Source organism: Triturus cristatus, chromosome 8 (assembly GCF_964204655.1).
Source record: "Triturus cristatus chromosome 8, aTriCri1.1, whole genome shotgun sequence".
Classification (NCBI taxonomy): Eukaryota; Metazoa; Chordata; class Amphibia; order Caudata; family Salamandridae; genus Triturus; species Triturus cristatus.
In genome coordinates, this window is record NC_140591.1 from 113,694,901 (window position 1) to 113,766,989 (window position 72,089).

Consider the following 72,089-nt stretch of genomic DNA (forward strand, 5'->3'; position numbering starts at 1 on the left):
AGGGTCCCTCAAGTCAGCTGTCCATCATAGTGGGGGAAAGGGCGGGAAGACGTTGCCCACCGCTGGTGTGTGGGGCGGGGCCAAACGGGCGGGGCTTCCATGCAGTTCACATGCCTCTTGTTTATAAAGGGTCAGAGCAGTGTCTCTGAGGCAGACAAGGAGAAGGAACCGCCTTGGCACAGGAACTACTCGAGGATTGCGCTCGAGAAAATGAAGGATGCAAAGACCACCATCAAGGATTGCAGCTATCATTTCAGGGTGGAAATCGGGAGAAGGCACATCTGCTTAACCACGCTCACGAATTCTAGACGAGGATTGCGCTCGAAAAAATGAAGGATGCAAAGACCACCATCAAGTATTACAGCTAACATTTCAGGGTGGAAATGAGGAGAAGGCGCATCTGCTAAGCCACCACCACGCTCACGAATTTTTTGGCTCATAATGCGTTACTGAATTTGAGCTTCCACTCGGGCACCTGCTTTATTTATACCTGTAAGTGCTTCCTGTTGAGGTTTAATTTTTGTGACAGGAGCGTCGTGCCAGAATGAATCCTGCCCTGCATATTCACCCAAGAAGATGCCACCGTTTTGTGCAATACCTCTACTCAACTGGAGTACTTTCTACTGGCTAATCAGTAAGTGCTACCTCGTTGGGTAAATGTATAGTTGTTTTCCAACACTAAAGCTGTGTATAGGGCCAGAAGAGTCGTCTACAGTGACCATGTATGTCTGTAACGTTGCCACGGCGCCGACGGCCCCAGGGTCCCTCAAGTCAGCTGTCCATCATAGTGGGGGAAAGGGCGGGAAGACGTTGCCCACCGCTGGTGTGTGGGGCGGGGCTTCCATGCAGTTCACATGCCTCTTGTTTATAAAGGGTCAGAGCAGTGTCTCTGAGGCAGACAAGGAGAAGGAGCCGCCTTGGCACAGGAACTACTCGAGGATTGCGCTCGAGAAAATGTAAGGCTGCCCGGGGTGGGGGTTGCGCAGCGGCCCGCCCCCTTGAGGGCGGCCGCTTTAGTGCCACAGGAAGGCACAGGGGTGGGAGGTCTTGTCCCTGGGCTTGACCTAGGGAGACCCCAAGCAGGTAGCTGCTTCCGGCGGGGAGGAGCCTTGAGGGGGGTACATATTCGGTCCCCGCCCCCTCCTCGCCCTCTTGTCCGCTCGTTTTGCCTTGGTGCCGTTCGCTCCTCCTGGTCTTGCGTCGGGTTTTTCATGATCCCGGTTCCCGGTGAGTGTTGGTAGGGACGAGAGTGAGAGTCGGTTGGGGAATGAGCTCAGGAAGAGCATATGCTGTGCATGCATGGGGCTCCGGGTTCAGTTCTCGGCATCTCCAGGCTTTTGCCATGCTTATCTTGGATTTTGGGTTATGGACCCGCTTTATTGTCGAATGTTTGCCTTGAGAAATACTATGAAATGGGGTTACCTCATGTAAAGTTTGCGGCCCGCGCGCGCGGCTAGCAGTCTTAATTAGGCGCCCGTTCGACCTTACTCCCCCAACGGCTCGCCTTGGTCGGGCGCACCGGATGTCGAGGTTGAGGGGCTGAATCTGGCGTGTCGCGGGTTGCGAAGTAATACACTTTGTAATTTAATTAGGAGGTTGCCCCGGAGGTTACGGGTTTGGAGCGTAACCTCCGCTCGGGTTTGGAGTGTTTGGGGGGATTAATGTGGGTGAGCCCTCATCACACCCGCCCCCCTCTGTTTTGCTGCGAGTGTGACTACCACCTGGCCACCGCTTGGGGCAGAGGCCTGTATGGAGAGGTTGGAGGGTGACGCTGCTGGTATGGCACCCCGCGGGACATGCAGCTCGGCCAGGTGGATGTGAGTTTTAATTTTGGTTTAAGGCCCTGAGGCCGCGCGGTAGTTCCGTTGGGCAGCATTAGTTTATTGAGGCGGTCAGTATTGTGGGCAGCGGCGAGGGCCGTTTTCGCGGGCTGGACCTGGCTGAGGGCGAAGTAGGCGGACCGGGTAGCAGGGGAGCCTGGTTCGATCATAGTCGCTAGGAGTGGCTGCTCGGTGTGTGATCTTGGCTCATTTTTAGGGACGCTCTAAGATCGGAGTCACTGTGGCCTATTGGTTAAGGTCTGTGACCCTTACTCTCAAGGTCACACGTTTCATTCCCGTTGATTGTCTCCGGTAGATCTCTTTATGAACCAATTATGCCGAGCACGTTAATGTATTAGGCCAATGCCGTAGCCACTGTAAATGCAATACTATGTATGGCGCTCCAACACCTTCGAGTCGAGTCGCGCTATACAAGCCAATGTCTCTGGTTCGACCCCTGTAAATGCCAAAGATTTGGGGTTCAAATACGTAGCTGTGTACTGCTAATTCTGTTATGGAGAGTCCGGGGCTCGCGCCTCCGATTGCAGTGACGATACCGACGCAGTCGATGGGTGGCTGTGGGGAGGTTGGGCGAAAGGGGGTGCGGGGTGCGCTGGTTGTTTTAAGGTGCTCCGGTGCCCCCGGTTTCGCGACCGCTCGTCGAGATTTTGGAGTGCAGCGGTGGGCATAGAGGCGCTGTGGCGACATGATGCACCGTGGGCCTCCCCGTGCCTGGGTTTGTGACATAGATGGTAGTGAGTGCTTACAGCGATCCGAGAGCACGTGCATGCCGCATATCAATTACCGCACCGTGCCTAGATGACCGGCGGATAAGGTGCGTGTGTATTCTCTCCCCCCCCCCCCCCACTCTCAATACCTTACGGGGGGGCGGCCTCCGCACCAACTTATTTCGGGGCATGCCTCTCCGGCCCCTGCCCCCTCCTTTTTGTGCGAAGAAGGGCGCGAATCGCGATAGGGGCCTATCTCCAAGGGATGGGAGGTGGCATTTCTCGTCCTCCCCGCACTGAATGGCTAATGTACTAAGGAGCTAGGTAAGCGCTCCAACCTCTGGCGGTTTGCGCTATATATGATCCCGGGCTCACTCCTTCCGAACCATGCTGGGCCTGAGGGGGAAGGGTGAGTTGGATGCTCACCAAAACCGAGGGTTTGGGTCGCGCATGCTCGAGTAGCGAAGCGCGTACTGTAAGAAATCGTATATCACTGGCCAAACGCGGATCACATGATGTAGATTGGAATTCATGTCCACTGGTAGCGCGCTGGCTGCGACCCCCCTCCAGGTTCCTTTGTAAGGCATGTCATCGTTCCCATGGTTTTTGGCCCTCATTCGGTTCCCCTAGGTGAATGACCCTCACAAAGATAGAGCGGGTTAACCGCGCCCCGCTTGGTTTCTTGTATGGGTATGGAACTGGCAAGGGGGCGCTACTCCCTCCTCTGCCCCGGGTGCCGGAATCGGAGCGTCGCGTCTTGCTGGTGGGTCAGACGGCGTGGTTCTTGCCCGGGATGGGTGAGCCAGGTGAATTGTGCGGCGGGAGTTGGGGCCGGTGCCAGCGGCTACAGTGGTGCTTGGTTGCAGGGAAGGCAAATTATTATCTCTAGGCCGCACGCTAGAGTTTCGGGAGGCTAGCTCTACAAAGCATGGCAGAGTTCTGGGCACAAGTAAATCATCGGCAACCATGTTGTGTGAGAACGGATGGTGACTATATGCAGACAAAGAGTGGGTGTCGGAACAAACAGCTTTTGATGCTTGCATTTAGTGGCCATGATGTGTGGGTGCGATCGGCGCTTGTGTGCCGCAGGAGGTAGAGTACCTCGAATCTTTTGTAATGGAGGCATACTTCATTCGTTGAGTCTGATTTCTCTTGCAACTTCGTTCAGATAACGAATTACTCCAAATGGTTTAACGCACGTAACGGAAGTCTCGCCGCTGGGGTATGATATTCAGTCCCCATTGGGTCAGGCGCGATATAGATTGTAGGCATACTGATGACGCTCCCATACAGGGGGGGGGGCCGCTGCAATGGCATTTAGTTTTGGTTTTCAGGCATTGATACGGTCATGGGGCCACGCTGGAATGAATCCGCTCTAGTATGAGGGGGGAGTATGCAATTAAGATCTTCCGGCATTAGGAGGCCGCTCCCATAGGCGGGTGCGGCAGGCATGGGGCACGGTCGGGGTTAATGTTGGCTCCACCGTCGGTTTAGCGTCTGAGTGCTGATGATAAAGCAGGAATGTTTGGTGTCTTGTAGTACACGCCGAGATGGGGTAGCACGATCCGGTGAAGTCAGCCGGCGTTTTCGGAGTGGGGAGCTGGCCAGACCGTAGCGGGAGGCATGGTGATGTCTTCAGACACCAACATCAGAAGCATCAGACCTGGTGCAAGGCTCCTGTGCTCCTCTGGTGTAGGTTGGGTCTGAGCCAGCACGTCCACATCGTGTCACTGGCTTTCTTTGTATCTCTTATTATAGGTCAGGGTGACACTGCTGACCTTCGCTCGGGAAGAGAACGAGTCCAGCTTGAGATTGGAGAATGGATAGGGCATTAGGGAACAACCGCGATTATATAATGCGCTCCGTTGCCATCCCTTCTTAGTGATACGGTTGTTACGGCCAGCCGGTACGGGGATCGATCGGTGGTTTTGCACAGCTCACGGGTGGCAGGGCCTAAGCTAGGGTTTAAGGGCTAGTACGTGAAAAGGGTCCCACATTATGCGTGCTTCAATTTATATTTGCACCGCCTTATTAAGCTAAAGATAATGGAGTATTTGCCAACTTATTTAGGAGTGTAGTGCTGCTGGGCGGTGCTGTAGTTTTCTCTTGGGTGGCTCACTGTTTGGGGGGAAATTCGCCTGTTGCCACAGCATATGAGGCAATCCTTCTATAGACCCTGGACTCTGAAGGCTCTTGTCTTTAATAGGTTTGCACTTGAGACAAACTAGGTAGGCAGCCGGGGAAGGGGTGTGGCATAACGGCCCGGCTGCTAGATGTATGGCTAGGGGTATCATGTTTGGTATGGGCAGCAATATTAGGCAGGGGCCTGCATCTTAAGCAACAGTCAGCGCTCTAAGCTAACGTTGCAACTTTATTCACTAGCCCAGTTGCTGCTGATTTCTTAGGCAACTAACTACCAGTGACTAAGCCTACACCCTTGACGTGCCGGGGATGTCTTGCTGGATCATATATCGGCATGCAATGACAGAAACAGCAAATCACCAGTCGAGAGGGGCGTCACCTAGGCACAGAATAGCTTCCTCAAGCACAGGGAGACCCGGGTGCAGGTACTCAGGGTGTCACCAGGGACAGGTTTACATGATGTTTTATGGTTGCAGCGACACAAGAGGGGACACCGGGTGCATCACTCGGGTGTGGTCACGGGGTGCAAGCACGCACAAGTTGCCTCGGCCTGCAAAGCACGCTCCGGGGTTTGGCCGGCTTTGCCCTGGGGGAGGCCTTGGGTGTTCAGCACAGCTACCGACTCGGTTGGCTACACTAGTCATTAATTTGTGTTCCCGATTTCCCTTATATTGATCATGGGGAGCGGGTGCAACATGCTTCTGTCTGGCTATGTTTCGCGGTCTTGGAACGATTTGAGGTGTGGTGTCCTCCGGGATGCCGCATGCGTGTCTCCTCGCAGTCGGCGGTCAAAGCGACAATAGATATGGTGTTGATGTTTTCTGTCATCTTGCGGCCTATCTCAGACTATGCGTGGGGGTGTGCGTTTCATATATGTGCAGGGTCATCCGCGGGGGTAGAGCTTTAGGCGCTGGTTGTCTTTCCATCGGGTCGGTTTGATGCGGGTTGGTGGTTTTTTGGGCACAGCCACGTGGTGGTGCTTTGTGTTTGACCGGGGTTAGCCTTCCTTTAATCCCCCCGCTTGTCACGCACGGTTGTAAGACGGGGGGGGGGCAACTAGCCCTGTGCTGATTGAGTTGTTACTACGGTTATTAGTATCAGACCATCAGGCGATCGTTGCACCCTACAATAGGTACTCTAGGCCGCGGTCCTCCTCTACACACATCTCCAGATAGGACGGCCCCTTCCCCCCCCTCCAATTCCTGGAGCAATAGGGGTCCGCGAGCTCCCACGTCATTTGGTAGGAGGATTTCGTAGAGTCTTGGGGTAGGTCACAGGCTGCTTCCTCTCGCTGTGTTTGTTCTGCTAGGTGTGGTCGGGCCAAGTGACGGAGGAGAGCATCCATCGCGTGGTATATCTGGGCAGGAAGGAACAGGCAAGATTGTAGCATAGGCAGATAGTGGTACTTATCGGGGACTGGATGGTGGTCTCAATGGCATGCCGCCATGCTAGGGGACCATGTACCTAGGTCACGTGCATCAGGCAGTGACAGGTGAACTGGGACCAGGTGTACTAGAATATACAGGAGTGGGTCCCACCACGGTCGGTCAGATGGGAAGTTGTCATCTGGATTCTCACTGGATACCCTCACTCCATCACGCCTATTGTAAGCTGAGGACGCCTGTTGACGCTGTTAGACCTGCTATTAGTTAGTACACCCACTGTTGTGCCTTGGCCCGGTTTGCTCGCATCAGGGCCAGTTTGGGGGTACCGGCGAGTTGTTTGCTCCACGGCTGAAGCGGGCGCTGCTAGAACAGGGCAAGATTGATGAGGCCAGGCAGCATGCCAAAGGTCTTTTCGGCACTGGCAGAATGGTGCAGGCTGCGAAGTAGTGCCATTACAGAACATGGATTTGTCAACATTCAGCTAGGAATGATTAGCAGCAGGAAGGTACTAAACCATGGTGAGCTATTGGTTTTGGGTTCGTGCTCAACAGGAGCAAGGGATTTGCTTTCTGTCCCATCAGGGTCAGGGACCGTCTATAGCACCAGGTACTGTAATGCTGACATCTTCACCCTGGGCTGGGGGGTCAATGCCTTCCAACTTTTCAGCCAGACTCTGAGCAGGCAAAGGCATACTTGCAATGGTGCAATAGGCACTCAGCAGTCGAGTTAGATGGGTCATCATACCCCGGTATGACGCAGTGATGAAACCTAGGTTGTGGCTACACACGACCAGGCACTCGAGGGCAGCTGGGGCGGGGGTGTGGCAGTGCCAAGAGGGTGCGGGTTGCCTGAGTAGGGCTGCCGGCTTGGCGGGAGCACTACTCGGATCGCCACAAGGGCACGTTTGTTTCATAGAAGGTGAATTGTTACTTTTATGGCATGTTTCTTGGCAGCGTCAGACACATTCAGAACTCATTGCTGGTGGTTAGCTTGTTGTCAGGCTGTTCAGAGGTATTTTAGCTCGGCATGGCCAAGCATGGATTACAGGCCGGTGGTCTGCCCTGGGATTCGTGTTAACAGGCAGGTGAGGCAGCAGAACTTGGAGGGGCTTGGGTTTGGCCTCGGGGTTCTAGGGCGGAGCCTGGTTGCTCACTTAGTAGCACGCCCTTGAGTTAGACGAAACAGGTACCTTGATGCGAGCATCAGTACCGGGTAACTTCTCCCCCCTCCAGCACTGGCTGGCAGCTATGCAGGTGGCCTTCCAACTGGGCCATGGTCCATATGATTAAGGGAAGCACCAGGGTAACACTTTGGGCTACAATCTGCAGGAGAACAATTTGGCTTTCCCAGTATTCAAATAGAGAAGCATTTTACACGTGGTTCTCCTCTGTGGTCACTCTGTCCTGTCTCTCCCTGGTATAATAGCAGAATTTTGGGAGGGCAAGGCTTCACTTTGGGTGGTGACTGATGGAATACGATGGGCGTTCTCCAACGGAGTGAAAGAGGAAGGAAGGTAGGCCTGTCAACCCTTACCTCCTCCCGCAAGGGCTCTGCCAGGCAGGAGTGGGCGGAGCCTGGTTGCTCACTTAGTAGCCCGTCCTTGAGTTCGACGAAACAGGTACCAGGGACGCGAGTATCGGTACCGGGTAACGTATCCTGCCCTCCAGCACGGGCTGGCAGCTATGCAGGTTGTGGAAGTGGCCTTCCTCGGGGGCGATATGTCCACATGATTGAGGGAAACCCCAGGGTAATGCTTTTGGGCTACCAATTAGCAGGAGAACAATTGGCGTACCCAGTATCCAAGATAGTGAAGAAGTTTACACGTTGGTCCTCCTCTGTGGTCACTCAGCCCTGTCTCTCCCTGGTATACTAGCAAAAGTTTGGGAGGGCAAGGCTTCTCATTTGGTGGAGACTCTTGGAATGCGATGGACATACTCCAACTGAGTGAAGGAGGAGGTAAGGCGGGCTTGTCAACTCTTACCCCTCCCGCATTGGCACTGTCAGGCACGAGTGTCTTGTCAAGGGGATTGTTCTTCAACCATTCAAAGGCTACATTGGACCAACGCCTAGTTTTAGGTTTACGGTCACTTCAGTCAAAATCCACGGGGGAGTTAGAAAGGATGAGGGCACCTGTCCTGTGGGGCAGGCCGCCCGCCGGTCCAGCTGGGCGTAGATTGTCTTGGCTGGACCTGGGAGAAGCCCGGTATCAGTTGCTGTAGGTAAAAAGGTCCACCTGGAGCCATGCGCAGTTGCGCAGAGCAAAGAGGTTTTGGGCTTCATCAGGCATGGTCTTACACACGCCAAGTCCACAGGGTGCCGGGAGGGAGATGGGGTGCACCTCCCTGGTTTAGGCACGGTTCTTTTCCTACTGGACCTAGGGGAAGCTTTGGCTGCAGCAGGTTGTAAGGAAATAGGTCTACCTTGGTGGGGGGCCCTGGTAGTGACGGTGGCCACTCCCAAGGCTGTGGAGGAGTTACAGGGCGATCCAGGGTCTGCACATACCAAGGGGTATAGCATGCAGCAGCACCGTGTGGTGCTAAGCCAGGATACCCAGGGATCTTTTAGCGTGTCCACTGGAAGACCTACGGCGCCCCGCTACCGACAGGCGGTTGTGGGTCTGAGCAACCGGGGGCTGCCATGTATGCTCCGCCCACCCATCACGGGGGGGCGTGGTGAAGCATGTGGACTGGAGGTTCACGGATGGGAGGGGTGGACCCTCCCAACATTTGGTGGTCACCAATTGGCGCTGCCATGGTGACCCTAGGCTTATCAGACGGGCAGGCGCCATGGGGCTGGCCTGCCCTGGGATCGCCCGTAAGATAACCCACCGTGTTTGCATATTTATTATGCTAATAAACCTGCAGCAATATTTCTCCACTTACATTCAGTGTCGTGTGTTTTATTATGATTATGTACTGATGTATGATATGATAACGGTTGCCGATATTGGCACTATGTAAGGCTGCCCGGGGTGGGGGTTGCGCAGCGGCCCGCCCCCTTGAGGGCGGCCGCCTTAGTGCCACAGGAAGGCACAGGGGTGGGAGGTCTTGTCCCTGGGCTTGACCTAGGGAGACCCCAAGCAGGTAGCTGCTTCCGGCGGGGAGGAGCCTTGAGGGGGGTACATATTCGGTCCCCGCCCCCTCCTCGCCCTCTTGTCCGCTCGTTTTGCCTTACCCGCCCATCCGCTTACCCGGCATCAGGAGGGACAAGAAGGGGGGGGAAGGTTTTTCTAACAACTTTCACTTTTGTGTTGCAGGAGGAGTTACAGGGCGATCCAGGGTCTGCACATACCAAGGGGTATAGCATGCAGCAGCACCGTGTGGTGCTAAGCCAGGATACCCAGGGATCTTTTAGCGTGTCCACTGGAAGACCTACGGCGCCCCGCTACCGACAGGCGGTTGTGGGTCTGAGCAACCGGGGGCTGCCATGTATGCTCCGCCCACCCATCACGGGGGGGCGTGGTGAAGCATGTGGACTGGAGGTTCACGGATGGGAGGGGTGGACCCTCCCAACATTTGGTGGTCACCAATTGGCGCTGCCATGGTGACCCTAGGCTTATCAGACGGGCAGGCGCCATGGGGCTGGCCTGCCCTGGGATCGCCCGTAAGATAACCCACCGTGTTTGCATATTTATTATGCTAATAAACCTGCAGCAATATTTCTCCACTTACATTCAGTGTCGTGTGTTTTATTATGATTATGTACTGATGTATGATATGATAACGGTTGCCGATATTGGCACTATGAAGGATGCAAAGACCACCATCAAGGATTGCAGCTATCATTTCAGGGTGGAAATCGGGAGAAGGCACATCTGCTTAACCACGCTCACGAATTCTACACGAGGATTGCGCTCGAAAAAATGAAGGATGCAAAGACCACCATCAAGTATTACAGCTAACATTTCAGGGTGGAAATGGGGAGAAGGCCCCTCTGCTTAACCACGCTCACGAATTCTACACGAGGATTGCGCTCGAAAAAATGAAGGATGCAAAGACCACCATCAAGTATTACAGCTAACATTTCAGGGTGGAAATGGGGAGAAGGCCCCTCTGCTTAACCACGCTCACGAATTCTAGACGAGGATTGCGCTCGAAAAAATGAAGGATGCAAAGACCACCATCAAGTATTACAGCTAACATTTCAGGGTGGAAATGAGGAGAAGGCGCATCTGCTAAGCCACCACCACGCTCACGAATTTTTTGGCTCATAATGCGTTACTGAATTTGAGCTTCCACTCGGGCACCTGCTTTATTTATACCTGTAAGTGCTTCCTGTTGAGGTTTAATTTTTGTGACAGGAGCGTCGTGCCAGAATGAATCCTGCCCTGCATATTCACCCAAGAAGATGCCACCGTTTTGTGCAATACCTCTACTCAACTGGAGTACTTTCTACTGGCTAATCAGTAAGTGCTACCTCGTTGGGTAAATGTATAGTTGTTTTCCAACACTAAAGCTGTGTATAGGGCCAGAAGAGTCGTCTACAGTGACCATGTATGTCTGTAACGTTGCCACGGCGCCGACGGCCCCAGGGTCCCTCAAGTCAGCTGTCCATCATAGTGGGGGAAAGGGCGGGAAGACGTTGCCCACCGCTGGTGTGTGGGGCGGGGCTTCCATGCAGTTCACATGCCTCTTGTTTATAAAGGGTCAGAGCAGTGTCTCTGAGGCAGACAAGGAGAAGGAGCCGCCTTGGCACAGGAACTACTCGAGGATTGCGCTCGAGAAAATGAAGGATGCAAAGACCACCATCAAGGATTGCAGCTATCATTTCAGGGTGGAAATCGGGAGAAGGCACATCTGCTTAACCACGCTCACGAATTCTACACGAGGATTGCGCTCGAAAAAATGAAGGATGCAAAGACCACCATCAAGTATTACAGCTAACATTTCAGGGTGGAAATGGGGAGAAGGCCCCTCTGCTTAACCACGCTCACGAATTCTAGACGAGGATTGCGCTCGAAAAAATGAAGGATGCAAAGACCACCATCAAGTATTACAGCTAACATTTCAGGGTGGAAATGAGGAGAAGGCGCATCTGCTAAGCCACCACCACGCTCACGAATTTTTTGGCTCATAATGCGTTACTGAATTTGAGCTTCCACTCGGGCACCTGCTTTATTTATACCTGTAAGTGCTTCCTGTTGAGGTTTAATTTTTGTGACAGGAGCGTCGTGCCAGAATGAATCCTGCCCTGCATATTCACCCAAGAAGATGCCACCGTTTTGTGCAATACCTCTACTCAACTGGAGTACTTTCTACTGGCTAATCAGTAAGTGCTACCTCGTTGGGTAAATGTATAGTTGTTTTCCAACACTAAAGCTGTGTATAGGGCCAGAAGAGTCATCTACAGTGACCATCTATGTCTGTAACGTTGCCACGGCGCCGACGGCCCCGGGGTCCCTCGAGTCAGCTGTCCATCATAGTGGGGGAAAGGGCGGGAAGACGTTGCCCACCGCTGGTGTGTGGGGCGGGGCCAAACGGGCGGGGCTTCCATGCAGTTCACATGCCACTTGTTTATAAAGGGTCAGAGCAGTGTCTCTGAGGCAGACAAGGAGAAGGAACCGCCTTGGCACAGGAACTACTCGAGGATTGCGCTCGAGAAAATGAAGGATGCAAAGACCACCATCAAGGATTGCAGCTATCATTTCAGGGTGGAAATCGGGAGAAGGCACATCTGCTTAACCACGCTCACGAATTCTACACGAGGATTGCGCTCGAAAAAATGAAGGATGCAAAGACCACCATCAAGTATTACAGCTAACATTTCAGGGTGGAAATGGGGAGAAGGCCCCTCTGCTTAACCACGCTCACGAATTCTAGACGAGGATTGCGCTCGAAAAAATGAAGGATGCAAAGCCCACCATCAAGTATTACAGCTAACATTTCAGGGTGGAAATGAGGAGAAGGCGCATCTGCTAAGCCACCACCACGCTCACGAATTTTTTGGCTCATAATGCGTTACTGAATTTGAGCTTCCACTCGGGCACCTGCTTTATTTATACCTGTAAGTGCTTCCTGTTGAGGTTTAATTTTTGTGACAGGAGCGTCGTGCCAGAATGAATCCTGCCCTGCATATTCACCCAAGAAGATGCCACCGTTTTGTGCAATACCTCTACTCAACTGGAGTACTTTCTACTGGCTAATCAGTAAGTGCTACCTCGTTGGGTAAATGTATAGTTGTTTTCCAACACTAAAGCTGTGTATAGGGCCAGAAGAGTCGTCTACAGTGACCATGTATGTCTGTAACGTTGCCACGGCGCCGACGGCCCCAGGGTCCCTCAAGTCAGCTGTCCATCATAGTGGGGGAAAGGGCGGGAAGACGTTGCCCACCGCTGGTGTGTGGGGCGGGGCTTCCATGCAGTTCACATGCCTCTTGTTTATAAAGGGTCAGAGCAGTGTCTCTGAGGCAGACAAGGAGAAGGAGCCGCCTTGGCACAGGAACTACTCGAGGATTGCGCTCGAGAAAATGAAGGATGCAAAGACCACCATCAAGGATTGCAGCTATCATTTCAGGGTGGAAATCGGGAGAAGGCACATCTGCTTAACCACGCTCACGAATTCTACACGAGGATTGCGCTCGAAAAAATGAAGGATGCAAAGACCACCATCAAGTATTACAGCTAACATTTCAGGGTGGAAATGGGGAGAAGGCCCCTCTGCTTAACCACGCTCACGAATTCTAGACGAGGATTGCGCTCGAAAAAATGAAGGATGCAAAGACCACCATCAAGTATTACAGCTAACATTTCAGGGTGGAAATGAGGAGAAGGCACATCTGCTAAGCTACCACCAGGCTCACGAATTTTTTGGCTCATAATGCGTTACTGAATTTGAGCTTCCACTCGGGCACCTGCTTTATTTATACCTGTAAGTGCTTCCTGTTGAGGTTTAATTTTTGTGACAGGAGCATCGTGCCAGAATGAATCCTGCCCTGCATATTCACCCAAGAAGATGCCACCGTTTTGTGCAATACCTCTTCTCAACTGGAGTACTTTCTACTGGCTAATCAGTAAGTGCTACCTCGTTGGGTAAATGTATAGTTGTTTTCCAACACTAAAGCTGTGTATAGGGCCAGAAGAGTCATCTACAGTGACCATCTATGTCTGTAACGTTGCCACGGCGCCGACGGCCCCGGGGTCCCTCGAGTCAGCTGTCCATCATAGTGGGGGAAAGGGCGGGAAGACGTTGCCCACCGCTGGTGTGTGGGGCGGGGCCAAACGGGCGGGGCTTCCATGCAGTTCACATGCCTCTTGTTTATAAAGGGTCAGAGCAGTGTCTCTGAGGCAGACAAGGAGAAGGAACCGCCTTGGCACAGGAACTACACGAGGATTGCGCTCGAAAAAATGAAGGATGCAAAGACCACCATCAAGTATTACAGCTAACATTTCAGGGTGGAAATGGGGAGAAGGCCCCTCTGCTTAACCACGCTCACGAATTCTAGACGAGGATTGCGCTCGAAAAAATGAAGGATGCAAAGACCACCATCAAGTATTACAGCTAACATTTCAGGGTGGAAATGAGGAGAAGGCGCATCTGCTAAGCCACCACCACGCTCACGAATTTTTTGGCTCATAATGCGTTACTGAATTTGAGCTTCCACTCGGGCACCTGCTTTATTTATACCTGTAAGTGCTTCCTGTTGAGGTTTAATTTTTGTGACAGGAGCGTCGTGCCAGAATGAATCCTGCCCTGCATATTCACCCAAGAAGATGCCACCGTTTTGTGCAATACCTCTACTCAACTGGGGTACTTTCTACTGGCTAATCAGTAAGTGCTACCTCGTTGGGTAAATGTATAGTTGTTTTCCAACACTAAAGCTGTGTATAGGGCCAGAAGAGTCGTCTACAGTGACCATGTATGTCTGTAACGTTGCCACGGCGCCGACGGCCCCAGGGTCCCTCAAGTCAGCTGTCCATCATAGTGGGGGAAAGGGCGGGAAGACGTTGCCCACCGCTGGTGTGTGGGGCGGGGCTTCCATGCAGTTCACATGCCTCTTGTTTATAAAGGGTCAGAGCAGTGTCTCTGAGGCAGACAAGGAGAAGGAGCCGCCTTGGCACAGGAACTACTCGAGGATTGCGCTCGAGAAAATGAAGGATGCAAAGACCACCATCAAGGATTGCAGCTATCATTTCAGGGTGGAAATCGGGAGAAGGCACATCTGCTTAACCACGCTCACGAATTCTAGACGAGGATTGCGCTCGAAAAAATGAAGGATGCAAAGACCACCATCAAGTATTACAGCTAACATTTCAGGGTGGAAATGAGGAGAAGGCGCATCTGCTAAGCCACCACCACGCTCACGAATTTTTTGGCTCATAATGCGTTACTGAATTTGAGCTTCCACTCGGGCACCTGCTTTATTTATACCTGTAAGTGCTTCCTGTTGAGGTTTAATTTTTGTGACAGGAGCGTCGTGCCAGAATGAATCCTGCCCTGCATATTCACCCAAGAAGATGCCACCGTTTTGTGCAATACCTCTACTCAACTGGAGTACCTCGTTGGGTAAATGTATAGTTGTTTTCCAACACTAAAGCTGTGTATAGGGCCAGAAGAGTCGTCTACAGTGACCATGTATGTCTGTAACGTTGCCACGGCGCCGACGGCCCCAGGGTCCCTCAAGTCAGCTGTCCATCATAGTGGGGGAAAGGGCGGGAAGACGTTGCCCACCGCTGGTGTGTGGGGCGGGGCTTCCATGCAGTTCACATGCCTCTTGTTTATAAAGGGTCAGAGCAGTGTCTCTGAGGCAGACAAGGAGAAGGAGCCGCCTTGGCACAGGAACTACTCGAGGATTGCGCTCGAGAAAATGAAGGATGCAAAGACCACCATCAAGGATTGCAGCTATCATTTCAGGGTGGAAATCGGGAGAAGGCACATCTGCTTAACCACGCTCACGAATTCTACACGAGGATTGCGCTCGAAAAAATGAAGGATGCAAAGACCACCATCAAGTATTACAGCTAACATTTCAGGGTGGAAATGGGGAGAAGGCCCCTCTGCTTAACCACGCTCACGAATTCTAGACGAGGATTGCGCTCGAAAAAATGAAGGATGCAAAGACCACCATCAAGTATTACAGCTAACATTTCAGGGTGGAAATGAGGAGAAGGCACATCTGCTAAGCTACCACCAGGCTCACGAATTTTTTGGCTCATAATGCGTTACTGAATTTGAGCTTCCACTCGGGCACCTGCTTTATTTATACCTGTAAGTGCTTCCTGTTGAGGTTTAATTTTTGTGACAGGAGCATCGTGCCAGAATGAATCCTGCCCTGCATATTCACCCAAGAAGATGCCACCGTTTTGTGCAATACCTCTTCTCAACTGGAGTACTTTCTACTGGCTAATCAGTAAGTGCTACCTCGTTGGGTAAATGTATAGTTGTTTTCCAACACTAAAGCTGTGTATAGGGCCAGAAGAGTCATCTACAGTGACCATCTATGTCTGTAACGTTGCCACGGCGCCGACGGCCCCGGGTCCCTCGAGTCAGCTGTCCATCATAGTGGGGGAAAGGGCGGGAAGACGTTGCCCACCGCTGGTGTGTGGGGCGGGGCCAAACGGGCGGGGCTTCCATGCAGTTCACATGCCTCTTGTTTATAAAGGGTCAGAGCAGTGTCTCTGAGGCAGACAAGGAGAAGGAACCGCCTTGGCACAGGAACTACTCGAGGATTGCGCTCGAGAAAATGAAGGATGCAAAGACCACCATCAAGGATTGCAGCTATCATTTCAGGGTGGAAATCGGGAGAAGGCACATCTGCTTAACCACGCTCACGTTTCAGGGTGGAAATGGGGAGAAGGCCCCTCTGCTTAACCACGCTCACGAATTCTACACGAGGATTGCGCTCGAAAAAATGAAGGATGCAAAGACCACCATCAAGTATTACAGCTAACATTTCAGGGTGGAAATGAGGAGAAGGCGCATCTGCTAAGCCACCACCACGCTCACGAATTTTTTGGCTCATAATGCGTTACTGAATTTGAGCTTCCACTCGGGCACCTGCTTTATTTATACCTGTAAGTGCTTCCTGTTGAGGTTTAATTTTTGTGACAGGAGCGTCGTGGCAGAATGAATCCTGCCCTGCATATTCACCCAAGAAGATGCCACCGTTTTGTGCAATACCTCTACTCAACTGGAGTACTTTCTACTGGCTAATCAGTAAGTGCTACCTCGTTGGGTAAATGTATAGTTGTTTTCCAACACTAAAGCTGTGTATAGGGCCAGAAGAGTCGTCTACAGTGACCATGTATGTCTGTAACGTTGCCACGGCGCCGACGGCCCCAGGGTCCCTCAAGTCAGCTGTCCATCATAGTGGGGGAAAGGGCGGGAAGACGTTGCCCACCGCTGGTGTGTGGGGCGGGGCCAAACGGGCGGGGCTTCCATGCAGTTCACATGCCTCTTGTTTATAAAGGGTCAGAGCAGTGTCTCTGAGGCAGACAAGGAGAAGGAACCGCCTTGGCACAGGAACTACTCGAGGATTGCGCTCGAGAAAATGAAGGATGCAAAGACCACCATCAAGGATTGCAGCTATCATTTCAGGTTGGAAATCGGGAGAAGGCACATCTGCTTAACCACGCTCACGAATTCTAGACGAGGATTGCGCTCGAAAAAATGAAGGATGCAAAGACCACCATCAAGTATTACAGCTAACATTTCAGGGTGGAAATGAGGAGAAGGCGCATCTGCTAAGCCACCACCACGCTCACGAATTTTTTGGCTCATAATGCGTTACTGAATTTGAGCTTCCACTCGGGCACCTGCTTTATTTATACCTGTAAGTGCTTCCTGTTGAGGTTTAATTTTTGTGACAGGAGCGTCGTGCCAGAATGAATCCTGCCCTGCATATTCACCCAAGAAGATGCCACCGTTTTGTGCAATACCTCTACTCAACTGGAGTACTTTCTACTGGCTAATCAGTAAGTGCTACCTCGTTGGGTAAATGTATAGTTGTTTTCCAACACTAAAGCTGTGTATAGGGCCAGAAGAGTCGTCTACAGTGACCATGTATGTCTGTAACGTTGCCACGGCGCCGACGGCCCCAGGGTCCCTCAAGTCAGCTGTCCATCATAGTGGGGGAAAGGGCGGGAAGACGTTGCCCACCGCTGGTGTGTGGGGCGGGGCTTCCATGCAGTTCACATGCCTCTTGTTTATAAAGGGTCAGAGCAGTGTCTCTGAGGCAGACAAGGAGAAGGAGCCGCCTTGGCACAGGAACTACTCGAGGATTGCGCTCGAGAAAATGAAGGATGCAAAGACCACCATCAAGGATTGCAGCTATCATTTCAGGGTGGAAATCGGGAGAAGGCACATCTGCTTAACCACGCTCACGAATTCTACACGAGGATTGCGCTCGAAAAAATGAAGGATGCAAAGACCACCATCAAGTATTACAGCTAACATTTCAGGGTGGAAATGGGGAGAAGGCCCCTCTGCTTAACCACGCTCACGAATTCTAGACGAGGATTGCGCTCGAAAAAATGAAGGATGCAAAGACCACCATCAAGTATTACAGCTAACATTTCAGGGTGGAAATGAGGAGAAGGCACATCTGCTAAGCTACCACCAGGCTCACGAATTTTTTGGCTCATAATGCGTTACTGAATTTGAGCTTCCACTCGGGCACCTGCTTTATTTATACCTGTAAGTGCTTCCTGTTGAGGTTTAATTTTTGTGACAGGAGCATCGTGCCAGAATGAATCCTGCCCTGCATATTCACCCAAGAAGATGCCACCGTTTTGTGCAATACCTCTTCTCAACTGGAGTACTTTCTACTGGCTAATCAGTAAGTGCTACCTCGTTGGGTAAATGTATAGTTGTTTTCCAACACTAAAGCTGTGTATAGGGCCAGAAGAGTCATCTACAGTGACCATCTATGTCTGTAACGTTGCCACGGCGCCGACGGCCCCGGGGTCCCTCGAGTCAGCTGTCCATCATAGTGGGGGAAAGGGCGGGAAGACGTTGCCCACCGCTGGTGTGTGGGGCGGGGCCAAACGGGCGGGGCTTCCATGCAGTTCACATGCCTCTTGTTTATAAAGGGTCAGAGCAGTGTCTCTGAGGCAGACAAGGAGAAGGAACCGCCTTGGCACAGGAACTACTCGAGGATTGCGCTCGAGAAAATGAAGGATGCAAAGACCACCATCAAGGATTGCAGCTATCATTTCAGGGTGGAAATCGGGAGAAGGCACATCTGCTTAACCACGCTCACGAATTCTACACGAGGATTGCGCTCGAAAAAATGAAGGATGCAAAGACCACCATCAAGTATTACAGCTAACATTTCAGGGTGGAAATGGGGAGAAGGCCCCTCTGCTTAACCACGCTCACGAATTCTAGACGAGGATTGCGCTCGAAAAAATGAAGGATGCAAAGACCACCATCAAGTATTACAGCTAACATTTCAGGGTGGAAATGAGGAGAAGGCACATCTGCTAAGCCACCACCAGGCTCACGAATTTTTTGGCTCATAATGCGTTACTGAATTTGAGCTTCCACTCGGGCACCTGCTTTATTTATACCTGTAAGTGCTTCCTGTTGAGGTTTAATTTTTGTGACAGGAGCATCGTGCCAGAATGAATCCTGCCCTGCATATTCACCCAAGAAGATGCCACCGTTTTGTGCAATACCTCTTCTCAACTGGAGTACTTTCTACTGGCTAATCAGTAAGTGCTACCTCGTTGGGTAAATGTATAGTTGTTTTCCAACACTAAAGCTGTGTATAGGGCCAGAAGAGTCGTCTACAGTGACCATGTATGTCTGTAACGTTGCCACGGCGCCGACGGCCCCAGGGTCCCTCAAGTCAGCTGTCCATCATAGTGGGGGAAAGGGCGGGAAGACGTTGCCCACCGCTGGTGTGTGGGGCGGGGCTTCCATGCAGTTCACATGCCTCTTGTTTATAAAGGGTCAGAGCAGTGTCTCTGAGGCAGACAAGGAGAAGGAGCCGCCTTGGCACAGGAACTACTCGAGGATTGCGCTCGAGAAAATGAAGGATGCAAAGACCACCATCAAGGATTGCAGCTATCATTTCAGGGTGGAAATCGGGAGAAGGCACATCTGCTTAACCACGCTCACGAATTCTACACGAGGATTGCGCTCGAAAAAATGAAGGATGCAAAGACCACCATCAAGTATTACAGCTAACATTTCAGGGTGGAAATGAGAAGAAGGCGCATCTGCTAAGCCACCACCACGCTCACGAATTTTTTGGCTCATAATGCGTTACTGAATTTGAGCTTCCACTCGGGCACCTGCTTTATTTATACCTGTAAGTGCTTCCTGTTGAGGTTTAATTTTTGTGACAGGAGCGTCGTGCCAGAATGAATCCTGCCCTGCATATTCACCCAAGAAGATGCCACCGTTTTGTGCAATACCTCTACTCAACTGGAGTACTTTCTACTGGCTAATCAGTAAGTGCTACCTCGTTGGGTAAATGTATAGTTGTTTTCCAACACTAAAGCTGTGTATAGGGCCAGAAGAGTCGTCTACAGTGACCATGTATGTCTGTAACGTTGCCACGGCGCCGACGGCCCCAGGGTCCCTCAAGTCAGCTGTCCATCATAGTGGGGGAAAGGGCGGGAAGACGCTGCCCACCGCTGGTGTGTGGGGCGGGGCCAAACGGGCGGGGCTTCCATGCAGTTCACATGCCTCTTGTTTATAAAGGGTCAGAGCAGTGTCTCTGAGGCAGACAAGGAGAAGGAGCCGCCTTGGCACAGGAACTACTCGAGGATTGCGCTCGAGAAAATGAAGGATGCAAAGACCACCATCAAGGATTGCAGCTATCATTTCAGGGTGGAAATCGGGAGAAGGCACATCTGCTTAACCACGCTCACGAATTCTACACGAGGATTGCGCTCGAAAAAATGAAGGATGCAAAGACCACCATCAAGTATTACAGCTAACATTTCAGGGTGGAAATGGGGAGAAGGCCCCTCTGCTTAACCACGCTCACGAATTCTAGACGAGGATTGCGCTCGAAAAAATGAAGGATGCAAAGACCACCATCAAGTATTACAGCTAACATTTCAGGGTGGAAATGAGGAGAAGGCACATCTGCTAAGCTACCACCAGGCTCACGAATTTTTTGGCTCATAATGCGTTACTGAATTTGAGCTTCCACTCGGGCACCTGCTTTATTTATACCTGTAAGTGCTTCCTGTTGAGGTTTAATTTTTGTGACAGGAGCATCGTGCCAGAATGAATCCTGCCCTGCATATTCACCCAAGAAGATGCCACCGTTTTGTGCAATACCTCTTCTCAACTGGAGTACTTTCTACTGGCTAATCAGTAAGTGCTACCTCGTTGGGTAAATGTATAGTTGTTTTCCAACACTAAAGCTGTGTATAGGGCCAGAAGAGTCATCTACAGTGACCATCTATGTCTGTAACGTTGCCACGGCGCCGACGGCCCCGGGGTCCCTCGAGTCAGCTGTCCATCATAGTGGGGGAAAGGGCGGGAAGACGTTGCCCACCGCTGGTGTGTGGGGCGGGGCTTCCATGCAGTTCACATGCCTCTTGTTTATAAAGGGTCAGAGCAGTGTCTCTGAGGCAGACAAGGAGAAGGAACCGCCTTGGCACAGGAACTACTCGAGGATTGCGCTCGAGAAAATGAAGGATGCAAAGACCACCATCAAGGATTGCAGCTATCATTTCAGGGTGGAAATCGGGAGAAGGCACATCTGCTTAACCACGCTCACGAATTCTACACGAGGATTGCGCTCGAAAAAATGAAGGATGCAAAGACCACCATCAAGTATTACAGCTAACATTTCAGGGTGGAAATGGGGAGAAGGCCCCTCTGCTTAACCACGCTCACGAATTCTAGACGAGGATTGCGCTCGAAAAAATGAAGGATGCAAAGCCCACCATCAAGTATTACAGCTAACATTTCAGGGTGGAAATGAGGAGAAGGCGCATCTGCTAAGCCACCACCACGCTCACGAATTTTTTGGCTCATAATGCGTTACTGAATTTGAGCTTCCACTCGGGCACCTGCTTTATTTATACCTGTAAGTGCTTCCTGTTGAGGTTTAATTTTTGTGACAGGAGCATCGTGCCAGAATGAATCCTGCCCTGCATATTCACCCAAGAAGATGCCACCGTTTTGTGCAATACCTCTTCTCAACTGGAGTACTTTCTACTGGCTAATCAGTAAGTGCTACCTCGTTGGGTAAATGTATAGTTGTTTTCCAACACTAAAGCTGTGTATAGGGCCAGAAGAGTCATCTACAGTGACCATCTATGTCTGTAACGTTGCCACGGCGCCGACGGCCCCGGGTCCCTCGAGTCAGCTGTCCATCATAGTGGGGGAAAGGGCGGGAAGACGTTGCCCACCGCTGGTGTGTGGGGCGGGGCCAAACGGGCGGGGCTTCCATGCAGTTCACATGCCTCTTGTTTATAAAGGGTCAGAGCAGTGTCTCTGAGGCAGACAAGGAGAAGGAACCGCCTTGGCACAGGAACTACTCGAGGATTGCGCTCGAGAAAATGAAGGATGCAAAGACCACCATCAAGGATTGCAGCTATCATTTCAGGGTGGAAATCGGGAGAAGGCACATCTGCTTAACCACGCTCACGTTTCAGGGTGGAAATGGGGAGAAGGCCCCTCTGCTTAACCACGCTCACGAATTCTACACGAGGATTGCGCTCGAAAAAATGAAGGATGCAAAGACCACCATCAAGTATTACAGCTAACATTTCAGGGTGGAAATGAGGAGAAGGCGCATCTGCTAAGCCACCACCACGCTCACGAATTTTTTGGCTCATAATGCGTTACTGAATTTGAGCTTCCACTCGGGCACCTGCTTTATTTATACCTGTAAGTGCTTCCTGTTGAGGTTTAATTTTTGTGACAGGAGCGTCGTGGCAGAATGAATCCTGCCCTGCATATTCACCCAAGAAGATGCCACCGTTTTGTGCAATACCTCTACTCAACTGGAGTACTTTCTACTGGCTAATCAGTAAGTGCTACCTCGTTGGGTAAATGTATAGTTGTTTTCCAACACTAAAGCTGTGTATAGGGCCAGAAGAGTCGTCTACAGTGACCATGTATGTCTGTAACGTTGCCACGGCGCCGACGGCCCCAGGGTCCCTCAAGTCAGCTGTCCATCATAGTGGGGGAAAGGGCGGGAAGACGTTGCCCACCGCTGGTGTGTGGGGCGGGGCCAAACGGGCGGGGCTTCCATGCAGTTCACATGCCTCTTGTTTATAAAGGGTCAGAGCAGTGTCTCTGAGGCAGACAAGGAGAAGGAACCGCCTTGGCACAGGAACTACTCGAGGATTGCGCTCGAGAAAATGAAGGATGCAAAGACCACCATCAAGGATTGCAGCTATCATTTCAGGGTGGAAATCGGGAGAAGGCACATCTGCTTAACCACGCTCACGAATTCTAGACGAGGTTAGCGCTCGAAAAAATGAAGGATGCAAAGACCACCATCAAGTATTACAGCTAACATTTCAGGGTGGAAATGAGGAGAAGGCGCATCTGCTAAGCCACCACCACGCTCACGAATTTTTTGGCTCATAATGCGTTACTGAATTTGAGCTTCCACTCGGGCACCTGCTTTATTTATACCTGTAAGTGCTTCCTGTTGAGGTTTAATTTTTGTGACAGGAGCGTCGTGCCAGAATGAATCCTGCCCTGCATATTCACCCAAGAAGATGCCACCGTTTTGTGCAATACCTCTACTCAACTGGAGTACTTTCTACTGGCTAATCAGTAAGTGCTACCTCGTTGGGTAAATGTATAGTTGTTTTCCAACACTAAAGCTGTGTATAGGGCCAGAAGAGTCGTCTACAGTGACCATGTATGTCTGTAACGTTGCCACGGCGCCGACGGCCCCAGGGTCCCTCAAGTCAGCTGTCCATCATAGTGGGGGAAAGGGCGGGAAGACGTTGCCCACCGCTGGTGTGTGGGGCGGGGCTTCCATGCAGTTCACATGCCTCTTGTTTATAAAGGGTCAGAGCAGTGTCTCTGAGGCAGACAAGGAGAAGGAGCCGCCTTGGCACAGGAACTACTCGAGGATTGCGCTCGAGAAAATGAAGGATGCAAAGACCACCATCAAGGATTGCAGCTATCATTTCAGGGTGGAAATCGGGAGAAGGCACATCTGCTTAACCACGCTCACGAATTCTACACGAGGATTGCGCTCGAAAAAATGAAGGATGCAAAGACCACCATCAAGTATTACAGCTAACATTTCAGGGTGGAAATGGGGAGAAGGCCCCTCTGCTTAACCACGCTCACGAATTCTAGACGAGGATTGCGCTCGAAAAAATGAAGGATGCAAAGACCACCATCAAGTATTACAGCTAACATTTCAGGGTGGAAATGAGGAGAAGGCACATCTGCTAAGCTACCACCAGGCTCACGAATTTTTTGGCTCATAATGCGTTACTGAATTTGAGCTTCCACTCGGGCACCTGCTTTATTTATACCTGTAAGTGCTTCCTGTTGAGGTTTAATTTTTGTGACAGGAGCATCGTGCCAGAATGAATCCTGCCCTGCATATTCACCCAAGAAGATGCCACCGTTTTGTGCAATACCTCTTCTCAACTGGAGTACTTTCTACTGGCTAATCAGTAAGTGCTACCTCGTTGGGTAAATGTATAGTTGTTTTCCAACACTAAAGCTGTGTATAGGGCCAGAAGAGTCATCTACAGTGACCATCTATGTCTGTAACGTTGCCACGGCGCCGACGGCCCCGGGTCCCTCGAGTCAGCTGTCCATCATAGTGGGGGAAAGGGCGGGAAGACGTTGCCCACCGCTGGTGTGTGGGGCGGGGCCAAACGGGCGGGGCTTCCATGCAGTTCACATGCCTCTTGTTTATAAAGGGTCAGAGCAGTGTCTCTGAGGCAGACAAGGAGAAGGAACCGCCTTGGCACAGGAACTACTCGAGGATTGCGCTCGAGAAAATGAAGGATGCAAAGACCACCATCAAGGATTGCAGCTATCATTTCAGGGTGGAAATCGGGAGAAGGCACATCTGCTTAACCACGCTCACGTTTCAGGGTGGAAATGGGGAGAAGGCCCCTCTGCTTAACCACGCTCACGAATTCTACACGAGGATTGCGCTCGAAAAAATGAAGGATGCAAAGACCACCATCAAGTATTACAGCTAACATTTCAGGGTGGAAATGAGGAGAAGGCGCATCTGCTAAGCCACCACCACGCTCACGAATTTTTTGGCTCATAATGCGTTACTGAATTTGAGCTTCCACTCGGGCACCTGCTTTATTTATACCTGTAAGTGCTTCCTGTTGAGGTTTAATTTTTGTGACAGGAGCGTCGTGGCAGAATGAATCCTGCCCTGCATATTCACCCAAGAAGATGCCACCGTTTTGTGCAATACCTCTACTCAACTGGAGTACTTTCTACTGGCTAATCAGTAAGTGCTACCTCGTTGGGTAAATGTATAGTTGTTTTCCAACACTAAAGCTGTGTATAGGGCCAGAAGAGTCGTCTACAGTGACCATGTATGTCTGTAACGTTGCCACGGCGCCGACGGCCCCAGGGTCCCTCAAGTCAGCTGTCCATCATAGTGGGGGAAAGGGCGGGAAGACGTTGCCCACCGCTGGTGTGTGGGGCGGGGCCAAACGGGCGGGGCTTCCATGCAGTTCACATGCCTCTTGTTTATAAAGGGTCAGAGCAGTGTCTCTGAGGCAGACAAGGAGAAGGAACCGCCTTGGCACAGGAACTACTCGAGGATTGCGCTCGAGAAAATGAAGGATGCAAAGACCACCATCAAGGATTGCAGCTATCATTTCAGGTTGGAAATCGGGAGAAGGCACATCTGCTTAACCACGCTCACGAATTCTAGACGAGGATTGCGCTCGAAAAAATGAAGGATGCAAAGACCACCATCAAGTATTACAGCTAACATTTCAGGGTGGAAATGAGGAGAAGGCGCATCTGCTAAGCCACCACCACGCTCACGAATTTTTTGGCTCATAATGCGTTACTGAATTTGAGCTTCCACTCGGGCACCTGCTTTATTTATACCTGTAAGTGCTTCCTGTTGAGGTTTAATTTTTGTGACAGGAGCGTCGTGCCAGAATGAATCCTGCCCTGCATATTCACCCAAGAAGATGCCACCGTTTTGTGCAATACCTCTACTCAACTGGAGTACTTTCTACTGGCTAATCAGTAAGTGCTACCTCGTTGGGTAAATGTATAGTTGTTTTCCAACACTAAAGCTGTGTATAGGGCCAGAAGAGTCGTCTACAGTGACCATGTATGTCTGTAACGTTGCCACGGCGCCGACGGCCCCAGGGTCCCTCAAGTCAGCTGTCCATCATAGTGGGGGAAAGGGCGGGAAGACGTTGCCCACCGCTGGTGTGTGGGGCGGGGCTTCCATGCAGTTCACATGCCTCTTGTTTATAAAGGGTCAGAGCAGTGTCTCTGAGGCAGACAAGGAGAAGGAGCCGCCTTGGCACAGGAACTACTCGAGGATTGCGCTCGAGAAAATGAAGGATGCAAAGACCACCATCAAGGATTGCAGCTATCATTTCAGGGTGGAAATCGGGAGAAGGCACATCTGCTTAACCACGCTCACGAATTCTACACGAGGATTGCGCTCGAAAAAATGAAGGATGCAAAGACCACCATCAAGTATTACAGCTAACATTTCAGGGTGGAAATGGGGAGAAGGCCCCTCTGCTTAACCACGCTCACGAATTCTAGACGAGGATTGCGCTCGAAAAAATGAAGGATGCAAAGACCACCATCAAGTATTACAGCTAACATTTCAGGGTGGAAATGAGGAGAAGGCACATCTGCTAAGCTACCACCAGGCTCACGAATTTTTTGGCTCATAATGCGTTACTGAATTTGAGCTTCCACTCGGGCACCTGCTTTATTTATACCTGTAAGTGCTTCCTGTTGAGGTTTAATTTTTGTGACAGGAGCATCGTGCCAGAATGAATCCTGCCCTGCATATTCACCCAAGAAGATGCCACCGTTTTGTGCAATACCTCTTCTCAACTGGAGTACTTTCTACTGGCTAATCAGTAAGTGCTACCTCGTTGGGTAAATGTATAGTTGTTTTCCAACACTAAAGCTGTGTATAGGGCCAGAAGAGTCATCTACAGTGACCATCTATGTCTGTAACGTTGCCACGGCGCCGACGGCCCCGGGGTCCCTCGAGTCAGCTGTCCATCATAGTGGGGGAAAGGGCGGGAAGACGTTGCCCACCGCTGGTGTGTGGGGCGGGGCCAAACGGGCGGGGCTTCCATGCAGTTCACATGCCTCTTGTTTATAAAGGGTCAGAGCAGTGTCTCTGAGGCAGACAAGGAGAAGGAACCGCCTTGGCACAGGAACTACTCGAGGATTGCGCTCGAGAAAATGAAGGATGCAAAGACCACCATCAAGGATTGCAGCTATCATTTCAGGGTGGAAATCGGGAGAAGGCACATCTGCTTAACCACGCTCACGAATTCTACACGAGGATTGCGCTCGAAAAAATGAAGGATGCAAAGACCACCATCAAGTATTACAGCTAACATTTCAGGGTGGAAATGGGGAGAAGGCCCCTCTGCTTAACCACGCTCACGAATTCTAGACGAGGATTGCGCTCGAAAAAAATGAAGGATGCAAAGACCACCATCAAGTATTACAGCTAACATTTCAGGGTGGAAATGAGGAGAAGGCACATCTGCTAAGCCACCACCAGGCTCACGAATTTTTTGGCTCATAATGCGTTACTGAATTTGAGCTTCCACTCGGGCACCTGCTTTATTTATACCTGTAAGTGCTTCCTGTTGAGGTTTAATTTTTGTGACAGGAGCATCGTGCCAGAATGAATCCTGCCCTGCATATTCACCCAAGAAGATGCCACCGTTTTGTGCAATACCTCTTCTCAACTGGAGTACTTTCTACTGGCTAATCAGTAAGTGCTACCTCGTTGGGTAAATGTATAGTTGTTTTCCAACACTAAAGCTGTGTATAGGGCCAGAAGAGTCGTCTACAGTGACCATGTATGTCTGTAACGTTGCCACGGCGCCGACGGCCCCAGGGTCCCTCAAGTCAGCTGTCCATCATAGTGGGGGAAAGGGCGGGAAGACGTTGCCCACCGCTGGTGTGTGGGGCGGGGCTTCCATGCAGTTCACATGCCTCTTGTTTATAAAGGGTCAGAGCAGTGTCTCTGAGGCAGACAAGGAGAAGGAGCCGCCTTGGCACAGGAACTACTCGAGGATTGCGCTCGAGAAAATGAAGGATGCAAAGACCACCATCAAGGATTGCAGCTATCATTTCAGGGTGGAAATTGGGAGAAGGCACATCTGCTTAACCACGCTCACGAATTCTACACGAGGATTGCGCTCGAAAAAATGAAGGATGCAAAGACCACCATCAAGTATTACAGCTAACATTTCAGGGTGGAAATGGGGAGAAGGCCCCTCTGCTTAACCACGCTCACGAATTCTAGACGAGGATTGCGCTTGAAAAAATGAAGGATGCAAAGACCACCATCAAGTATTACAGCTAACATTTCAGGGTGGAAATGAGGAGAAGGCACATCTGCTAAGCTACCACCAGGCTCACGAATTTTTTGGCTCATAATGCGTTACTGAATTTGAGCTTCCACTCGGGCACCTGCTTTATTTATACCTGTAAGTGCTTCCTGTTGAGGTTTAATTTTTGTGACAGGAGCATCGTGCCAGAATGAATCCTGCCCTGCATATTCACCCAAGAAGATGCCACCGTTTTGTGCAATACCTCTTCTCAACTGGAGTACTTTCTACTGGCTAATCAGTAAGTGCTACCTCGTTGGGTAAATGTATAGTTGTTTTCCAACACTAAAGCTGTGTATAGGGCCAGAAGAGTCATCTACAGTGACCATCTATGTCTGTAACGTTGCCACGGCGCCGACGGCCCCGGGGTCCCTCGAGTCAGCTGTCCATCATAGTGGGGGAAAGGGCGGGAAGACGTTGCCCACCGCTGGTGTGTGGGGCGGGGCCAAACGGGCGGGGCTTCCATGCAGTTCACATGCCTCTTGTTTATAAAGGGTCAGAGCAGTGTCTCTGAGGCAGACAAGGAGAAGGAACCGCCTTGGCACAGGAACTACACGAGGATTGCGCTCGAAAAAATGAAGGATGCAAAGACCACCATCAAGTATTACAGCTAACATTTCAGGGTGGAAATGGGGAGAAGGCCCCTCTGCTTAACCACGCTCACGAATTCTAGACGAGGATTGCGCTCGAAAAAATGAAGGATGCAAAGACCACCATCAAGTATTACAGCTAACATTTCAGGGTGGAAATGAGGAGAAGGCGCATCTGCTAAGCCACCACCACGCTCACGAATTTTTTGGCTCATAATGCGTTACTGAATTTGAGCTTCCACTCGGGCACCTGCTTTATTTATACCTGTAAGTGCTTCCTGTTGAGGTTTAATTTTTGTGACAGGAGCGTCGTGCCAGAATGAATCCTGCCCTGCATATTCACCCAAGAAGATGCCACCGTTTTGTGCAATACCTCTACTCAACTGGGGTACTTTCTACTGGCTAATCAGTAAGTGCTACCTCGTTGGGTAAATGTATAGTTGTTTTCCAACACTAAAGCTGTGTATAGGGCCAGAAGAGTCGTCTACAGTGACCATGTATGTCTGTAACGTTGCCACGGCGCCGACGGCCCCAGGGTCCCTCAAGTCAGCTGTCCATCACAGTGGGGGAAAGGGCGGGAAGACGTTGCCCACCGCTGGTGTGTGGGGCGGGGCCAAACGGGCGGGGCTTCCATGCAGTTCACATGCCTCTTGTTTATAAAGGGTCAGAGCAGTGTCTCTGAGGCAGACAAGGAGAAGGAGCCGCCTTGGCACAGGAACTACTCGAGGATTGCGCTCGAGAAAATGAAGGATGCAAAGACCACCATCAAGGATTGCAGCTATCATTTCAGGGTGGAAATCGGGAGAAGGCACATCTGCTTAACCACGCTCACGAATTCTACACGAGGATTGCGCTCGAAAAAATGAAGGATGCAAAGACCACCATCAAGTATTACAGCTAACATTTCAGGGTGGAAATGGGGAGAAGGCCCCTCTGCTTAACCACGCTCACGAATTCTAGACGAGGATTGCGCTCGAAAAAATGAAGGATGCAAAGACCACCATCAAGTATTACAGCTAACATTTCAGGGTGGAAATGAGGAGAAGGCACATCTGCTAAGCTACCACCAGGCTCACGAATTTTTTGGCTCATAATGCGTTACTGAATTTGAGCTTCCACTCGGGCACCTGCTTTATTTATACCTGTAAGTGCTTCCTGTTGAGGTTTAATTTTTGTGACAGGAGCATCGTGCCAGAATGAATCCTGCCCTGCATATTCACCCAAGAAGATGCCACCGTTTTGTGCAATACCTCTTCTCAACTGGAGTACTTTCTACTGGCTAATCAGTAAGTGCTACCTCGTTGGGTAAATGTATAGTTGTTTTCCAACACTAAAGCTGTGTATAGGGCCAGAAGAGTCATCTACAGTGACCATCTATGTCTGTAACGTTGCCACGGCGCCGACGGCCCCGGGGTCCCTCGAGTCAGCTGTCCATCATAGTGGGGGAAAGGGCGGGAAGACGTTGCCCACCGCTGGTGTGTGGGGCGGGGCCAAACGGGCGGGGCTTCCATGCAGTTCACATGCCTCTTGTTTATAAAGGGTCAGAGCAGTGTCTCTGAGGCAGACAAGGAGAAGGAACCGCCTTGGCACAGGAACTACTCGAGGATTGCGCTCGAGAAAATGAAGGATGCAAAGACCACCATCAAGGATTGCAGCTATCATTTCAGGGTGGAAATCGGGAGAAGGCACATCTGCTTAACCACGCTCACGAATTCTACACGAGGATTGCGCTCGAAAAAATGAAGGATGCAAAGACCACCATCAAGTATTACAGCTAACATTTCAGGGTGGAAATGGGGAGAAGGCCCCTCTGCTTAACCACGCTCACGAATTCTAGACGAGGATTGCGCTCGAAAAAATGAAGGATGCAAAGACCACCATCAAGTATTACAGCTAACATTTCAGGGTGGAAATGAGGAGAAGGCACATCTGCTAAGCCACCACCAGGCTCACGAATTTTTTGGCTCATAATGCGTTACTGAATTTGAGCTTCCACTCGGGCACCTGCTTTATTTATACCTGTAAGTGCTTCCTGTTGAGGTTTAATTTTTGTGACAGGAGCATCGTGCCAGAATGAATCCTGCCCTGCATATTCACCCAAGAAGATGCCACCGTTTTGTGCAATACCTCTTCTCAACTGGAGTACTTTCTACTGGCTAATCAGTAAGTGCTACCTCGTTGGGTAAATGTATAGTTGTTTTCCAACACTAAAGCTGTGTATAGGGCCAGAAGAGTCGTCTACAGTGACCATGTATGTCTGTAACGTTGCCACGGCGCCGACGGCCCCAGGGTCCCTCAAGTCAGCTGTCCATCATAGTGGGGGAAAGGGCGGGAAGACGTTGCCCACCGCTGGTGTGTGGGGCGGGGCTTCCATGCAGTTCACATGCCTCTTGTTTATAAAGGGTCAGAGCAGTGTCTCTGAGGCAGACAAGGAGAAGGAGCCGCCTTGGCACAGGAACTACTCGAGGATTGCGCTCGAGAAAATGAAGGATGCAAAGACCACCATCAAGGATTGCAGCTATCATTTCAGGGTGGAAATTGGGAGAAGGCACATCTGCTTAACCACGCTCACGAATTCTACACGAGGATTGCGCTCGAAAAAATGAAGGATGCAAAGACCACCATCAAGTATTACAGCTAACATTTCAGGGTGGAAATGGGGAGAAGGCCCCTCTGCTTAACCACGCTCACGAATTCTAGACGAGGATTGCGCTCGAAAAAATGAAGGATGCAAAGACCACCATCAAGTATTACAGCTAACATTTCAGGGTGGAAATGAGGAGAAGGCACATCTGCTAAGCTACCACCAGGCTCACGAATTTTTTGGCTCATAATGCGTTACTGAATTTGAGCTTCCACTCGGGCACCTGCTTTATTTATACCTGTAAGTGCTTCCTGTTGAGGTTTAATTTTTGTGACAGGAGCATCGTGCCAGAATGAATCCTGCCCTGCATATTCACCCAAGAAGATGCCACCGTTTTGTGCAATACCTCTTCTCAACTGGAGTACTTTCTACTGGCTAATCAGTAAGTGCTACCTCGTTGGGTAAATGTATAGTTGTTTTCCAACACTAAAGCTGTGTATAGGGCCAGAAGAGTCATCTACAGTGACCATCTATGTCTGTAACGTTGCCACGGCGCCGACGGCCCCGGGGTCCCTCGAGTCAGCTGTCCATCATAGTGGGGGAAAGGGCGGGAAGACGTTGCCCACCGCTGGTGTGTGGGGCGGGGCCAAACGGGCGGGGCTTCCATGCAGTTCACATGCCTCTTGTTTATAAAGGGTCAGAGCAGTGTCTCTGAGGCAGACAAGGAGAAGGAACCGCCTTGGCACAGGAACTACACGAGGATTGCGCTCGAAAAAATGAAGGATGCAAAGACCACCATCAAGTATTACAGCTAACATTTCAGGGTGGAAATGGGGAGAAGGCCCCTCTGCTTAACCACGCTCACGAATTCTAGACGAGGATTGCGCTCGAAAAAATGAAGGATGCAAAGACCACCATCAAGTATTACAGCTAACATTTCAGGGTGGAAATGAGGAGAAGGCGCATCTGCTAAGCCACCACCACGCTCACGAATTTTTTGGCTCATAATGCGTTACTGAATTTGAGCTTCCACTCGGGCACCTGCTTTATTTATACCTGTAAGTGCTTCCTGTTGAGGTTTAATTTTTGTGACAGGAGCGTCGTGCCAGAATGAATCCTGCCCTGCATATTCACCCAAGAAGATGCCACCGTTTTGTGCAATACCTCTACTCAACTGGGGTACTTTCTACTGGCTAATCAGTAAGTGCTACCTCGTTGGGTAAATGTATAGTTGTTTTCCAACACTAAAGCTGTGTATAGGGCCAGAAGAGTCGTCTACAGTGACCATGTATGTCTGTAACGTTGCCACGGCGCCGACGGCCCCAGGGTCCCTCAAGTCAGCTGTCCATCACAGTGGGGGAAAGGGCGGGAAGACGTTGCCCACCGCTGGTGTGTGGGGCGGGGCCAAACGGGCGGGGCTTCCATGCAGTTCACATGCCTCTTGTTTATAAAGGGTCAGAGCAGTGTCTCTGAGGCAGACAAGGAGAAGGAGCCGCCTTGGCACAGGAACTACTCGAGGATTGCGCTCGAGAAAATGAAGGATGCAAAGACCACCATCAAGGATTGCAGCTATCATTTCAGGGTGGAAATCGGGAGAAGGCACATCTGCTTAACCACGCTCACGAATTCTACACGAGGATTGCGCTCGAAAAAATGAAGGATGCAAAGACCACCATCAAGTATTACAGCTAACATTTCAGGGTGGAAATGGGGAGAAGGCCCCTCTGCTTAACCACGCTCACGAATTCTAGACGAGGATTGCGCTCGAAAAAATGAAGGATGCAAAGACCACCATCAAGTATTACAGCTAACATTTCAGGGTGGAAATGAGGAGAAGGCACATCTGCTAAGCTACCACCAGGCTCACGAATTTTTTGGCTCATAATGCGTTACTGAATTTGAGCTTCCACTCGGGCACCTGCTTTATTTATACCTGTAAGTGCTTCCTGTTGAGGTTTAATTTTTGTGACAGGAGCATCGTGCCAGAATGAATCCTGCCCTGCATATTCACCCAAGAAGATGCCACCGTTTTGTGCAATACCTCTTCTCAACTGGAGTACTTTCTACTGGCTAATCAGTAAGTGCTACCTCGTTGGGTAAATGTATAGTTGTTTTCCAACACTAAAGCTGTGTATAGGGCCAGAAGAGTCATCTACAGTGACCATCTATGTCTGTAACGTTGCCACGGCGCCGACGGCCCCGGGTCCCTCGAGTCAGCTGTCCATCATAGTGGGGGAAAGGGCGGGAAGACGTTGCCCACCGCTGGTGTGTGGGGCAGGGCCAAACGGGCGGGGCTTCCATGCAGTTCACATGCCTCTTGTTTATAAAGGGTCAGAGCAGTGTCTCTGAGGCAGACAAGGAGAAGGAACCGCCTTGGCACAGGAACTACTCGAGGATTGCGCTCGAGAAAATGAAGGATGCAAAGACCACCATCAAGGATTGCAGCTATCATTTCAGGGTGGAAATCGGGAGAAGGCACATCTGCTTAACCACGCTCACGTTTCAGGGTGGAAATGGGGAGAAGGCCCCTCTGCTTAACCACGCTCACGAATTCTACACGAGGATTGCGCTCGAAAAAATGAAGGATGCAAAGACCACCATCAAGTATTACAGCTAACATTTCAGGGTGGAAATGAGGAGAAGGCGCATCTGCTAAGCCACCACCACGCTCACGAATTTTTTGGCTCATAATGCGTTACTGAATTTGAGCTTCCACTCGGGCACCTGCTTTATTTATACCTGTAAGTGCTTCCTGTTGAGGTTTAATTTTTGTGACAGGAGCGTCGTGGCAGAATGAATCCTGCCCTGCATATTCACCCAAGAAGATGCCACCGTTTTGTGCAATACCTCTACTCAACTGGAGTACTTTCTACTGGCTAATCAGTAAGTGCTACCTCGTTGGGTAAATGTATAGTTGTTTTCCAACACTAAAGCTGTGTATAGGGCCAGAAGAGTCGTCTACAGTGACCATGTATGTCTGTAACGTTGCCACGGCGCCGACGGCCCCAGGGTCCCTCAAGTCAGCTGTCCATCATAGTGGGGGAAAGGGCGGGAAGACGTTGCCCACCGCTGGTGTGTGGGGCGGGGCCAAACGGGCGGGGCTTCCATGCAGTTCACATGCCTCTTGTTTATAAAGGGTCAGAGCAGTGTCTCTGAGGCAGACAAGGAGAAGGAACCGCCTTGGCACAGGAACTACTCGAGGATTGCGCTCGAGAAAATGAAGGATGCAAAGACCACCATCAAGGATTGCAGCTATCATTTCAGGGTGGAAATCGGGAGAAGGCACATCTGCTTAACCACGCTCACGAATTCTAGACGAGGATTGCGCTCGAAAAAATGAAGGATGCAAAGACCACCATCAAGTATTACAGCTAACATTTCAGGGTGGAAATGAGGAGAAGGCGCATCTGCTAAGCCACCACCACGCTCACGAATTTTTTGGCTCATAATGCGTTACTGAATTTGAGCTTCCACTCGGGCACCTGCTTTATTTATACCTGTAAGTGCTTCCTGTTGAGGTTTAATTTTTGTGACAGGAGCGTCGTGCCAGAATGAATCCTGCCCTGCATATTCACCCAAGAAGATGCCACCGTTTTGTGCAATACCTCTACTCAACTGGAGTACTTTCTACTGGCTAATCAGTAAGTGCTACCTCGTTGGGTAAATGTATAGTTGTTTTCCAACACTAAAGCTGTGTATAGGGCCAGAAGAGTCGTCTACAGTGACCATGTATGTCTGTAACGTTGCCACGGCGCCGACGGCCCCAGGGTCCCTCAAGTCAGCTGTCCATCATAGTGGGGGAAAGGGCGGGAAGACGTTGCCCACCGCTGGTGTGTGGGGCGGGGCTTCCATGCAGTTCACATGCCTCTTGTTTATAAAGGGTCAGAGCAGTGTCTCTGAGGCAGACAAGGAGAAGGAGCCGCCTTGGCACAGGAACTACTCGAGGATTGCGCTCGAGAAAATGAAGGATGCAAAGACCACCATCAAGGATTGCAGCTATCATTTCAGGGTGGAAATCGGGAGAAGGCACATCTGCTTAACCACGCTCACGAATTCTACACGAGGATTGCGCTCGAAAAAATGAAGGATGCAAAGACCACCATCAAGTATTACAGCTAACATTTCAGGGTGGAAATGAGGAGAAGGCGCATCTGCTAAGCCACCACCACGCTCACGAATTTTTTGGCTCATAATGCGTTACTGAATTTGAGCTTCCACTCGGGCACCTGCTTTATTTATACCTGTAAGTGCTTCCTGTTGAGGTTTAATTTTTGTGACAGGAGCGTCGTGCCAGAATGAATCCTGCCCTGCATATTCACCCAAGAAGATGCCACCGTTTTGTGCAATACCTCTACTCAACTGGAGTACTTTCTACTGGCTAATCAGTAAGTGCTACCTCGTTGGGTAAATGTATAGTTGTTTTCCAACACTAAAGCTGTGTATAGGGCCAGAAGAGTCGTCTACAGTGACCATGTATGTCTGTAACGTTGCCACGGCGCCGACGGCCCCAGGGTCCCTCAAGTCAGCTGTCCATCATAGTGGGGGAAAGGGCGGGAAGACGTTGCCCACCGCTGGTGTGTGGGGCGGGGCTTCCATGCAGTTCACATGCCTCTTGTTTATAAAGGGTCAGAGCAGTGTCTCTGAGGCAGACAAGGAGAAGGAGCCGCCTTGGCACAGGAACTACTCGAGGATTGCGCTCGAGAAAATGAAGGATGCAAAGACCACCATCAAGGATTGCAGCTATCATTTCAGGGTGGAAATCGGGAGAAGGCACATCTGCTTAACCACGCTCACGAATTCTACACGAGGATTGCGCTCGAAAAAATGAAGGATGCAAAGACCACCATCAAGTATTACAGCTAACATTTCAGGGTGGAAATGGGGAGAAGGCCCCTCTGCTTAACCACGCTCACGAATTCTAGACGAGGATTGCGCTCGAAAAAATGAAGGATGCAAAGACCACCATCAAGTATTACAGCTAACATTTCAGGGTGGAAATGAGGAGAAGGCACATCTGCTAAGCTACCACCAGGCTCACGAATTTTTTGGCTCATAATGCGTTACTGAATTTGAGCTTCCACTCGGGCACCTGCTTTATTTATACCTGTAAGTGCTTCCTGTTGAGGTTTAATTTTTGTGACAGGAGCATCGTGCCAGAATGAATCCTGCCCTGCATATTCACCCAAGAAGATGCCACCGTTTTGTGCAATACCTCTTCTCAACTGGAGTACTTTCTACTGGCTAATCAGTAAGTGCTACCTCGTTGGGTAAATGTATAGTTGTTTTCCAACACTAAAGCTGTGTATAGGGCCAGAAGAGTCATCTACAGTGACCATCTATGTCTGTAACGTTGCCACGGCGCCGACGGCCCCGGGGTCCCTCGAGTCAGCTGTCCATCATAGTGGGGGAAAGGGCGGGAAGACGTTGCCCACCGCTGGTGTGTGGGGCGGGGCCAAACGGGCGGGGCTTCCATGCAGTTCACATGCCTCTTGTTTATAAAGGGTCAGAGCAGTGTCTCTGAGGCAGACAAGGAGAAGGAACCGCCTTGGCACAGGAACTACTCGAGGATTGCGCTCGAGAAAATGAAGGATGCAAAGACCACCATCAAGGATTGCAGCTATCATTTCAGGGTGGAAATCGGGAGAAGGCACATCTGCTTAACCACGCTCACGAATTCTACACGAGGATTGCGCTCGAAAAAATGAAGGATGCAAAGACCACCATCAAGTATTACAGCTAACATTTCAGGGTGGAAATGGGGAGAAGGCCCCTCTGCTTAACCACGCTCACGAATTCTAGACGAGGATTGCGCTCGAAAAAATGAAGGATGCAAAGACCACCATCAAGTATTACAGCTAACATTTCAGGGTGGAAATGAGGAGAAGGCACATCTGCTAAGCCACCACCAGGCTCACGAATTTTTTGGCTCATAATGCGTTACTGAATTTGAGCTTCCACTCGGGCACCTGCTTTATTTATACCTGTAAGTGCTTCCTGTTGAGGTTTAATTTTTGTGACAGGAGCATCGTGCCAGAATGAATCCTGCCCTGCATATTCACCCAAGAAGATGCCACCGTTTTGTGCAATACCTCTTCTCAACTGGAGTACTTTCTACTGGCTAATCAGTAAGTGCTACCTCGTTGGGTAAATGTATAGTTGTTTTCCAACACTAAAGCTGTGTATAGGGCCAGAAGAGTCGTCTACAGTGACCATGTATGTCTGTAACGTTGCCACGGCGCCGACGGCCCCAGGGTCCCTCAAGTCAGCTGTCCATCACAGTGGGGGAAAGGGCGGGAAGACGTTGCCCACCGCTGGTGTGTGGGGCGGGGCCAAACGGGCGGGGCTTCCATGCAGTTCACATGCCTCTTGTTTATAAAGGGTCAGAGCAGTGTCTCTGAGGCAGACAAGGAGAAGGAGCCGCCTTGGCACAGGAACTACTCGAGGATTGCGCTCGAGAAAATGAAGGATGCAAAGACCACCATCAAGGATTGCAGCTATCATTTCAGGGTGGAAATCGGGAGAAGGCACATCTGCTTAACCACGCTCACGAATTCTACACGAGGATTGCGCTCGAAAAAATGAAGGATGCAAAGACCACCATCAAGTATTACAGCTAACATTTCAGGGTGGAAATGGGGAGAAGGCCCCTCTGCTTAACCACGCTCACGAATTCTAGACGAGGATTGCGCTCGAAAAAATGAAGGATGCAAAGACCACCATCAAGTATTACAGCTAACATTTCAGGGTGGAAATGAGGAGAAGGCACATCTGCTAAGCTACCACCAGGCTCACGAATTTTTTGGCTCATAATGCGTTACTGAATTTGAGCTTCCACTCGGGCACCTGCTTTATTTATACCTGTAAGTGCTTCCTGTTGAGGTTTAATTTTTGTGACAGGAGCATCGTGCCAGAATGAATCCTGCCCTGCATATTCACCCAAGAAGATGCCACCGTTTTGTGCAATACCTCTTCTCAACTGGAGTACTTTCTACTGGCTAATCAGTAAGTGCTACCTCGTTGGGTAAATGTATAGTTGTTTTCCAACACTAAAGCTGTGTATAGGGCCAGAAGAGTCATCTACAGTGACCATCTATGTCTGTAACGTTGCCACGGCGCCGACGGCCCCGGGTCCCTCGAGTCAGCTGTCCATCATAGTGGGGGAAAGGGCGGGAAGACGTTGCCCACCGCTGGTGTGTGGGGCAGGGCCAAACGGGCGGGGCTTCCATGCAGTTCACATGCCTCTTGTTTATAAAGGGTCAGAGCAGTGTCTCTGAGGCAGACAAGGAGAAGGAACCGCCTTGGCACAGGAACTACTCGAGGATTGCGCTCGAGAAAATGAAGGATGCAAAGACCACCATCAAGGATTGCAGCTATCATTTCAGGGTGGAAATCGGGAGAAGGCACATCTGCTTAACCACGCTCACGTTTCAGGGTGGAAATGGGGAGAAGGCCCCTCTGCTTAACCACGCTCACGAATTCTACACGAGGATTGCGCTCGAAAAAATGAAGGATGCAAAGACCACCATCAAGTATTACAGCTAACATTTCAGGGTGGAAATGAGGAGAAGGCGCATCTGCTAAGCCACCACCACGCTCACGAATTTTTTGGCTCATAATGCGTTACTGAATTTGAGCTTCCACTCGGGCACCTGCTTTATTTATACCTGTAAGTGCTTCCTGTTGAGGTTTAATTTTTGTGACAGGAGCGTCGTGGCAGAATGAATCCTGCCCTGCATATTCACCCAAGAAGATGCCACCGTTTTGTGCAATACCTCTACTCAACTGGAGTACTTTCTACTGGCTAATCAGTAAGTGCTACCTCGTTGGGTAAATGTATAGTTGTTTTCCAACACTAAAGCTGTGTATAGGGCCAGAAGAGTCGTCTACAGTGACCATGTATGTCTGTAACGTTGCCACGGCGCCGACGGCCCCAGGGTCCCTCAAGTCAGCTGTCCATCATAGTGGGGGAAAGGGCGGGAAGACGTTGCCCACCGCTGGTGTGTGGGGCGGGGCCAAACGGGCGGGGCTTCCATGCAGTTCACATGCCTCTTGTTTATAAAGGGTCAGAGCAGTGTCTCTGAGGCAGACAAGGAGAAGGAACCGCCTTGGCACAGGAACTACTCGAGGATTGCGCTCGAGAAAATGAAGGATGCAAAGACCACCATCAAGGATTGCAGCTATCATTTCAGGGTGGAAATCGGGAGAAGGCACATCTGCTTAACCACGCTCACGAATTCTAGACGAGGATTGCGCTCGAAAAAATGAAGGATGCAAAGACCACCATCAAGTATTACAGCTAACATTTCAGGGTGGAAATGAGGAGAAGGCGCATCTGCTAAGCCACCACCACGCTCACGAATTTTTTGGCTCATAATGCGTTACTGAATTTGAGCTTCCACTCGGGCACCTGCTTTATTTATACCTGTAAGTGCTTCCTGTTGAGGTTTAATTTTTGTGACAGGAGCGTCGTGCCAGAATGAATCCTGCCCTGCATATTCACCCAAGAAGATGCCACCGTTTTGTGCAATACCTCTACTCAACTGGAGTACTTTCTACTGGCTAATCAGTAAGTGCTACCTCGTTGGGTAAATGTATAGTTGTTTTCCAACACTAAAGCTGTGTATAGGGCCAGAAGAGTCGTCTACAGTGACCATGTATGTCTGTAACGTTGCCACGGCGCCGACGGCCCCAGGGTCCCTCAAGTCAGCTGTCCATCATAGTGGGGGAAAGGGCGGGAAGACGTTGCCCACCGCTGGTGTGTGGGGCGGGGCTTCCATGCAGTTCACATGCCTCTTGTTTATAAAGGGTCAGAGCAGTGTCTCTGAGGCAGACAAGGAGAAGGAGCCGCCTTGGCACAGGAACTACTCGAGGATTGCGCTCGAGAAAATGAAGGATGCAAAGACCACCATCAAGGATTGCAGCTATCATTTCAGGGTGGAAATCGGGAGAAGGCACATCTGCTTAACCACGCTCACGAATTCTACACGAGGATTGCGCTCGAAAAAATGAAGGATGCAAAGACCACCATCAAGTATTACAGCTAACATTTCAGGGTGGAAATGGGGAGAAGGCCCCTCTGCTTAACCACGCTCACGAATTCTAGACGAGGATTGCGCTCGAAAAAATGAAGGATGCAAAGACCACCATCAAGTATTACAGCTAACATTTCAGGGTGGAAATGAGGAGAAGGCACATCTGCTAAGCTACCACCAGGCTCACGAATTTTTTGGCTCATAATGCGTTACTGAATTTGAGCTTCCACTCGGGCACCTGCTTTATTTATACCTGTAAGTGCTTCCTGTTGAGGTTTAATTTTTGTGACAGGAGCATCGTGCCAGAATGAATCCTGCCCTGCATATTCACCCAAGAAGATGCCACCGTTTTGTGCAATACCTCTTCTCAACTGGAGTACTTTCTACTGGCTAATCAGTAAGTGCTACCTCGTTGGGTAAATGTATAGTTGTTTTCCAACACTAAAGCTGTGTATAGGGCCAGAAGAGTCATCTACAGTGACCATCTATGTCTGTAACGTTGCCACGGCGCCGACGGCCCCGGGTCCCTCGAGTCAGCTGTCCATCATAGTGGGGGAAAGGGCGGGAAGACGTTGCCCACCGCTGGTGTGTGGGGCGGGGCCAAACGGGCGGGGCTTCCATGCAGTTCACATGCCTCTTGTTTATAAAGGGTCAGAGCAGTGTCTCTGAGGCAGACAAGGAGAAGGAACCGCCTTGGCACAGGAACTACTCGAGGATTGCGCTCGAGAAAATGAAGGATGCAAAGACCACCATCAAGGATTGCAGCTATCATTTCAGGGTGGAAATCGGGAGAAGGCACATCTGCTTAACCACGCTCACGTTTCAGGGTGGAAATGGGGAGAAGGCCCCTCTGCTTAACCACGCTCACGAATTCTACACGAGGATTGCGCTCGAAAAAATGAAGGATGCAAAGACCACCATCAAGTATTACAGCTAACATTTCAGGGTGGAAATGAGGAGAAGGCGCATCTGCTAAGCCACCACCACGCTCACGAATTTTTTGGCTCATAATGCGTTACTGAATTTGAGCTTCCACTCGGGCACCTGCTTTATTTATACCTGTAAGTGCTTCCTGTTGAGGTTTAATTTTTGTGACAGGAGCGTCGTGGCAGAATGAATCCTGCCCTGCATATTCACCCAAGAAGATGCCACCGTTTTGTGCAATACCTCTACTCAACTGGAGTACTTTCTACTGGCTAATCAGTAAGTGCTACCTCGTTGGGTAAATGTATAGTTGTTTTCCAACACTAAAGCTGTGTATAGGGCCAGAAGAGTCGTCTACAGTGACCATGTATGTCTGTAACGTTGCCACGGCGCCGACGGCCCCAGGGTCCCTCAAGTCAGCTGTCCATCATAGTGGGGGAAAGGGCGGGAAGACGTTGCCCACCGCTGGTGTGTGGGGCGGGGCCAAACGGGCGGGGCTTCCATGCAGTTCACATGCCTCTTGTTTATAAAGGGTCAGAGCAGTGTCTCTGAGGCAGACAAGGAGAAGGAACCGCCTTGGCACAGGAACTACTCGAGGATTGCGCTCGAGAAAATGAAGGATGCAAAGACCACCATCAAGGATTGCAGCTATCATTTCAGGTTGGAAATCGGGAGAAGGCACATCTGCTTAACCACGCTCACGAATTCTAGACGAGGATTGCGCTCGAAAAAATGAAGGATGCAAAGACCACCATCAAGTATTACAGCTAACATTTCAGGGTGGAAATGAGGAGAAGGCGCATCTGCTAAGCCACCACCACGCTCACGAATTTTTTGGCTCATAATGCGTTACTGAATTTGAGCTTCCACTCGGGCACCTGCTTTATTTATACCTGTAAGTGCTTCCTGTTGAGGTTTAATTTTTGTGACAGGAGCGTCGTGCCAGAATGAATCCTGCCCTGCATATTCACCCAAGAAGATGCCACCGTTTTGTGCAATACCTCTACTCAACTGGAGTACTTTCTACTGGCTAATCAGTAAGTGCTACCTCGTTGGGTAAATGTATAGTTGTTTTCCAACACTAAAGCTGTGTATAGGGCCAGAAGAGTCGTCTACAGTGACCATGTATGTCTGTAACGTTGCCACGGCGCCGACGGCCCCAGGGTCCCTCAAGTCAGCTGTCCATCATAGTGGGGGAAAGGGCGGGAAGACGTTGCCCACCGCTGGTGTGTGGGGCGGGGCTTCCATGCAGTTCACATGCCTCTTGTTTATAAAGGGTCAGAGCAGTGTCTCTGAGGCAGACAAGGAGAAGGAGCCGCCTTGGCACAGGAACTACTCGAGGATTGCGCTCGAGAAAATGAAGGATGCAAAGACCACCATCAAGGATTGCAGCTATCATTTCAGGGTGGAAATCGGGAGAAGGCACATCTGCTTAACCACGCTCACGAATTCTACACGAGGATTGCGCTCGAAAAAATGAAGGATGCAAAGACCACCATCAAGTATTACAGCTAACATTTCAGGGTGGAAATGGGGAGAAGGCCCCTCTGCTTAACCACGCTCACGAATTCTAGACGAGGATTGCGCTCGAAAAAATGAAGGATGCAAAGACCACCATCAAGTATTACAGCTAACATTTCAGGGTGGAAATGAGGAGAAGGCACATCTGCTAAGCTACCACCAGGCTCACGAATTTTTTGGCTCATAATGCGTTACTGAATTTGAGCTTCCACTCGGGCACCTGCTTTATTTATACCTGTAAGTGCTTCCTGTTGAGGTTTAATTTTTGTGACAGGAGCATCGTGCCAGAATGAATCCTGCCCTGCATATTCACCCAAGAAGATGCCACCGTTTTGTGCAATACCTCTTCTCAACTGGAGTACTTTCTACTGGCTAATCAGTAAGTGCTACCTCGTTGGGTAAATGTATAGTTGTTTTCCAACACTAAAGCTGTGTATAGGGCCAGAAGAGTCATCTACAGTGACCATCTATGTCTGTAACGTTGCCACGGCGCCGACGGCCCCGGGGTCCCTCGAGTCAGCTGTCCATCATAGTGGGGGAAAGGGCGGGAAGACGTTGCCCACCGCTGGTGTGTGGGGCGGGGCCAAACGGGCGGGGCTTCCATGCAGTTCACATGCCTCTTGTTTATAAAGGGTCAGAGCAGTGTCTCTGAGGCAGACAAGGAGAAGGAACCGCCTTGGCACAGGAACTACTCGAGGATTGCGCTCGAGAAAATGAAGGATGCAAAGACCACCATCAAGGATTGCAGCTATCATTTCAGGGTGGAAATCGGGAGAAGGCACATCTGCTTAACCACGCTCACGAATTCTACACGAGGATTGCGCTCGAAAAAATGAAGGATGCAAAGACCACCATCAAGTATTACAGCTAACATTTCAGGGTGGAAATGGGGAGAAGGCCCCTCTGCTTAACCACGCTCACGAATTCTAGACGAGGATTGCGCTCGAAAAAATGAAGGATGCAAAGACCACCATCAAGTATTACAGCTAACATTTCAGGGTGGAAATGAGGAGAAGGCACATCTGCTAAGCCACCACCAGGCTCACGAATTTTTTGGCTCATAATGCGTTACTGAATTTGAGCTTCCACTCGGGCACCTGCTTTATTTATACCTGTAAGTGCTTCCTGTTGAGGTTTAATTTTTGTGACAGGAGCATCGTGCCAGAATGAATCCTGCCCTGCATATTCACCCAAGAAGATGCCACCGTTTTGTGCAATACCTCTTCTCAACTGGAGTACTTTCTACTGGCTAATCAGTAAGTGCTACCTCGTTGGGTAAATGTATAGTTGTTTTCCAACACTAAAGCTGTGTATAGGGCCAGAAGAGTCGTCTACAGTGACCATGTATGTCTGTAACGTTGCCACGGCGCCGACGGCCCCAGGGTCCCTCAAGTCAGCTGTCCATCATAGTGGGGGAAAGGGCGGGAAGACGTTGCCCACCGCTGGTGTGTGGGGCGGGGCTTCCATGCAGTTCACATGCCTCTTGTTTATAAAGGGTCAGAGCAGTGTCTCTGAGGCAGACAAGGAGAAGGAGCCGCCTTGGCACAGGAACTACTCGAGGATTGCGCTCGAGAAAATGAAGGATGCAAAGACCACCATCAAGGATTGCAGCTATCATTTCAGGGTGGAAATCGGGAGAAGGCACATCTGCTTAACCACGCTCACGAATTCTACACGAGGATTGCGCTCGAAAAAATGAAGGATGCAAAGACCACCATCAAGTATTACAGCTAACATTTCAGGGTGGAAATGGGGAGAAGGCCCCTCTGCTTAACCACGCTCACGAATTCTAGACGAGGATTGCGCTCGAAAAAATGAAGGATGCAAAGACCACCATCAAGTATTACAGCTAACATTTCAGGGTGGAAATGAGGAGAAGGCACATCTGCTAAGCTACCACCAGGCTCACGAATTTTTTGGCTCATAATGCGTTACTGAATTTGAGCTTCCACTCGGGCACCTGCTTTATTTATACCTGTAAGTGCTTCCTGTTGAGGTTTAATTTTTGTGACAGGAGCATCGTGCCAGAATGAATCCTGCCCTGCATATTCACCCAAGAAGATGCCACCGTTTTGTGCAATACCTCTTCTCAACTGGAGTACTTTCTACTGGCTAATCAGTAAGTGCTACCTCGTTGGGTAAATGTATAGTTGTTTTCCAACACTAAAGCTGTGTATAGGGCCAGAAGAGTCATCTACAGTGACCATCTATGTCTGTAACGTTGCCACGGCGCCGACGGCCCCGGGGTCCCTCGAGTCAGCTGTCCATCATAGTGGGGGAAAGGGCGGGAAGACGTTGCCCACCGCTGGTGTGTGGGGCGGGGCCAAACGGGCGGGGCTTCCATGCAGTTCACATGCCTCTTGTTTATAAAGGGTCAGAGCAGTGTCTCTGAGGCAGACAAGGAGAAGGAACCGCCTTGGCACAGGAACTACACGAGGATTGCGCTCGAAAAAATGAAGGATGCAAAGACCACCATCAAGTATTACAGCTAACATTTCAGGGTGGAAATGGGGAGAAGGCCCCTCTGCTTAACCACGCTCACGAATTCTAGACGAGGATTGCGCTCGAAAAAATGAAGGATGCAAAGACCACCATCAAGTATTACAGCTAACATTTCAGGGTGGAAATGAGGAGAAGGCGCATCTGCTAAGCCACCACCACGCTCACGAATTTTTTGGCTCATAATGCGTTACTGAATTTGAGCTTCCACTCGGGCACCTGCTTTATTTATACCTGTAAGTGCTTCCTGTTGAGGTTTAATTTTTGTGACAGGAGCGTCGTGGCAGAATGAATCCTGCCCTGCATATTCACCCAAGAAGATGCCACCGTTTTGTGCAATACCTCTACTCAACTGGAGTACTTTCTACTGGCTAATCAGTAAGTGCTACCTCGTTGGGTAAATGTATAGTTGTTTTCCAACACTAAAGCTGTGTATAGGGCCAGAAGAGTCGTCTACAGTGACCATGTATGTCTGTAACGTTGCCACGGCGCCGACGGCCCCAGGGTCCCTCAAGTCAGCTGTCCATCATAGTGGGGGAAAGGGCGGGAAGACGTTGCCCACCGCTGGTGTGTGGGGCGGGGCCAAACGGGCGGGGCTTCCATGCAGTTCACATGCCTCTTGTTTATAAAGGGTCAGAGCAGTGTCTCTGAGGCAGACAAGGAGAAGGAACCGCCTTGGCACAGGAACTACTCGAGGATTGCGCTCGAGAAAATGAAGGATGCAAAGACCACCATCAAGGATTGCAGCTATCATTTCAGGTTGGAAATCGGGAGAAGGCACATCTGCTTAACCACGCTCACGAATTCTAGACGAGGATTGCGCTCGAAAAAATGAAGGATGCAAAGACCACCATCAAGTATTACAGCTAACATTTCAGGGTGGAAATGAGGAGAAGGCGCATCTGCTAAGCCACCACCACGCTCACGAATTTTTTGGCTCATAATGCGTTACTGAATTTGAGCTTCCACTCGGGCACCTGCTTTATTTATACCTGTAAGTGCTTCCTGTTGAGGTTTAATTTTTGTGACAGGAGCGTCGTGCCAGAATGAATCCTGCCCTGCATATTCACCCAAGAAGATGCCACCGTTTTGTGCAATACCTCTACTCAACTGGAGTACTTTCTACTGGCTAATCAGTAAGTGCTACCTCGTTGGGTAAATGTATAGTTGTTTTCCAACACTAAAGCTGTGTATAGGGCCAGAAGAGTCGTCTACAGTGACCATGTATGTCTGTAACGTTGCCACGGCGCCGACGGCCCCAGGGTCCCTCAAGTCAGCTGTCCATCATAGTGGGGGAAAGGGCGGGAAGACGTTGCCCACCGCTGGTGTGTGGGGCGGGGCTTCCATGCAGTTCACATGCCTCTTGTTTATAAAGGGTCAGAGCAGTGTCTCTGAGGCAGACAAGGAGAAGGAGCCGCCTTGGCACAGGAACTACTCGAGGATTGCGCTCGAGAAAATGAAGGATGCAAAGACCACCATCAAGGATTGCAGCTATCATTTCAGGGTGGAAATCGGGAGAAGGCACATCTGCTTAACCACGCTCACGAATTCTACACGAGGATTGCGCTCGAAAAAATGAAGGATGCAAAGACCACCATCAAGTATTACAGCTAACATTTCAGGGTGGAAATGGGGAGAAGGCCCCTCTGCTTAACCACGCTCACGAATTCTAGACGAGGATTGCGCTCGAAAAAATGAAGGATGCAAAGACCACCATCAAGTATTACAGCTAACATTTCAGGGTGGAAATGAGGAGAAGGCACATCTGCTAAGCTACCACCAGGCTCACGAATTTTTTGGCTCATAATGCGTTACTGAATTTGAGCTTCCACTCGGGCACCTGCTTTATTTATACCTGTAAGTGCTTCCTGTTGAGGTTTAATTTTTGTGACAGGAGCATCGTGCCAGAATGAATCCTGCCCTGCATATTCACCCAAGAAGATGCCACCGTTTTGTGCAATACCTCTTCTCAACTGGAGTACTTTCTACTGGCTAATCAGTAAGTGCTACCTCGTTGGGTAAATGTATAGTTGTTTTCCAACACTAAAGCTGTGTATAGGGCCAGAAGAGTCATCTACAGTGACCATCTATGTCTGTAACGTTGCCACGGCGCCGACGGCCCCGGGGTCCCTCGAGTCAGCTGTCCATCATAGTGGGGGAAAGGGCGGGAAGACGTTGCCCACCGCTGGTGTGTGGGGCGGGGCCAAACGGGCGGGGCTTCCATGCAGTTCACATGCCTCTTGTTTATAAAGGGTCAGAGCAGTGTCTCTGAGGCAGACAAGGAGAAGGAACCGCCTTGGCACAGGAACTACTCGAGGATTGCGCTCGAGAAAATGAAGGATGCAAAGACCACCATCAAGGATTGCAGCTATCATTTCAGGGTGGAAATCGGGAGAAGGCACATCTGCTTAACCACGCTCACGAATTCTACACGAGGATTGCGCTCGAAAAAATGAAGGATGCAAAGACCACCATCAAGTATTACAGCTAACATTTCAGGGTGGAAATGGGGAGAAGGCCCCTCTGCTTAACCACGCTCACGAATTCTAGACGAGGATTGCGCTCGAAAAAATGAAGGATGCAAAGACCACCATCAAGTATTACAGCTAACATTTCAGGGTGGAAATGAGGAGAAGGCACATCTGCTAAGCCACCACCAGGCTCACGAATTTTTTGGCTCATAATGCGTTACTGAATTTGAGCTTCCACTCGGGCACCTGCTTTATTTATACCTGTAAGTGCTTCCTGTTGAGGTTTAATTTTTGTGACAGGAGCATCGTGCCAGAATGAATCCTGCCCTGCATATTCACCCAAGAAGATGCCACCGTTTTGTGCAATACCTCTTCTCAACTGGAGTACTTTCTACTGGCTAATCAGTAAGTGCTACCTCGTTGGGTAAATGTATAGTTGTTTTCCAACACTAAAGCTGTGTATAGGGCCAGAAGAGTCGTCTACAGTGACCATGTATGTCTGTAACGTTGCCACGGCGCCGACGGCCCCAGGGTCCCTCAAGTCAGCTGTCCATCATAGTGGGGGAAAGGGCGGGAAGACGTTGCCCACCGCTGGTGTGTGGGGCGGGGCTTCCATGCAGTTCACATGCCTCTTGTTTATAAAGGGTCAGAGCAGTGTCTCTGAGGCAGACAAGGAGAAGGAGCCGCCTTGGCACAGGAACTACTCGAGGATTGCGCTCGAGAAAATGAAGGATGCAAAGACCACCATCAAGGATTGCAGCTATCATTTCAGGGTGGAAATCGGGAGAAGGCACATCTGCTTAACCACGCTCACGAATTCTACACGAGGATTGCGCTCGAAAAAATGAAGGATGCAAAGACCACCATCAAGTATTACAGCTAACATTTCAGGGTGGAAATGAGAAGAAGGCGCATCTGCTAAGCCACCACCACGCTCACGAATTTTTTGGCTCATAATGCGTTACTGAATTTGAGCTTCCACTCGGGCACCTGCTTTATTTATACCTGTAAGTGCTTCCTGTTGAGGTTTAATTTTTGTGACAGGAGCGTCGTGCCAGAATGAATCCTGCCCTGCATATTCACCCAAGAAGATGCCACCGTTTTGTGCAATACCTCTACTCAACTGGAGTACTTTCTACTGGCTAATCAGTAAGTGCTACCTCGTTGGGTAAATGTATAGTTGTTTTCCAACACTAAAGCTGTGTATAGGGCCAGAAGAGTCGTCTACAGTGACCATGTATGTCTGTAACGTTGCCACGGCGCCGACGGCCCCAGGGTCCCTCAAGTCAGCTGTCCATCATAGTGGGGGAAAGGGCGGGAAGACGCTGCCCACCGCTGGTGTGTGGGGCGGGGCCAAACGGGCGGGGCTTCCATGCAGTTCACATGCCTCTTGTTTATAAAGGGTCAGAGCAGTGTCTCTGAGGCAGACAAGGAGAAGGAGCCGCCTTGGCACAGGAACTACTCGAGGATTGCGCTCGAGAAAATGAAGGATGCAAAGACCACCATCAAGGATTGCAGCTATCATTTCAGGGTGGAAATCGGGAGAAGGCACATCTGCTTAACCACGCTCACGAATTCTACACGAGGATTGCGCTCGAAAAAATGAAGGATGCAAAGACCACCATCAAGTATTACAGCTAACATTTCAGGGTGGAAATGGGGAGAAGGCCCCTCTGCTTAACCACGCTCACGAATTCTAGACGAGGATTGCGCTCGAAAAAATGAAGGATGCAAAGACCACCATCAAGTATTACAGCTAACATTTCAGGGTGGAAATGAGGAGAAGGCACATCTGCTAAGCTACCACCAGGCTCACGAATTTTTTGGCTCATAATGCGTTACTGAATTTGAGCTTCCACTCGGGCACCTGCTTTATTTATACCTGTAAGTGCTTCCTGTTGAGGTTTAATTTTTGTGACAGGAGCATCGTGCCAGAATGAATCCTGCCCTGCATATTCACCCAAGAAGATGCCACCGTTTTGTGCAATACCTCTTCTCAACTGGAGTACTTTCTACTGGCTAATCAGTAAGTGCTACCTCGTTGGGTAAATGTATAGTTGTTTTCCAACACTAAAGCTGTGTATAGGGCCAGAAGAGTCATCTACAGTGACCATCTATGTCTGTAACGTTGCCACGGCGCCGACGGCCCCGGGGTCCCTCGAGTCAGCTGTCCATCATAGTGGGGGAAAGGGCGGGAAGACGTTGCCCACCGCTGGTGTGTGGGGCGGGGCTTCCATGCAGTTCACATGCCTCTTGTTTATAAAGGGTCAGAGCAGTGTCTCTGAGGCAGACAAGGAGAAGGAACCGCCTTGGCACAGGAACTACTCGAGGATTGCGCTCGAGAAAATGAAGGATGCAAAGACCACCATCAAGGATTGCAGCTATCATTTCAGGGTGGAAATCGGGAGAAGGCACATCTGCTTAACCACGCTCACGAATTCTACACGAGGATTGCGCTCGAAAAAATGAAGGATGCAAAGACCACCATCAAGTATTACAGCTAACATTTCAGGGTGGAAATGGGGAGAAGGCCCCTCTGCTTAACCACGCTCACGAATTCTAGACGAGGATTGCGCTCGAAAAAATGAAGGATGCAAAGCCCACCATCAAGTATTACAGCTAACATTTCAGGGTGGAAATGAGGAGAAGGCGCATCTGCTAAGCCACCACCACGCTCACGAATTTTTTGGCTCATAATGCGTTACTGAATTTGAGCTTCCACTCGGGCACCTGCTTTATTTATACCTGTAAGTGCTTCCTGTTGAGGTTTAATTTTTGTGACAGGAGCGTCGTGCCAGAATGAATCCTGCCCTGCATATTCACCCAAGAAGATGCCACCGTTTTGTGCAATACCTCTACTCAACTGGAGTACTTTCTACTGGCTAATCAGTAAGTGCTACCTCGTTGGGTAAATGTATAGTTGTTTTCCAACACTAAAGCTGTGTATAGGGCCAGAAGAGTCGTCTACAGTGACCATGTATGTCTGTAACGTTGCCACGGCGCCGACGGCCCCAGGGTCCCTCAAGTCAGCTGTCCATCATAGTGGGGGAAAGGGCGGGAAGACGTTGCCCACCGCTGGTGTGTGGGGCGGGGCTTCCATGCAGTTCACATGCCTCTTGTTTATAAAGGGTCAGAGCAGTGTCTCTGAGGCAGACAAGGAGAAGGAGCCGCCTTGGCACAGGAACTACTCGAGGATTGCGCTCGAGAAAATGAAGGATGCAAAGACCACCATCAAGGATTGCAGCTATCATTTCAGGGTGGAAATCGGGAGAAGGCACATCTGCTTAACCACGCTCACGAATTCTACACGAGGATTGCGCTCGAAAAAATGAAGGATGCAAAGACCACCATCAAGTATTACAGCTAACATTTCAGGGTGGAAATGGGGAGAAGGCCCCTCTGCTTAACCACGCTCACGAATTCTAGACGAGGATTGCGCTCGAAAAAATGAAGGATGCAAAGACCACCATCAAGTATTACAGCTAACATTTCAGGGTGGAAATGAGGAGAAGGCACATCTGCTAAGCTACCACCAGGCTCACGAATTTTTTGGCTCATAATGCGTTACTGAATTTGAGCTTCCACTCGGGCACCTGCTTTATTTATACCTGTAAGTGCTTCCTGTTGAGGTTTAATTTTTGTGACAGGAGCATCGTGCCAGAATGAATCCTGCCCTGCATATTCACCCAAGAAGATGCCACCGTTTTGTGCAATACCTCTTCTCAACTGGAGTACTTTCTACTGGCTAATCAGTAAGTGCTACCTCGTTGGGTAAATGTATAGTTGTTTTCCAACACTAAAGCTGTGTATAGGGCCAGAAGAGTCATCTACAGTGACCATCTATGTCTGTAACGTTGCCACGGCGCCGACGGCCCCGGGGTCCCTCGAGTCAGCTGTCCATCATAGTGGGGGAAAGGGCGGGAAGACGTTGCCCACCGCTGGTGTGTGGGGCGGGGCCAAACGGGCGGGGCTTCCATGCAGTTCACATGCCTCTTGTTTATAAAGGGTCAGAGCAGTGTCTCTGAGGCAGACAAGGAGAAGGAACCGCCTTGGCACAGGAACTACACGAGGATTGCGCTCGAAAAAATGAAGGATGCAAAGACCACCATCAAGTATTACAGCTAACATTTCAGGGTGGAAATGGGGAGAAGGCCCCTCTGCTTAACCACGCTCACGAATTCTAGACGAGGATTGCGCTCGAAAAAATGAAGGATGCAAAGACCACCATCAAGTATTACAGCTAACATTTCAGGGTGGAAATGAGGAGAAGGCGCATCTGCTAAGCCACCACCACGCTCACGAATTTTTTGGCTCATAATGCGTTACTGAATTTGAGCTTCCACTCGGGCACCTGCTTTATTTATACCTGTAAGTGCTTCCTGTTGAGGTTTAATTTTTGTGACAGGAGCGTCGTGCCAGAATGAATCCTGCCCTGCATATTCACCCAAGAAGATGCCACCGTTTTGTGCAATACCTCTACTCAACTGGGGTACTTTCTACTGGCTAATCAGTAAGTGCTACCTCGTTGGGTAAATGTATAGTTGTTTTCCAACACTAAAGCTGTGTATAGGGCCAGAAGAGTCGTCTACAGTGACCATGTATGTCTGTAACGTTGCCACGGCGCCGACGGCCCCAGGGTCCCTCAAGTCAGCTGTCCATCACAGTGGGGGAAAGGGCGGGAAGACGTTGCCCACCGCTGGTGTGTGGGGCGGGGCCAAACGGGCGGGGCTTCCATGCAGTTCACATGCCTCTTGTTTATAAAGGGTCAGAGCAGTGTCTCTGAGGCAGACAAGGAGAAGGAGCCGCCTTGGCACAGGAACTACTCGAGGATTGCGCTCGAGAAAATGAAGGATGCAAAGACCACCATCAAGGATTGCAGCTATCATTTCAGGGTGGAAATCGGGAGAAGGCACATCTGCTTAACCACGCTCACGAATTCTACACGAGGATTGCGCTCGAAAAAATGAAGGATGCAAAGACCACCATCAAGTATTACAGCTAACATTTCAGGGTGGAAATGGGGAGAAGGCCCCTCTGCTTAACCACGCTCACGAATTCTAGACGAGGATTGCGCTCGAAAAAATGAAGGATGCAAAGACCACCATCAAGTATTACAGCTAACATTTCAGGGTGGAAATGAGGAGAAGGCACATCTGCTAAGCTACCACCAGGCTCACGAATTTTTTGGCTCATAATGCGTTACTGAATTTGAGCTTCCACTCGGGCACCTGCTTTATTTATACCTGTAAGTGCTTCCTGTTGAGGTTTAATTTTTGTGACAGGAGCATCGTGCCAGAATGAATCCTGCCCTGCATATTCACCCAAGAAGATGCCACCGTTTTGTGCAATACCTCTTCTCAACTGGAGTACTTTCTACTGGCTAATCAGTAAGTGCTACCTCGTTGGGTAAATGTATAGTTGTTTTCCAACACTAAAGCTGTGTATAGGGCCAGAAGAGTCATCTACAGTGACCATCTATGTCTGTAACGTTGCCACGGCGCCGACGGCCCCGGGTCCCTCGAGTCAGCTGTCCATCATAGTGGGGGAAAGGGCGGGAAGACGTTGCCCACCGCTGGTGTGTGGGGCGGGGCCAAACGGGCGGGGCTTCCATGCAGTTCACATGCCTCTTGTTTATAAAGGGTCAGAGCAGTGTCTCTGAGGCAGACAAGGAGAAGGAACCGCCTTGGCACAGGAACTACTCGAGGATTGCGCTCGAGAAAATGAAGGATGCAAAGACCACCATCAAGGATTGCAGCTATCATTTCAGGGTGGAAATCGGGAGAAGGCACATCTGCTTAACCACGCTCACGTTTCAGGGTGGAAATGGGGAGAAGGCCCCTCTGCTTAACCACGCTCACGAATTCTACACGAGGATTGCGCTCGAAAAAATGAAGGATGCAAAGACCACCATCAAGTATTACAGCTAACATTTCAGGGTGGAAATGAGGAGAAGGCGCATCTGCTAAGCCACCACCACGCTCACGAATTTTTTGGCTCATAATGCGTTACTGAATTTGAGCTTCCACTCGGGCACCTGCTTTATTTATACCTGTAAGTGCTTCCTGTTGAGGTTTAATTTTTGTGACAGGAGCGTCGTGGCAGAATGAATCCTGCCCTGCATATTCACCCAAGAAGATGCCACCGTTTTGTGCAATACCTCTACTCAACTGGAGTACTTTCTACTGGCTAATCAGTAAGTGCTACCTCGTTGGGTAAATGTATAGTTGTTTTCCAACACTAAAGCTGTGTATAGGGCCAGAAGAGTCGTCTACAGTGACCATGTATGTCTGTAACGTTGCCACGGCGCCGACGGCCCCAGGGTCCCTCAAGTCAGCTGTCCATCATAGTGGGGGAAAGGGCGGGAAGACGTTGCCCACCGCTGGTGTGTGGGGCGGGGCCAAACGGGCGGGGCTTCCATGCAGTTCACATGCCTCTTGTTTATAAAGGGTCAGAGCAGTGTCTCTGAGGCAGACAAGGAGAAGGAACCGCCTTGGCACAGGAACTACTCGAGGATTGCGCTCGAGAAAATGAAGGATGCAAAGACCACCATCAAGGATTGCAGCTATCATTTCAGGGTGGAAATCGGGAGAAGGCACATCTGCTTAACCACGCTCACGAATTCTAGACGAGGATTGCGCTCGAAAAAATGAAGGATGCAAAGACCACCATCAAGTATTACAGCTAACATTTCAGGGTGGAAATGAGGAGAAGGCGCATCTGCTAAGCCACCACCACGCTCACGAATTTTTTGGCTCATAATGCGTTACTGAATTTGAGCTTCCACTCGGGCACCTGCTTTATTTATACCTGTAAGTGCTTCCTGTTGAGGTTTAATTTTTGTGACAGGAGCGTCGTGCCAGAATGAATCCTGCCCTGCATATTCACCCAAGAAGATGCCACCGTTTTGTGCAATACCTCTACTCAACTGGAGTACTTTCTACTGGCTAATCAGTAAGTGCTACCTCGTTGGGTAAATGTATAGTTGTTTTCCAACACTAAAGCTGTGTATAGGGCCAGAAGAGTCGTCTACAGTGACCATGTATGTCTGTAACGTTGCCACGGCGCCGACGGCCCCAGGGTCCCTCAAGTCAGCTGTCCATCATAGTGGGGGAAAGGGCGGGAAGACGTTGCCCACCGCTGGTGTGTGGGGCGGGGCTTCCATGCAGTTCACATGCCTCTTGTTTATAAAGGGTCAGAGCAGTGTCTCTGAGGCAGACAAGGAGAAGGAGCCGCCTTGGCACAGGAACTACTCGAGGATTGCGCTCGAGAAAATGAAGGATGCAAAGACCACCATCAAGGATTGCAGCTATCATTTCAGGGTGGAAATCGGGAGAAGGCACATCTGCTTAACCACGCTCACGAATTCTACACGAGGATTGCGCTCGAAAAAATGAAGGATGCAAAGACCACCATCAAGTATTACAGCTAACATTTCAGGGTGGAAATGGGGAGAAGGCCCCTCTGCTTAACCACGCTCACGAATTCTACACGAGGATTGCGCTCGAAAAAATGAAGGATGCAAAGACCACCATCAAGTATTACAGCTAACATTTCAGGGTGGAAATGGGGAGAAGGCCCCTCTGCTTAACCACGCTCACGAATTCTAGACGAGGATTGCGCTCGAAAAAATGAAGGATGCAAAGACCACCATCAAGTATTACAGCTAACATTTCAGGGTGGAAATGAGGAGAAGGCGCATCTGCTAAGCCACCACCACGCTCACGAATTTTTTGGCTCATAATGCGTTACTGAATTTGAGCTTCCACTCGGGCACCTGCTTTATTTATACCTGTAAGTGCTTCCTGTTGAGGTTTAATTTTTGTGACAGGAGCGTCGTGCCAGAATGAATCCTGCCCTGCATATTCACCCAAGAAGATGCCACCGTTTTGTGCAATACCTCTACTCAACTGGAGTACTTTCTACTGGCTAATCAGTAAGTGCTACCTCGTTGGGTAAATGTATAGTTGTTTTCCAACACTAAAGCTGTGTATAGGGCCAGAAGAGTCGTCTACAGTGACCATGTATGTCTGTAACGTTGCCACGGCGCCGACGGCCCCAGGGTCCCTCAAGTCAGCTGTCCATCATAGTGGGGGAAAGGGCGGGAAGACGTTGCCCACCGCTGGTGTGTGGGGCGGGGCTTCCATGCAGTTCACATGCCTCTTGTTTATAAAGGGTCAGAGCAGTGTCTCTGAGGCAGACAAGGAGAAGGAGCCGCCTTGGCACAGGAACTACTCGAGGATTGCGCTCGAGAAAATGAAGGATGCAAAGACCACCATCAAGGATTGCAGCTATCATTTCAGGGTGGAAATCGGGAGAAGGCACATCTGCTTAACCACGCTCACGAATTCTACACGAGGATTGCGCTCGAAAAAATGAAGGATGCAAAGACCACCATCAAGTATTACAGCTAACATTTCAGGGTGGAAATGGGGAGAAGGCCCCTCTGCTTAACCACGCTCACGAATTCTAGACGAGGATTGCGCTCGAAAAAATGAAGGATGCAAAGACCACCATCAAGTATTACAGCTAACATTTCAGGGTGGAAATGAGGAGAAGGCGCATCTGCTAAGCCACCACCACGCTCACGAATTTTTTGGCTCATAATGCGTTACTGAATTTGAGCTTCCACTCGGGCACCTGCTTTATTTATACCTGTAAGTGCTTCCTGTTGAGGTTTAATTTTTGTGACAGGAGCGTCGTGCCAGAATGAATCCTGCCCTGCATATTCACCCAAGAAGATGCCACCGTTTTGTGCAATACCTCTACTCAACTGGAGTACTTTCTACTGGCTAATCAGTAAGTGCTACCTCGTTGGGTAAATGTATAGTTGTTTTCCAACACTAAAGCTGTGTATAGGGCCAGAAGAGTCATCTACAGTGACCATCTATGTCTGTAACGTTGCCACGGCGCCGACGGCCCCGGGGTCCCTCGAGTCAGCTGTCCATCATAGTGGGGGAAAGGGCGGGAAGACGTTGCCCACCGCTGGTGTGTGGGGCGGGGCCAAACGGGCGGGGCTTCCATGCAGTTCACATGCCACTTGTTTATAAAGGGTCAGAGCAGTGTCTCTGAGGCAGACAAGGAGAAGGAACCGCCTTGGCACAGGAACTACTCGAGGATTGCGCTCGAGAAAATGAAGGATGCAAAGACCACCATCAAGGATTGCAGCTATCATTTCAGGGTGGAAATCGGGAGAAGGCACATCTGCTTAACCACGCTCACGAATTCTACACGAGGATTGCGCTCGAAAAAATGAAGGATGCAAAGACCACCATCAAGTATTACAGCTAACATTTCAGGGTGGAAATGGGGAGAAGGCCCCTCTGCTTAACCACGCTCACGAATTCTAGACGAGGATTGCGCTCGAAAAAATGAAGGATGCAAAGCCCACCATCAAGTATTACAGCTAACATTTCAGGGTGGAAATGAGGAGAAGGCGCATCTGCTAAGCCACCACCACGCTCACGAATTTTTTGGCTCATAATGCGTTACTGAATTTGAGCTTCCACTCGGGCACCTGCTTTATTTATACCTGTAAGTGCTTCCTGTTGAGGTTTAATTTTTGTGACAGGAGCGTCGTGCCAGAATGAATCCTGCCCTGCATATTCACCCAAGAAGATGCCACCGTTTTGTGCAATACCTCTACTCAACTGGAGTACTTTCTACTGGCTAATCAGTAAGTGCTACCTCGTTGGGTAAATGTATAGTTGTTTTCCAACACTAAAGCTGTGTATAGGGCCAGAAGAGTCGTCTACAGTGACCATGTATGTCTGTAACGTTGCCACGGCGCCGACGGCCCCAGGGTCCCTCAAGTCAGCTGTCCATCATAGTGGGGGAAAGGGCGGGAAGACGTTGCCCACCGCTGGTGTGTGGGGCGGGGCTTCCATGCAGTTCACATGCCTCTTGTTTATAAAGGGTCAGAGCAGTGTCTCTGAGGCAGACAAGGAGAAGGAGCCGCCTTGGCACAGGAACTACTCGAGGATTGCGCTCGAGAAAATGAAGGATGCAAAGACCACCATCAAGGATTGCAGCTATCATTTCAGGGTGGAAATCGGGAGAAGGCACATCTGCTTAACCACGCTCACGAATTCTACACGAGGATTGCGCTCGAAAAAATGAAGGATGCAAAGACCACCATCAAGTATTACAGCTAACATTTCAGGGTGGAAATGGGGAGAAGGCCCCTCTGCTTAACCACGCTCACGAATTCTAGACGAGGATTGCGCTCGAAAAAATGAAGGATGCAAAGACCACCATCAAGTATTACAGCTAACATTTCAGGGTGGAAATGAGGAGAAGGCACATCTGCTAAGCTACCACCAGGCTCACGAATTTTTTGGCTCATAATGCGTTACTGAATTTGAGCTTCCACTCGGGCACCTGCTTTATTTATACCTGTAAGTGCTTCCTGTTGAGGTTTAATTTTTGTGACAGGAGCATCGTGCCAGAATGAATCCTGCCCTGCATATTCACCCAAGAAGATGCCACCGTTTTGTGCAATACCTCTTCTCAACTGGAGTACTTTCTACTGGCTAATCAGTAAGTGCTACCTCGTTGGGTAAATGTATAGTTGTTTTCCAACACTAAAGCTGTGTATAGGGCCAGAAGAGTCATCTACAGTGACCATCTATGTCTGTAACGTTGCCACGGCGCCGACGGCCCCGGGGTCCCTCGAGTCAGCTGTCCATCATAGTGGGGGAAAGGGCGGGAAGACGTTGCCCACCGCTGGTGTGTGGGGCGGGGCCAAACGGGCGGGGCTTCCATGCAGTTCACATGCCTCTTGTTTATAAAGGGTCAGAGCAGTGTCTCTGAGGCAGACAAGGAGAAGGAACCGCCTTGGCACAGGAACTACACGAGGATTGCGCTCGAAAAAATGAAGGATGCAAAGACCACCATCAAGTATTACAGCTAACATTTCAGGGTGGAAATGGGGAGAAGGCCCCTCTGCTTAACCACGCTCACGAATTCTAGACGAGGATTGCGCTCGAAAAAATGAAGGATGCAAAGACCACCATCAAGTATTACAGCTAACATTTCAGGGTGGAAATGAGGAGAAGGCGCATCTGCTAAGCCACCACCACGCTCACGAATTTTTTGGCTCATAATGCGTTACTGAATTTGAGCTTCCACTCGGGCACCTGCTTTATTTATACCTGTAAGTGCTTCCTGTTGAGGTTTAATTTTTGTGACAGGAGCGTCGTGGCAGAATGAATCCTGCCCTGCATATTCACCCAAGAAGATGCCACCGTTTTGTGCAATACCTCTACTCAACTGGAGTACTTTCTACTGGCTAATCAGTAAGTGCTACCTCGTTGGGTAAATGTATAGTTGTTTTCCAACACTAAAGCTGTGTATAGGGCCAGAAGAGTCGTCTACAGTGACCATGTATGTCTGTAACGTTGCCACGGCGCCGACGGCCCCAGGGTCCCTCAAGTCAGCTGTCCATCACAGTGGGGGAAAGGGCGGGAAGACGTTGCCCACCGCTGGTGTGTGGGGCGGGGCCAAACGGGCGGGGCTTCCATGCAGTTCACATGCCTCTTGTTTATAAAGGGTCAGAGCAGTGTCTCTGAGGCAGACAAGGAGAAGGAGCCGCCTTGGCACAGGAACTACTCGAGGATTGCGCTCGAGAAAATGAAGGATGCAAAGACCACCATCAAGGATTGCAGCTATCATTTCAGGGTGGAAATCGGGAGAAGGCACATCTGCTTAACCACGCTCACGAATTCTACACGAGGATTGCGCTCGAAAAAATGAAGGATGCAAAGACCACCATCAAGTATTACAGCTAACATTTCAGGGTGGAAATGGGGAGAAGGCCCCTCTGCTTAACCACGCTCACGAATTCTAGACGAGGATTGCGCTCGAAAAAATGAAGGATGCAAAGACCACCATCAAGTATTACAGCTAACATTTCAGGGTGGAAATGAGGAGAAGGCACATCTGCTAAGCTACCACCAGGCTCACGAATTTTTTGGCTCATAATGCGTTACTGAATTTGAGCTTCCACTCGGGCACCTGCTTTATTTATACCTGTAAGTGCTTCCTGTTGAGGTTTAATTTTTGTGACAGGAGCATCGTGCCAGAATGAATCCTGCCCTGCATATTCACCCAAGAAGATGCCACCGTTTTGTGCAATACCTCTTCTCAACTGGAGTACTTTCTACTGGCTAATCAGTAAGTGCTACCTCGTTGGGTAAATGTATAGTTGTTTTCCAACACTAAAGCTGTGTATAGGGCCAGAAGAGTCATCTACAGTGACCATCTATGTCTGTAACGTTGCCACGGCGCCGACGGCCCCGGGTCCCTCGAGTCAGCTGTCCATCATAGTGGGGGAAAGGGCGGGAAGACGTTGCCCACCGCTGGTGTGTGGGGCGGGGCCAAACGGGCGGGGCTTCCATGCAGTTCACATGCCTCTTGTTTATAAAGGGTCAGAGCAGTGTCTCTGAGGCAGACAAGGAGAAGGAACCGCCTTGGCACAGGAACTACTCGAGGATTGCGCTCGAGAAAATGAAGGATGCAAAGACCACCATCAAGGATTGCAGCTATCATTTCAGGGTGGAAATCGGGAGAAGGCACATCTGCTTAACCACGCTCACGTTTCAGGGTGGAAATGGGGAGAAGGCCCCTCTGCTTAACCACGCTCACGAATTCTACACGAGGATTGCGCTCGAAAAAATGAAGGATGCAAAGACCACCATCAAGTATTACAGCTAACATTTCAGGGTGGAAATGAGGAGAAGGCGCATCTGCTAAGCCACCACCACGCTCACGAATTTTTTGGCTCATAATGCGTTACTGAATTTGAGCTTCCACTCGGGCACCTGCTTTATTTATACCTGTAAGTGCTTCCTGTTGAGGTTTAATTTTTGTGACAGGAGCGTCGTGGCAGAATGAATCCTGCCCTGCATATTCACCCAAGAAGATGCCACCGTTTTGTGCAATACCTCTACTCAACTGGAGTACTTTCTACTGGCTAATCAGTAAGTGCTACCTCGTTGGGTAAATGTATAGTTGTTTTCCAACACTAAAGCTGTGTATAGGGCCAGAAGAGTCGTCTACAGTGACCATGTATGTCTGTAACGTTGCCACGGCGCCGACGGCCCCAGGGTCCCTCAAGTCAGCTGTCCATCATAGTGGGGGAAAGGGCGGGAAGACGTTGCCCACCGCTGGTGTGTGGGGCGGGGCCAAACGGGCGGGGCTTCCATGCAGTTCACATGCCTCTTGTTTATAAAGGGTCAGAGCAGTGTCTCTGAGGCAGACAAGGAGAAGGAACCGCCTTGGCACAGGAACTACTCGAGGATTGCGCTCGAGAAAATGAAGGATGCAAAGACCACCATCAAGGATTGCAGCTATCATTTCAGGGTGGAAATCGGGAGAAGGCACATCTGCTTAACCACGCTCACGAATTCTAGACGAGGATTGCGCTCGAAAAAATGAAGGATGCAAAGACCACCATCAAGTATTACAGCTAACATTTCAGGGTGGAAATGAGGAGAAGGCGCATCTGCTAAGCCACCACCACGCTCACGAATTTTTTGGCTCATAATGCGTTACTGAATTTGAGCTTCCACTCGGGCACCTGCTTTATTTATACCTGTAAGTGCTTCCTGTTGAGGTTTAATTTTTGTGACAGGAGCGTCGTGCCAGAATGAATCCTGCCCTGCATATTCACCCAAGAAGATGCCACCGTTTTGTGCAATACCTCTACTCAACTGGAGTACTTTCTACTGGCTAATCAGTAAGTGCTACCTCGTTGGGTAAATGTATAGTTGTTTTCCAACACTAAAGCTGTGTATAGGGCCAGAAGAGTCGTCTACAGTGACCATGTATGTCTGTAACGTTGCCACGGCGCCGACGGCCCCAGGGTCCCTCAAGTCAGCTGTCCATCATAGTGGGGGAAAGGGCGGGAAGACGTTGCCCACCGCTGGTGTGTGGGGCGGGGCTTCCATGCAGTTCACATGCCTCTTGTTTATAAAGGGTCAGAGCAGTGTCTCTGAGGCAGACAAGGAGAAGGAGCCGCCTTGGCACAGGAACTACTCGAGGATTGCGCTCGAGAAAATGAAGGATGCAAAGACCACCATCAAGGATTGCAGCTATCATTTCAGGGTGGAAATCGGGAGAAGGCACATCTGCTTAACCACGCTCACGAATTCTACACGAGGATTGCGCTCGAAAAAATGAAGGATGCAAAGACCACCATCAAGTATTACAGCTAACATTTCAGGGTGGAAATGGGGAGAAGGCCCCTCTGCTTAACCACGCTCACGAATTCTACACGAGGATTGCGCTCGAAAAAATGAAGGATGCAAAGACCACCATCAAGTATTACAGCTAACATTTCAGGGTGGAAATGAGGAGAAGGCACATCTGCTAAGCTACCACCAGGCTCACGAATTTTTTGGCTCATAATGCGTTACTGAATTTGAGCTTCCACTCGGGCACCTGCTTTATTTATACCTGTAAGTGCTTCCTGTTGAGGTTTAATTTTTGTGACAGGAGCATCGTGCCAGAATGAATCCTGCCCTGCATATTCACCCAAGAAGATGCCACCGTTTTGTGCAATACCTCTTCTCAACTGGAGTACTTTCTACTGGCTAATCAGTAAGTGCTACCTCGTTGGGTAAATGTATAGTTGTTTTCCAACACTAAAGCTGTGTATAGGGCCAGAAGAGTCATCTACAGTGACCATCTATGTCTGTAACGTTGCCACGGCGCCGACGGCCCCGGGGTCCCTCGAGTCAGCTGTCCATCATAGTGGGGGAAAGGGCGGGAAGACGTTGCCCACCGCTGGTGTGTGGGGCGGGGCCAAACGGGCGGGGCTTCCATGCAGTTCACATGCCTCTTGTTTATAAAGGGTCAGAGCAGTGTCTCTGAGGCAGACAAGGAGAAGGAACCGCCTTGGCACAGGAACTACTCGAGGATTGCGCTCGAGAAAATGAAGGATGCAAAGACCACCATCAAGGATTGCAGCTATCATTTCAGGGTGGAAATCGGGAGAAGGCACATCTGCTTAACCACGCTCACGAATTCTACACGAGGATTGCGCTCGAAAAAATGAAGGATGCAAAGACCACCATCAAGTATTACAGCTAACATTTCAGGGTGGAAATGGGGAGAAGGCCCCTCTGCTTAACCACGCTCACGAATTCTAGACGAGGATTGCGCTCGAAAAAATGAAGGATGCAAAGACCACCATCAAGTATTACAGCTAACATTTCAGGGTGGAAATGAGGAGAAGGCGCATCTGCTAAGCCACCACCACGCTCACGAATTTTTTGGCTCATAATGCGTTACTGAATTTGAGCTTCCACTCGGGCACCTGCTTTATTTATACCTGTAAGTGCTTCCTGTTGAGGTTTAATTTTTGTGACAGGAGCGTCGTGCCAGAATGAATCCTGCCCTGCATATTCACCCAAGAAGATGCCACCGTTTTGTGCAATACCTCTACTCAACTGGGGTACTTTCTACTGGCTAATCAGTAAGTGCTACCTCGTTGGGTAAATGTATAGTTGTTTTCCAACACTAAAGCTGTGTATAGGGCCAGAAGAGTCGTCTACAGTGACCATGTATGTCTGTAACGTTGCCACGGCGCCGACGGCCCCAGGGTCCCTCAAGTCAGCTGTCCATCACAGTGGGGGAAAGGGCCGGAAGACGTTGCCCACCGCTGGTGTGTGGGGCGGGGCCAAACGGGCGGGGCTTCCATGCAGTTCACATGCCTCTTGTTTATAAAGGGTCAGAGCAGTGTCTCTGAGGCAGACAAGGAGAAGGAGCCGCCTTGGCACAGGAACTACTCGAGGATTGCGCTCGAGAAAATGAAGGATGCAAAGACCACCATCAAGGATTGCAGCTATCATTTCAGGGTGGAAATCGGGAGAAGGCACATCTGCTTAACCACGCTCACGAATTCTACACGAGGATTGCGCTCGAAAAAATGAAGGATGCAAAGACCACCATCAAGTATTACAGCTAACATTTCAGGGTGGAAATGAGGAGAAGGCACATCTGCTAAGCTACCACCAGGCTCACGAATTTTTTGGCTCATAATGCGTTACTGAATTTGAGCTTCCACTCGGGCACCTGCTTTATTTATACCTGTAAGTGCTTCCTGTTGAGGTTTAATTTTTGTGACAGGAGCATCGTGCCAGAATGAATCCTGCCCTGCATATTCACCCAAGAAGATGCCACCGTTTTGTGCAATACCTCTTCTCAACTGGAGTACTTTCTACTGGCTAATCAGTAAGTGCTACCTCGTTGGGTAAATGTATAGTTGTTTTCCAACACTAAAGCTGTGTATAGGGCCAGAAGAGTCATCTACAGTGACCATCTATGCCTGTAACGTTGCCACGGCGCCGACGGCCCCGGGTCCCTCGAGTCAGCTGTCCATCATAGTGGGGGAAAGGGCGGGAAGACGTTGCCCACCGCTGGTGTGTGGGGCGGGGCCAAACGGGCGGGGCTTCCATGCAGTTCACATGCCTCTTGTTTATAAAGGGTCAGAGCAGTGTCTCTGAGGCAGACAAGGAGAAGGAACCGCCTTGGCACAGGAACTACTCGAGGATTGCGCTCGAGAAAATGAAGGATGCAAAGACCACCATCAAGGATTGCAGCTATCATTTCAGGGTGGAAATCGGGAGAAGGCACATCTGCTTAACCACGCTCACGAATTCTACACGAGGATTGCGCTCGAAAAAATGAAGGATGCAAAGACCACCATCAAGTATTACAGCTAACATTTCAGGGTGGAAATGAGGAGAAGGCGCATCTGCTAAGCCACCACCACGCTCACGAATTTTTTGGCTCATAATGCGTTACTGAATTTGAGCTTCTACTCGGGCACCTGCTTTATTTATACCTGTAAGTGCTTCCTGTTGAGGTTTAATTTTTGTGACAGGAGCGTCGTGCCAGAATGAATCCTGCCCTGCATATTCACCCAAGAAGATGCCACCGTTTTGTGCAATACCTCTACTCAACTGGAGTACTTTCTACTGGCTAATCAGTAAGTGCTACCTCGTTGGGTAAATGTATAGTTGTTTTCCAACACTAAAGCTGTGTATAGGGCCAGAAGAGTCGTCTACAGTGACCATGTATGTCTGTAACGTTGCCACGGCGCCGACGGCCCCAGGGTCCCTCAAGTCAGCTGTCCATCATAGTGGGGGAAAGGGCGGGAAGACGCTGCCCACCGCTGGTGTGTGGGGCGGGGCCAAACGGGCGGGGCTTCCATGCAGTTCACATGCCTCTTGTTTATAAAGGGTCAGAGCAGTGTCTCTGAGGCAGACAAGGAGAAGGAGCCGCCTTGGCACAGGAACTACTCGAGGATTGCGCTCGAGAAAATGAAGGATGCAAAGACCACCATCAAGGATTGCAGCTATCATTTCAGGGTGGAAATCGGGAGAAGGCACATCTGCTTAACCACGCTCACGAATTCTACACGAGGATTGCGCTCGAAAAATGAAGGATGCAAAGACCACCATCAAGTATTACAGCTAACATTTCAGGGTGGAAATGGGGAGAAGGCCCCTCTGCTTAACCACGCTCACGAATTCTAGACGAGGATTGCGCTCGAAAAAATGAAGGATGCAAAGACCACCATCAAGTATTACAGCTAACATTTCAGGGTGGAAATGAGGAGAAGGCACATCTGCTAAGCTACCACCAGGCTCACGAATTTTTTGGCTCATAATGCGTTACTGAATTTGAGCTTCCACTCGGGCACCTGCTTTATTTATACCTGTAAGTGCTTCCTGTTGAGGTTTAATTTTTGTGACAGGAGCATCGTGCCAGAATGAATCCTGCCCTGCATATTCACCCAAGAAGATGCCACCGTTTTGTGCAATACCTCTTCTCAACTGGAGTACTTTCTACTGGCTAATCAGTAAGTGCTACCTCGTTGGGTAAATGTATAGTTGTTTTCCAACACTAAAGCTGTGTATAGGGCCAGAAGAGTCATCTACAGTGACCATCTATGTCTGTAACGTTGCCACGGCGCCGACGGCCCCGGGGTCCCTCGAGTCAGCTGTCCATCATAGTGGGGGAAAGGGCGGGAAGACGTTGCCCACCGCTGGTGTGTGGGGCGGGGCTTCCATGCAGTTCACATGCCTCTTGTTTATAAAGGGTCAGAGCAGTGTCTCTGAGGCAGACAAGGAGAAGGAACCGCCTTGGCACAGGAACTACTCGAGGATTGCGCTCGAGAAAATGAAGGATGCAAAGACCACCATCAAGGATTGCAGCTATCATTTCAGGGTGGAAATCGGGAGAAGGCACATCTGCTTAACCACGCTCACGAATTCTACACGAGGATTGCGCTCGAAAAAATGAAGGATGCAAAGACCACCATCAAGTATTACAGCTAACATTTCAGGGTGGAAATGGGGAGAAGGCCCCTCTGCTTAACCACGCTCACGAATTCTAGACGAGGATTGCGCTCGAAAAAATGAAGGATGCAAAGCCCACCATCAAGTATTACAGCTAACATTTCAGGGTGGAAATGAGGAGAAGGCGCATCTGCTAAGCCACCACCACGCTCACGAATTTTTTGGCTCATAATGCGTTACTGAATTTGAGCTTCCACTCGGGCACCTGCTTTATTTATACCTGTAAGTGCTTCCTGTTGAGGTTTAATTTTTGTGACAGGAGCGTCGTGCCAGAATGAATCCTGCCCTGCATATTCACCCAAGAAGATGCCACCGTTTTGTGCAATACCTCTACTCAACTGGAGTACTTTCTACTGGCTAATCAGTAAGTGCTACCTCGTTGGGTAAATGTATAGTTGTTTTCCAACACTAAAGCTGTGTATAGGGCCAGAAGAGTCGTCTACAGTGACCATGTATGTCTGTAACGTTGCCACGGCGCCGACGGCCCCAGGGTCCCTCAAGTCAGCTGTCCATCATAGTGGGGGAAAGGGCGGGAAGACGTTGCCCACCGCTGGTGTGTGGGGCGGGGCTTCCATGCAGTTCACATGCCTCTTGTTTATAAAGGGTCAGAGCAGTGTCTCTGAGGCAGACAAGGAGAAGGAGCCGCCTTGGCACAGGAACTACTCGAGGATTGCGCTCGAGAAAATGAAGGATGCAAAGACCACCATCAAGGATTGCAGCTATCATTTCAGGGTGGAAATCGGGAGAAGGCACATCTGCTTAACCACGCTCACGAATTCTACACGAGGATTGCGCTCGAAAAAATGAAGGATGCAAAGACCACCATCAAGTATTACAGCTAACATTTCAGGGTGGAAATGGGGAGAAGGCCCCTCTGCTTAACCACGCTCACGAATTCTAGACGAGGATTGCGCTCGAAAAAATGAAGGATGCAAAGACCACCATCAAGTATTACAGCTAACATTTCAGGGTGGAAATGAGGAGAAGGCACATCTGCTAAGCTACCACCAGGCTCACGAATTTTTTGGCTCATAATGCGTTACTGAATTTGAGCTTCCACTCGGGCACCTGCTTTATTTATACCTGTAAGTGCTTCCTGTTGAGGTTTAATTTTTGTGACAGGAGCATCGTGCCAGAATGAATCCTGCCCTGCATATTCACCCAAGAAGATGCCACCGTTTTGTGCAATACCTCTTCTCAACTGGAGTACTTTCTACTGGCTAATCAGTAAGTGCTACCTCGTTGGGTAAATGTATAGTTGTTTTCCAACACTAAAGCTGTGTATAGGGCCAGAAGAGTCATCTACAGTGACCATCTATGTCTGTAACGTTGCCACGGCGCCGACGGCCCCGGGGTCCCTCGAGTCAGCTGTCCATCATAGTGGGGGAAAGGGCGGGAAGACGTTGCCCACCGCTGGTGTGTGGGGCGGGGCCAAACGGGCGGGGCTTCCATGCAGTTCACATGCCTCTTGTTTATAAAGGGTCAGAGCAGTGTCTCTGAGGCAGACAAGGAGAAGGAACCGCCTTGGCACAGGAACTACACGAGGATTGCGCTCGAAAAAATGAAGGATGCAAAGACCACCATCAAGTATTACAGCTAACATTTCAGGGTGGAAATGGGGCGAAGGCCCCTCTGCTTAACCACGCTCACGAATTCTAGACGAGGATTGCGCTCGAAAAAATGAAGGATGCAAAGACCACCATCAAGTATTACAGCTAACATTTCAGGGTGGAAATGAGGAGAAGGCGCATCTGCTAAGCCACCACCACGCTCACGAATTTTTTGGCTCATAATGCGTTACTGAATTTGAGCTTCCACTCGGGCACCTGCTTTATTTATACCTGTAAGTGCTTCCTGTTGAGGTTTAATTTTTGTGACAGGAGCGTCGTGCCAGAATGAATCCTGCCCTGCATATTCACCCAAGAAGATGCCACCGTTTTGTGCAATACCTCTACTCAACTGGGGTACTTTCTACTGGCTAATCAGTAAGTGCTACCTCGTTGGGTAAATGTATAGTTGTTTTCCAACACTAAAGCTGTGTATAGGGCCAGAAGAGTCGTCTACAGTGACCATGTATGTCTGTAACGTTGCCACGGCGCCGACGGCCCCAGGGTCCCTCAAGTCAGCTGTCCATCACAGTGGGGGAAAGGGCGGGAAGACGTTGCCCACCGCTGGTGTGTGGGGCGGGGCCAAACGGGCGGGGCTTCCATGCAGTTCACATGCCTCTTGTTTATAAAGGGTCAGAGCAGTGTCTCTGAGGCAGACAAGGAGAAGGAGCCGCCTTGGCACAGGAACTACTCGAGGATTGCGCTCGAGAAAATGAAGGATGCAAAGACCACCATCAAGGATTGCAGCTATCATTTCAGGGTGGAAATCGGGAGAAGGCACATCTGCTTAACCACGCTCACGAATTCTACACGAGGATTGCGCTCGAAAAAATGAAGGATGCAAAGACCACCATCAAGTATTACAGCTAACATTTCAGGGTGGAAATGGGGAGAAGGCCCCTCTGCTTAACCACGCTCACGAATTCTAGACGAGGATTGCGCTCGAAAAAATGAAGGATGCAAAGACCACCATCAAGTATTACAGCTAACATTTCAGGGTGGAAATGAGGAGAAGGCACATCTGCTAAGCTACCACCAGGCTCACGAATTTTTTGGCTCATAATGCGTTACTGAATTTGAGCTTCCACTCGGGCACCTGCTTTATTTATACCTGTAAGTGCTTCCTGTTGAGGTTTAATTTTTGTGACAGGAGCATCGTGCCAGAATGAATCCTGCCCTGCATATTCACCCAAGAAGATGCCACCGTTTTGTGCAATACCTCTTCTCAACTGGAGTACTTTCTACTGGCTAATCAGTAAGTGCTACCTCGTTGGGTAAATGTATAGTTGTTTTCCAACACTAAAGCTGTGTATAGGGCCAGAAGAGTCATCTACAGTGACCATCTATGTCTGTAACGTTGCCACGGCGCCGACGGCCCCGGGTCCCTCGAGTCAGCTGTCCATCATAGTGGGGGAAAGGGCGGGAAGACGTTGCCCACCGCTGGTGTGTGGGGCGGGGCCAAACGGGCGGGGCTTCCATGCAGTTCACATGCCTCTTGTTTATAAAGGGTCAGAGCAGTGTCTCTGAGGCAGACAAGGAGAAGGAACCGCCTTGGCACAGGAACTACTCGAGGATTGCGCTCGAGAAAATGAAGGATGCAAAGACCACCATCAAGGATTGCAGCTATCATTTCAGGGTGGAAATCGGGAGAAGGCACATCTGCTTAACCACGCTCACGTTTCAGGGTGGAAATGGGGAGAAGGCCCCTCTGCTTAACCACGCTCACGAATTCTACACGAGGATTGCGCTCGAAAAAATGAAGGATGCAAAGACCACCATCAAGTATTACAGCTAACATTTCAGGGTGGAAATGAGGAGAAGGCGCATCTGCTAAGCCACCACCACGCTCACGAATTTTTTGGCTCATAATGCGTTACTGAATTTGAGCTTCCACTCGGGCACCTGCTTTATTTATACCTGTAAGTGCTTCCTGTTGAGGTTTAATTTTTGTGACAGGAGCGTCGTGGCAGAATGAATCCTGCCCTGCATATTCACCCAAGAAGATGCCACCGTTTTGTGCAATACCTCTACTCAACTGGAGTACTTTCTACTGGCTAATCAGTAAGTGCTACCTCGTTGGGTAAATGTATAGTTGTTTTCCAACACTAAAGCTGTGTATAGGGCCAGAAGAGTCGTCTACAGTGACCATGTATGTCTGTAACGTTGCCACGGCGCCGACGGCCCCAGGGTCCCTCAAGTCAGCTGTCCATCATAGTGGGGGAAAGGGCGGGAAGACGTTGCCCACCGCTGGTGTGTGGGGCGGGGCCAAACGGGCGGGGCTTCCATGCAGTTCACATGCCTCTTGTTTATAAAGGGTCAGAGCAGTGTCTCTGAGGCAGACAAGGAGAAGGAACCGCCTTGGCACAGGAACTACTCGAGGATTGCGCTCGAGAAAATGAAGGATGCAAAGACCACCATCAAGGATTGCAGCTATCATTTCAGGGTGGAAATCGGGAGAAGGCACATCTGCTTAACCACGCTCACGAATTCTAGACGAGGTTAGCGCTCGAAAAAATGAAGGATGCAAAGACCACCATCAAGTATTACAGCTAACATTTCAGGGTGGAAATGAGGAGAAGGCGCATCTGCTAAGCCACCACCACGCTCACGAATTTTTTGGCTCATAATGCGTTACTGAATTTGAGCTTCCACTCGGGCACCTGCTTTATTTATACCTGTAAGTGCTTCCTGTTGAGGTTTAATTTTTGTGACAGGAGCGTCGTGCCAGAATGAATCCTGCCCTGCATATTCACCCAAGAAGATGCCACCGTTTTGTGCAATACCTCTACTCAACTGGAGTACTTTCTACTGGCTAATCAGTAAGTGCTACCTCGTTGGGTAAATGTATAGTTGTTTTCCAACACTAAAGCTGTGTATAGGGCCAGAAGAGTCGTCTACAGTGACCATGTATGTCTGTAACGTTGCCACGGCGCCGACGGCCCCAGGGTCCCTCAAGTCAGCTGTCCATCATAGTGGGGGAAAGGGCGGGAAGACGTTGCCCACCGCTGGTGTGTGGGGCGGGGCTTCCATGCAGTTCACATGCCTCTTGTTTATAAAGGGTCAGAGCAGTGTCTCTGAGGCAGACAAGGAGAAGGAGCCGCCTTGGCACAGGAACTACTCGAGGATTGCGCTCGAGAAAATGAAGGATGCAAAGACCACCATCAAGGATTGCAGCTATCATTTCAGGGTGGAAATCGGGAGAAGGCACATCTGCTTAACCACGCTCACGAATTCTACACGAGGATTGCGCTCGAAAAAATGAAGGATGCAAAGACCACCATCAAGTATTACAGCTAACATTTCAGGGTGGAAATGGGGAGAAGGCCCCTCTGCTTAACCACGCTCACGAATTCTAGACGAGGATTGCGCTCGAAAAAATGAAGGATGCAAAGACCACCATCAAGTATTACAGCTAACATTTCAGGGTGGAAATGAGGAGAAGGCACATCTGCTAAGCTACCACCAGGCTCACGAATTTTTTGGCTCATAATGCGTTACTGAATTTGAGCTTCCACTCGGGCACCTGCTTTATTTATACCTGTAAGTGCTTCCTGTTGAGGTTTAATTTTTGTGACAGGAGCATCGTGCCAGAATGAATCCTGCCCTGCATATTCACCCAAGAAGATGCCACCGTTTTGTGCAATACCTCTTCTCAACTGGAGTACTTTCTACTGGCTAATCAGTAAGTGCTACCTCGTTGGGTAAATGTATAGTTGTTTTCCAACACTAAAGCTGTGTATAGGGCCAGAAGAGTCATCTACAGTGACCATCTATGTCTGTAACGTTGCCACGGCGCCGACGGCCCCGGGTCCCTCGAGTCAGCTGTCCATCATAGTGGGGGAAAGGGCGGGAAGACGTTGCCCACCGCTGGTGTGTGGGGCGGGGCCAAACGGGCGGGGCTTCCATGCAGTTCACATGCCTCTTGTTTATAAAGGGTCAGAGCAGTGTCTCTGAGGCAGACAAGGAGAAGGAACCGCCTTGGCACAGGAACTACTCGAGGATTGCGCTCGAGAAAATGAAGGATGCAAAGACCACCATCAAGGATTGCAGCTATCATTTCAGGGTGGAAATCGGGAGAAGGCACATCTGCTTAACCACGCTCACGTTTCAGGGTGGAAATGGGGAGAAGGCCCCTCTGCTTAACCACGCTCACGAATTCTACACGAGGATTGCGCTCGAAAAAATGAAGGATGCAAAGACCACCATCAAGTATTACAGCTAACATTTCAGGGTGGAAATGAGGAGAAGGCGCATCTGCTAAGCCACCACCACGCTCACGAATTTTTTGGCTCATAATGCGTTACTGAATTTGAGCTTCCACTCGGGCACCTGCTTTATTTATACCTGTAAGTGCTTCCTGTTGAGGTTTAATTTTTGTGACAGGAGCGTCGTGGCAGAATGAATCCTGCCCTGCATATTCACCCAAGAAGATGCCACCGTTTTGTGCAATACCTCTACTCAACTGGAGTACTTTCTACTGGCTAATCAGTAAGTGCTACCTCGTTGGGTAAATGTATAGTTGTTTTCCAACACTAAAGCTGTGTATAGGGCCAGAAGAGTCGTCTACAGTGACCATGTATGTCTGTAACGTTGCCACGGCGCCGACGGCCCCAGGGTCCCTCAAGTCAGCTGTCCATCATAGTGGGGGAAAGGGCGGGAAGACGTTGCCCACCGCTGGTGTGTGGGGCGGGGCCAAACGGGCGGGGCTTCCATGCAGTTCACATGCCTCTTGTTTATAAAGGGTCAGAGCAGTGTCTCTGAGGCAGACAAGGAGAAGGAACCGCCTTGGCACAGGAACTACTCGAGGATTGCGCTCGAGAAAATGAAGGATGCAAAGACCACCATCAAGGATTGCAGCTATCATTTCAGGTTGGAAATCGGGAGAAGGCACATCTGCTTAACCACGCTCACGAATTCTAGACGAGGATTGCGCT